Raw genomic sequence first — 72,089 nt, forward strand, 5'->3', positions numbered from 1 at the left:
AAAAATCACAACTCTATATATTCCAAATGACTAAAGGCTTTTATGCAAAAATTACTCTTTCTAGTTCGGAACTTCAATATCTAAAATTCCTCCATTCCGCTATGTTTTGTTCGGACTTGAATGAAAAAAATCTAAAAAAGAACTGAAAAAATGCAAAATTCTTAGTTTTTTTTGACATTTAGCTATAAATATCTCAGCATTGTATTGTTAAGCGGAACGGAGAAATATATACTGAAGTTCTTGACCAGTATAAAACTTTTCAGCAGTTTTTATGCCATTTTAAAAACAAGCGAACCTACTTGTGGCATTTTTGCTTTTTCACATGCTGAACCGAGCTTGATGTATGATAGCAATGTGAATAGATCATATACATTGAAAAATCTTTAAACGCCATTAACCTTCAATATCCCGTTCTAGTATCAAGTAGTCGCAATAAATCATTAAACTTTTACTAACCTTGGAGAAAAACATTAGTCTTCTCGAGACAAAAACATTGATATGTTTATCATACATTAGGATCCCTACGTTCGCCAAAAAAATATTTTTTTTTTCGTAACCGCCTTTCAGAAATGCTTTATATTAGAGGGTGTACGGGGACTGTAGCTAATGGCACAAGGTGGTGGTAATGTAACTTTTCTTATACATTTAAGAAAATACCTCTTAGTTGGATTCTTTTCCATGTTGGTATATTCAGAAAAAATGTAGACCTAACACTCCTGGATTAAGTTGTGGAACATTGTCAAGCCAATTTTTTTTGTTTTAAGGTTCAAAAAGTTGATTTTCTGGAGTAACATAAAAATAGAGGTATCTTTTCAAAAAGTTCAAAAATAAAAAAGTCGTAGATCAAACATTGTTTCTAATAATTTTCTGCAATAAAAAAGTTATTTTTCGCAAAAAGTCGATTTTAAGATATTGCTAACTATAAATGATAATTTAAATATTTTTTTTAAGCCTCCTAGATTTTATTTGAAAACAAAAAATATAAAAAAATCTTATTATTTAAGAAATTAATTATAAATGTTATATAAAATGAAAACAATGAAATCAAATCATACTATTTGTTGGAACTTTTTTCTGTATATTGTCATGTTCTTTTAAAATGTAAACTGTCGAAAAAAGACAAGTTTTGATGTTAAAAATTCAATTGTTATATAATTTGTTATTGAAAACATTTTTTTTCTATGCAGAATAAAAATTGTTCGACTGAAAGTAGATACATTTTTGTATATACATTAGGGTATTCAATCGATTAACCGTTAATCGGTTAACCGATTAATTTTGGACGGTTAACTGTTCGAATAATTTGAAATTGCCGATTTTCAAATAACAAATAAACCGATTAATTTGTGTCGATTAACCGATTAACCGAAATTCCTTTTTTTTTGCACTTTTTTGTATTTATTTTTCTGTTTCAATTCAAATACAAATTTCAAATTAAAATTAGATATTTTTTAAACATGATTAGTGAGTATGTATAACAACTCACATATTTAATTTACATGTATGTAAACTTTGTTTGTATTTACATGTATAGACGAAACTTTTTTTTGAAATGAGTCTTTTATCATAACTATTAAATTAATAAAAATCTAAAACAATCCAAAAAGGAATATTCTTTATCATGCTTTTGATTTCTCCAACATATACAATCAGCGAGAGAGTTTTTTTTTTCCAAGAAAAGTTTTATTAAATCTAAAGAAAAAAATCGTTTAAATTATATTATTTTTATAAAATATTATTTCTGAAGATCTCACTAAGACCCCAAAAAACTCACACATCGCTCATTTGCTGCAACAATGTCATAATTCAAAAAAGTCGTTTCGAGAAAAACGTCTTTGAATATTTTATGACATTTTACTATTTCTTAAATAAATTTTCAACAAATCATGCGATTTAAGAAATATAAACAGTAGATGTTAATATCTTTCTAATCTGTATTTAACAAAATTTTCACTTATTAAATATACTAGAAAACATGAATTTTAATTTTGATGTTTACAACAAAAAAACGCTCTCACACACAAAAAATAATCGACTTTTTGGAAAATTAATAAAACACGAATTTTGAGTTATGACGTTGTTGCAGCAAATAGGCGATATGTTTATAAAAATGATCTCAAATACCTTATTTGCTGTTTCATATGTTTTTGTACACAAAATTCGTTGTTGTATTTTCAATTTAAAATGACAATATAAATTATTCGGTTAATCGAATAATTTTAAATTAACCGATTATTAACCGAATAAATCTAAACCTCGATTAATTATTTGATCGATTAACCGATTAAACCAGAAACCCGATTAATTGAATACCCTAATATACATACATACATACATATATCGAAAATATAACTGCCAATTGTTGGCAGGGTATTGTCTATTAAAAGTATGTATATGCATGTGGTTGTTAAATTTTTCATTATTTATGTGACAATGAAAAGAAGCAGCATTTGTTTTTAATTATGAAAAATAGAACAATTATGTACATACATATATGGACTGGTAATTATATTTACTAAAAAGTTTGTGGGTGGTATACATATATTGATAAATGATTTATATATATGGACAATTTCATGTCATCGTACGAGAGATTTGTACGCCTATAGAGAGGAATAGATCTTGCAAAAATAAGAGTATCTGAAAAATAATTTAATATAATTTAATAGTTAAAAAAAAAATAATAAGTTCTTACGAAACATTGTAGTCCAAAATATAGTTCGAAATAAGGGTATAAAACGGAAGTGATTTTGAGGTACATGTAAAAATATGCAAACATTGTTTTTCTTTTAATTTCTTATACTAAACCAAATATTTTTCCTTTACAATCCATCACATTTAAATACAATAAAAAACAATCTTTGAATGATTTTATAATACTTAAATAAAATTTAATAAATTTTATAATAAATAAAATTTAATATCGTACGCGACTCTTAAAGTAATACAATATACAATATATATATTATGTAAACATATGTATACAAAAACTACAGAATAAATAAAAACAAGTAAGAAAGTATGGGCGATCAAGCCAGACCATATAATACCCCACACTAAGTCAATGAGCAAAAACATTTTTCTTTCAAAATTTCAAAAATTTATTTTTGTGAATGATTTTCGGAAGACGGTCTTATATGGGAGCTACGACTAATTATGGACCGATCGCCAAGAAATTTGTTCGCGTTATTTATGTCTATATGAAACTTATTTCTGTTGAACCTTTTTAAGATATTTATGCTAAATATAGACCGATCATCATATAAATAGGTGATGTGACTTCCGCAGTATTGATGACTGGCCTGCATCAATACTACAAACGTTCACGAAAATCTAAGCTAAATTGTCGATAAATAATATTCTAAACGCAGTGAATGTGTACAATGTTCCGTACGTTATTCGTAGTGTTTGTGAACAATATCATCACAGCAGTTCTAGAAGACTGTCCCGAACTAGTAATTCCACCTAATATTTAGGGTGATAATTATTCCATAACTATCCAACTCTAAATAATGCGACTGATCAAAACGGATACCAGCTACAAAGTGACATTCTCTTTAAAAAAGACTTGAAATGTAGGAAAGTGGCCCCTTACAATATGTCAGTACATCAATAAACATTAGATTACTTTCTCTTAAAAATTTCAGAATAGGAATAAAATATGATAGAGAGGGTGTTTCAAAATGCACGTGAAATCAATTGTCAATTTAGGGTCTCTAAGTAACCCAGATTGTAGTCACTTTAAACGTTTATTTTGTACTGTACTATAGAAAGTAGTTATTTTATCTACCAGAAGAAATCTATTGGAGAGTTGTTTATAAGCAATCGGTTATTGGACTGTTAGTGAGATGTCTTTTTAACTGACTATTTCTGGTCAATTAGCATCCATAAATGTTAAAATAACTATTTTTGTAATGATAAAGTACCCATATAGGTAGCTAGTAAGGTAATTAGCTCTAACAGTTATGGGAATCCAATGCGTTGACTACTTTGGACCAGCTATTAGACAGTATCATTGTAATCCGAAAGGGTCAATGGACATGCACTTGTTAAAATAACTAGTCACGTATGATTTTTGAACAGGATAGATAAGCATGTGAAAAAAGAACTTACCACTGCTAGTGAGATAAATGACCCATTGTACTCAGTATGTGTATTGTCATGAGGTTATCAGCTACCTGACTGTCTATTTGTAATCTATAAAGTTTCGATTGGTTCCAAGGTTCCAAATGTTAAAAAGTAGGAGGAGACTTACCTCGTATAGACATTAATTTTTTGAGTTTCTTTTCGCAATAATGAAATTAAAATTTCAGGTTGTTAGAATATAATAACATCAGTTACATTTTTTTCGAGGTCAAGTGTTAACATCTTGAACATTCAAAACTTTCCATGAAATACACAGATATATTTTGAGCTATGAAAATATTTCGTAAGAAATGTCAGCTTTATGTGCATATTTTCAAAACATATACAAATTACACAAGTTTACAAATCAAACATTTTTGTTTGCTCATGGAATGAAACTTATATTTTTGAGAAGAGCTAGGGACGCTAGTTAATTGACCATTTTTTGTTTCCCACCTATACGTCAAAATTTTGAGATATATGGGTTTTTATTTTTCACCTGCCCTGAGTACTACTAATGCATACTGTAGTGTACCGAATTGTAGTAACTAAGTATTTACATCGTTTTTGGGTACTCAGCACTCTGGCGAAGCTACTAGATACATTCAGAGTTGTATTCTTTTGACAAATTCCAAAAAAAAATAACGGGAATAAAATAAATACTATTTAAAAGTACATCTTTCCTGTAGATAAACGTTAATAAATCGCTATTAAATACAAAACTCTAAAGTAATTACTATTTTAAAATGTCTTCTACAAAGTTTAAAATAAACCCAGACCATTTTTGTTTTATTTGCGGAAAAATTATTCAGTCAAATCGAGGTTTTCCTATAACACAAACACTGCAAAATGCTTATTTACATTAAAAAATTTCGAAAAAGCTTTAGATAAGACAAAACCAGCATTTCAATATTTATGCAGCGTGTTCCCGAGTCTTTCTGAGGCTAAACTAAAAGAAGGGATATTTGTGGGTCCTCAAATAAGAAAAATTTTGGTTGATACCAAATTTATGTGTCTGTTAATCGATGTTGAAAATGCAGCATGGAATTCTTTTAAACTTGTTGTTCAAGAATTTTTGGGGAATAAGAAAAGTCAAAATTACAATGATATTGTTGCGAATTTATTACATAATTTTGAACTGATGGGTGTAAATATGTCCTTCAAAATTCACTTTTTACATTCTCATGTGGATTTTTTCCCGGAAAACCTCGGACACATGAGTGACGAACAAGGAGAGCGTTTCCATCAAGATTTGAAGTTTTTCGAGAGGAATTATCAAGGTTTTTGGGATCAGAATATGCTAGGAGACTACTGTTGGAGTGTCGTGAGGGAGACAAATGAAAATAATTATAAAAAGAGGACTAAAACACTTCACATTTAATTTTTTTGTCCTAATTTAATGTAAATTTTTATATGTTTCGTTTTAAATAAATATCTCAAAAGTTTGACGTCCAGGATTTTTTTTAATATTTTTTCCGAAGTTAGAAGACCTAAATACACAAATCCCCATATGTTTCAATTCATGAGCAAAAACCTTGTAAACTAGTGTTATTAATAATAACAAAAATAAATTAAAGAAATTGTCTGATAGAGTGCGATTACTCTATCAAACTATTTAACCAATGATACAATAATTGTAGAATGTAGAATCACTAGGGAGATTTTTCAATATTTAGCCCTATAACGTCAAACTTTGATTTTGATTTTTTTCATATTTTTTATATTTTCTTTTGTTTGGCGTTATAAGAATTATATAATTGAGAATTTATTTTCTACTGAGTGTACCTTATAATGTTGTGTCATGATTTAACCAACAATTAATTTGTCTTAATCGTTTTTTCATAACAAAAATCGATGTCATTTAAAAAAACACAATTGTGAGTTGATTATAAATAATGCCAGAGTATTGCTAATAAAACAATTAAATATTTATTAAGCAATTTATAGTCTGAAAATGATTAAAAGTGAAACTATTATGCAAACAAGACCAGATAAACAATTTATTGTATAAACAAATTAAATTGTTTATTGAAACACATGTGCAGCAATGATAAAATAGAAAGTTATTGGTAAATTCAAAGCTGAGTTGACGTTAACTAATCATTATCAAATACAAAACTGATGTAATAGTAGTATGTATTACAAAATAGTAAACAAAACATTTCAAACGATCTAACACAACATACTTGATTAACATATGTACATATGAACTACATACTTAGTAGTTATGTAAAGGTAATAAATATTTAACATTTCAATGATTGTTATTAGAAATATTAAGAAGCGTCTGTCTGCCTGCCATACATTCCTAGCCATACGAGTATTATGCCAAAGTCTTATAAAATTTAAATTAATATTTATTTGTGTATATTGTCCATTTGCACAGAAAGTGAAATTGTAAATATTTATTTTGTTATTAGCAGTAATATACGACTACAAAATATTAATATTTGTTTATTAAACAAACTTTTTTATAGCTTTTAATTGCCTGACTTTGTTACCCGCACATTGTACGAGTATATTGTAAAATTTATTTTTTACGATTATTTGTATTTTCCTTTTCACTTAAATTGCTTTAACGTTTAATGTAAAATTTATTTTTTTTTTTAATTTTTCTCATTTTCTGTTTATTTTTAATCATACAATATTTAAAACAAAATCCAAAAATAATGCAGTTTGTTCATTTTTAAGTGTTTTTTGGCTTGTAACTTTATTAAAATGCAATTTCACTTTCAAGCTTGTAAATACGTGGAGTATGTACGAACATTAGTTTGGCACCCAAAAATCTTTGTACATTTTCCTTACTAAAATTTAAGTATACATATTTTTAAGATGAGATTTTTAAAATTCCAAGTTCTGTAATGGTGAATTTTGGGTAAAAAGCATTTAGTTTAGTTTTTAATAGGTTAGTCCGAATTTAATAAAACTTTTCGTGACAATAGCAGGGGTGTAGTCGAGTTAAGGCGGTGTTGCGCGTTACAAAGCCCCAAAACAAGATACCTCGAGTTTATGATAATTACAATCTATTAGGTTAGGTGAGCAAATAACCTCATGACATGTATTCAGTACCCCTTTTAGTTAACGACATATTCGCATTTTAATTTAAAAGTTAATACAATTGCTTTATTTAATTCTGCAAATGATATTAAATTACACAGTGCAAAAGGCACACGATCATGACAGTATAGGTTCGATTCTACTACCAAAGGGTAGTCAAACCCTATACTCAGTTTGTCCATTTTGGTGACCAATTTTTTTTATGGATCCCAAAGAGTCTGAAAATCAGTGGGCCCTCAAAAATGGTGTCATCAGTTTTTGGCCAACAGCTAATTTAGACTTGGTGGTACCGCTTAACTTTATATAACAATAATATAGCTAAAAGGCCGCCAAACTAATTTTATTAAAATTTTTTCCCAAAAAATAGCTTTTACGTCCACTTTTTTCAAAAGATGTAGGAAGAACATTTTTTTCTCTTTTTTTTACAATAACTTCCGGGGACTCCCAATTATTCACTAACAATATTTAGCAAAGTTGTAGCTATGGTAAAGCTGAACAACTCCTGTGAACATATGAATGCATTCTGAATGTACCTAGGCTCCCTAAATAACACATAAAAATCACTTTGTATCTTACAAATTTTCGTTTTTACTAATTTTTGACGCTAAAACAATTTTTTTTCTTAAAATAGCATGATCAAGTCCACACTTCTATGTTGTTCTGTGTTATTTATTCGGCTGCGGTATTTTCGAGTTGATTTACAGTTGATCAGCTTCGTAGGCGGAACGGTTCCCTTCAAAGTCTAAAATTTAAAAAAAATAGACAAAAAGCCATTTATGATCCGAATGAGTTGAAATTTAAAATAATATAAGCTTATATGCTTATATCTGTAAGTTATCTATTTTAGTTCAAGAGATATTTAGGTTTAATTTTTTTTAAGTAAGAAAATTAAACTAGCCTGATAACAATTATCTCGTCCCTATAAAAAGTTACACGCATCCAAAGTGGCAAAATCTTATTACATGTTTCAACTTTGTATGCGTGTATTTTTTAAGTTTTTTTCCCAAAAATAAAATAAATTTTCTACGGGACTATATAACATTTTTATATGATCTGAAAAGAGAACTTAATGCAAAAACGTATAAAGCAAAATTTGACTCACTTAAGCGGACATTTTCCCCCAAGCCCTATCCAAGCTTGGCCAATTTTGAAACACAATTTTAGGTTTAAGTAAAAAATTCTCAAATAGCGAAGCACAGATCTTCAGAAGCTTTTCACATTTGTATAGCCCTATATGTTGTTTATATACATACAAAACGTTTTTACTATCACACTGTAAATAACGTCAAAGTGGGCACTTTTCTAAAAAAAAACTCAGTTTTTTGAAAAAATTGTCTCCGTTTTAGGAATTTTGGTGTTTGGAAACAAAGAATGGCAACAATAGTAATGCCATTAACTTAAAAACATTTAGGTCTATATTACTTCCAAACTTTATTGTGATGTCTGTAACCGTTAAAATTTTACATTAATTCAAAGTTTGTATTTTTCTTGATGGAAAATCACAATATTAAAATCTTTTTAGTTTTTAAGGTAAATGAAGTCCGAAAAAAACACTAAATTGTTTCAATTCACTAAAATATAAATCTTCAAGTCCTATGGTTTCCAGCTATATCAAAAACTTATATAAAAGCATATATTTACTCTTCAGAAACTCCACAAAATTTGCCCATTTTCAAAAATTTTAATGTTTTTTCATATCCCCAATACTGATTCTTCGTTATTGCAGTACAATACAGATCTATATACTTGAACATACTTTTTCTAACAACAACGTTCACACTGTAAATAACGTCAAAGTGGGCACTTTTCTAAAAAAACTCAGTTTTTGGAACAAATTTTCTCCGTTTTAGGAATTTCGCTGTTTGGAAACAAAGAATGGCAACAATAGTAATGCCATTAACTTAAAAACATTTAGGTCTATATTAATTCCAAACTTGATTGTGATGTCTGTAACCGTTAAAATTTTACATTAATTCAAAGTTTATAATGTAAAAAATGTCCTAAAATAATGATACTCTGTATGCTATGTTTATTGTGTTATCGTAACCAACCAGCAAAGACCTGCGCCGAATGCCTAAGAGTCGGTTAAGCCAAGCTGTCGAGTAGTGATATATTAGGACATTATGACAATTTGCTAAGAGATACCTTGTGAATTGACCAATTGTTAGTGAAAAATTAAGAGTCCCTGCAAGTTATTCTAAAAAAAGTGAAACAAATTTGTTTTCCTATATTTTTTCAAAAGAAGTGCACGAAAAAACTATTTTTTGGGAAAAATATTTTAAAAGGTTTGTTTGGCGGACTTTTAGCTATATTATTGTAATATAAAGTTAACCAAGTCTAAATTAGCTGTAGGCCAAAAACTTATGACAGCATTTTTTGGTAGCAGAGTCGAACCTATACTGTCATGATCGTGTGTTTTTCCAAAAGTCTTCATTTGTTGCATAGATTTATTTATCACATCTTTAACATGACTACACACAATTTTAATAATATGTGTTATAATTATTAAAGATTTAAGGTATGATTTAAGGCAAATATTTACTCATAAAACCGTAAAAATTTTTTTGGAAAAAATTTGTTTGATGTTATTTTGTAAGATCAAACAGCATCAAATAAAATAAAAATAAATATTTGTTTTAAATTTCCATAAGTAAAATAAGTTTTTGAAATAAATAAAAGAATTAAAATATATTTTATTTAGTGGCTACATCTTTTTCGTCAAATATTTGCCTTTAGAATATCTAACTTAAATGTATAATAAGTACTTAACTACACCAAAATTTCCAAATAAAACTGAAATCTTGAAACAGCATAAAAAATATTATTAGAAAATAAAAGTTTGTAATTTTTTTGAAATGAAACGCATACATACATATTTACAAAACTTAATATTTTAGATAATTATTAGATATTATTTTGGCTTAACATATATTTTTTGTTATGATTTTTATTTTTTTGTTCTTAAAAATACTTATTCAGAAATATCGTAGCATAGCAATTTTGGTCCAATTGGACCAAAGCGGCAACGCAGGCAACCACCGGAACTTTAATACAATAAACAAACGATTTTGAGCTAAAAGAGAAATGTTTAAAAATATTTTCCTATTCGCTGAGATGATATATGGGCTACCCTAATGTAGTGTATATATATACAGTATCTGTGTAATTGCAAGTACTTGTTGTAACAGCTATAAAAATTTGCTACAAGTCCCGTAAGATACAAAAATGTGCCATGAGTTCTTAGTGTTTTTTGGTAGTTGTTCATTTCGAACAAGTCGAAGGTGTTGTGCTCTTGTTTTCCCTAAGCTTAATAGAAGATAAATCAAGTTGCTTGTTTTAAATTCTTGTACAAAATCCTTATAAATGGGTTTTTGTCTTGCAGCTTTTGGTAATGCGTAACTATGTATTAGGATTTCTTTACAAGATTATATAACCCAAATAAATGTAAATAAGTGCATCTTAAAAGTTTTAAATAAAAACAAACAAAATATGACCAAAGAATCCAAATGTGTACATACTTTTAACGGACGTTATGACACGCTGCCGTTTGTCTATTCGATTAAAATATTAGTAAAATCAGTTTCTGAATCAATTAAATGATGTCCGCCTGGCCGTCCATCTGGGTGTTATTAAACTGGCTATTTAATAAGACTTTATAGGTTATAAATGTATCTACACAAATTTCGCTACAAATAAGTTTTATATATACCAATCATCACTTAATTTATGATAATCGGTCCATAATTAGTCACAGCTTCCATATACGGCCTTTTCCCAAACGTGCACAAATCTCTAAAAAATGTCGGTATACAAATAAAACTTTACAGAAAGAGGTTTCATATAGAAATAAATTACGCGACTAATTTAATGGCGATCCGTACATAATTGGTTATAAACTTCCGAAAATCACTCACGAAAATAAAATATTGAAATTTTAAGAGAAAAAGGTTTTTGCCCATTTACTCAGTGTAGGGTATCCCCAAATTTAACTAATGTTTTGGGTGAACACTTTTCGCCGGTTAATGTTAAGGATAACAATAATAAAAGCGATATTAACAACAATCTCAAAAGTAAAACACAAATGAAAATTAAAAACATGAATCTATTCCCGATAACAAGTAATTATGATAACAATAATATATAAAATGAACTTATAGATAAGAATGAATAGAAAAGTAAGAAACCAATAAACTTAACCGCTTAATGAGATAAAAACTTTAAACTGAATATGTATTAAAAAAATTAGCAAAAGACAAACACAGTGCATGCATTATATACATATATAACAAGTAAGAAAGTATAGTCCGACAAGCCCGACCATATGATACCCCACATACCCAACTACCAAAATGACATAATGTCCATGGACATAATGTTACTTTATGGGGTGTCATAATGTCCATGGACATTATGTCAATGGACACTGTGACATGCCACCAAAAAGAATCGGTCACCAAAATGGAGAAACTGAGTATAGGGTCTTACTACCCTTTGGTAGTAGAGTCGATCCTATACTGTCATGATCTTGTGTTTTTCCAAAACTCTTCATTTGTTGCATAGTGTTATGGACCGATTATCACAAAATGTGGTGGGATCTTTTGCATGTATATGAAACATATTTGTATTGAATTTTATTTGGATACTAACATATTCCAGATATTTTTACACATTAATGATATTTTCGAGAATGATGCTTATACGGACTAAGGAACATTATGGACCGATCGGTAGTAAATTTAGTAGTACGAGTTCAGCTTATATAAAACTCATTTATGCTGATTTTGGTTTATATATGTTTATAATTTATTTATAATGGACCGATTCTAACCAAATAGGCTTAGTCCCTGGGGCAATAGGGCTTGTGGTTAATCGGCTCTGAAATTACTCCTGAGTTATGACAATATTTTTCCACGTTACAAACATCAGCACTAAGCCAATATACCCTCCCAACTATGGTGGTGTAGGGTATAATTAGGTAGAGCAATACCAAGTGCGATAATAAATTACGACAAAGAGTTAAACAATAGTTGTGCATTAGAGAGGACTTTATTTTTACGACGCTTCGAAGGTCTAACATTTTTTTTCATCATCTAAAAATCAACTGCTGAAATGATGAGCAAAATCCGATAATGTTTAGATGTTGCACATTTTATATGAAGTTTCGTGTTTTATGTCCAAAAACATTTCTCTCTATCTTTAAATGTTACTATCTCATATATACGGGTTCTGTGTGAATTCAACACCCTTGTGAGAAATGTAAATATGTACATCAAATGTCTCGAAATTTGAACTAAAAATTTTTGATTAAATATAGTTGAATTCAAGTTAATTCTTTAACACATATAAATAAAATGTGTTAAAAAATAAAATTATAAAATTATTTTATTCCCAATTTGCACAAACTAAATTAAAAATTTTTTCTTATATTAATTTTTGATTTTTTTTTCTTTATGGTAGAATTTAAACTATTAAATAGAGTTTAAATTTTCCGTATTGAAAAATTAATACAATTCAAATTTAAAACACTTTTATAAAACTCTGAAAAACTGAATATTTGGTGAAAAATAAAAAGGCGCCAACTTATATACATTTTTGTTACTAACATAAATTTAGAGTTAGTTACTTTTTTAGTAAAACAAATTTTTAACAGTTATTGCATAATGTGGCCGAGCGTTGTCATGATGGAATATTACGATTACGTGTCTGTCCGCATATTATGGGCGTTTTTCACTTCAAATGACGCTTCAAAATGACATATAAGTTATTAAAACACAAAAACTGCGTTCAAAAGTTACGTCATCTATTGGAAATCCCGCATTAATTTCGGTTCTAATAAACACCAAATGAGGACTAAAATTGCAAAATTTTATACCCTACACCACCATAGTGGGGAGGGTATAATGCGTTTGTGCAGATGTGTGTAACGCCCAAAATATCGGTCTAACACCCTCCTTAAAGTATACCGATCGACTTAGAATCACTTTCTGAGTCGATTAAACGATGTCCGTCTGGCTGGCTGTCCATGTAAACCTTGTGCGCAGAGTACAGGTCGCAATTTTGAATATATTTCGATAAAATTTGGTACCACGGACGAAATCTATTGAAACTGGCAGAAATCGGTCCATTATTTCACATAGCCCCCATACAAATGTCCTCTCTAAATTAGACTTTATCGGTCATAAATGTTTAATTTATCTATGTATCTACACAAATTTCGCTCCAAATAAGTTTTATATATACAAAATTCATGTCACCAAATTTTGTTACGACCGGTCAATAATTAGTCATAGCTCCCATATAGACCCGCTTCCGAAAATCACTTTAACGTCCGTAAATCACTTAAAAATGTTGGTATATACACAAAATTCAACATAAATAACTTTCATATAGACATAAATCATACGACCTAATTATTGATATTTTAAAAGAAAAATATTTTTACTCATTTACTTAGTAATACCCTACACTAAGTAAATGAGTAAAAATACTTGTTATATTTATCAAAGGTTTGTAAAACACATTTTGAATAAACATTTTTATACCCTTCCCCATGAGTGGCAAGGGTATATATAAGTTTGTCATTCCGTTTGTAATTTCTACATTTTTCATTTGCGACCCCACAAAGTATATACATATATTCTGGATCGGTATAGATAGCGAAGTTGATTTGATGACAAAATCGGCCCACAAATGGCTGAGATATAAGTAAAAAACCAGGACAACCTCGATTTTTGCCCAATTTTTTTATCTATATCTGGATTACTAAGTCATTAATATATGTAGACAATATGGATATCTAATGATAGATATTTCGAAGTCCATTTCAACGATGTATATAAGGCTGTATATACCCATTGTAAGTTGGACCTAGAATGGGTCAAAATCGGGCAAAATATTTTTTAACCTGATTTTTTTTTTCATCAAAAAAATTTTTTTTATCATAAATTCTTTTTCAAAAAAATATTTTTTTTAAAAATTAAATAAAAATTTAATTAAAAGAAACTTTTTAAAAAAAAAATTAAAAAACCCATGAAAATTAAGAAATATTTTTAAGTATAATTTGGTGAAGGGTATAAAGCTTCGGCACTGCCGAATATACCTCTCTTACTTGTTTTTGTACAAACCTTTAAAAAGTTTTAAAATTGATTATGAATATGGGGGTTAAAGAAACACCAACACAATTGTGCAATTTATGCATTTTTAAACTCTCGCAAATGAACTGTCAAAAATTTTACATTTTTTGCACAATTGTGATAAGTTTATGAGACAAGAAAACATCAACTGATTGATTGTGCATTTGATGAATCAACTGCATTTGTTTACATTTATGTATAAGAAATAAAAGTCATTTAAAATACATATTTGTATATATGAAAATTGTGTAACTTTGGAACAAAATGATGAATAAATGGAAATAAAGAAAAATATTCGAAACTCGAAATGTAGATTCATAAAATTTTGGAAATTTTTTTTTAAGATTTTGTTGAATTCATTTTTATTTGATATTTGTGTCAAATGATTAAAACTGCACTAAATTGTGTTTTAAGAACCCATGAAATAAGTACTAAATATCTGTGCAAACGTAACAAAACAATTCATTGTTTGTCACTGCTTAATTCTACTGTGAGAGGATTTGGTTTCCGTGTAGTGGATAAAGTGTCATGGAAAATTAAATGTCACTGTAACAGAAAATCACGCTCTTGGCAATTTATTATCTTTTAAAGGATAAAAACAAGGAAGCAACTACAAAAAACATAATTACACGCATTAATCTTCACAAAATGTTGTTTCAGTTTTACATTAATTCAAACTAATCAGGTTTCATTTACCCAAGTTGTTCAAAAGGAGTGAGAGGGACCATTGATAGGGGTATTAAATGGAAATACGTGTAGGAAATGTTTCAGATAAATCTTGAAAAGCTTTGAAGCTGAAAACGTATGTTACACAGTTGTAAAATGTAATCCTCATTAGTTTAAAACAAAATATTAATGGAATGTAAGTAAAAAACCTTTTTATATATTTCTGAAGAAATACATACATAATAGTTTAGATTTGAGTGAGTTTTCAGCACCATTTGCATATTTTCTATTTCTTATTAACATGTTTTTAATACTTACTTTAATGTAAAGATAACTTCAGATACGTTCACATTATTTAAATGTTTAGCAAAATATGTTTGAGATATGATTAATTTAAATATTTAGTAAAAAATCATTTAAAGTAGCAGTGATGCTACAAAACTAATCAAAAATCAAATTCGCATTTGCTAAAAATAGAGTTTACACTTGCTTTGTCAAATATTTGAACGATACGAATGTAGCTTTGGATGAATTGCTTGACAAGTGGTTATTTTTAGAATTTTAAATTGAGTTCTAAATTTAACACTTAATGCTGACATTAAAACTTATTACCATAGGTAATTATGTAAATTGAATAGTTTATGTCCAGAAATACTTTTTCGTCGTTGCCCAAAGTTGTAAAAACTTTTATGACTTAATTAATTTTATCATAACTGGACAAATGCTTTCAGCAAGCAGAGAAAAAACATGGTTCGACATGATTACGACAACTATATTATGTTCTTTGTAACAATATATTGTTGACGTAAACATATAATTGCTGTTTAAATTTAATTAAAACAATATTTCAGTTCTGGGATACGCTTCACTTTGGAACAGAGTATCCGATATTGGCTTGATTCGTTCTTGGTCTCAAAAAATTAGCATTTCTTTTGGCTGGCCAATACTTTTAATAAATTTATATTGTACAAATGTTTAAAAATTAAAGCAAATCATTTGAAAAAGTCCCAAATTTGTGAGTGACTTACTATGGAAAAGTTTAGCAATGACTTCTGTTAAAATGATCATGTAATTTTCCTCAATTCGACATATTTATAGCAACGAAAACTGTATTTAACAGAATACAGTATTGTTTTCATTAAATCAAGTTTTCCAGCCTTAAAAACTTAAAAATTTTACAAAATATACAGTCTCAGGATTTTATTATCAAAAACAGACTTTTGTACAGTAGAAGAAAACAGACTTAGGTTTTTTGTCTCTCAGTAACGATTCTATGTATATTTTATTATAGGTTCCCAACAAGAACAGTGATAGTCATTTGATTCATCATCTGATGGGTTCCCATCATTTTATTTTAACATTCGTGTACGTCTGATTTTTTTTCTCATTCCAACTTTAGAACATCGTTCATGAAACGCTTCCGTGTTATGCATGTGTTGATAAATAAATTGCTAGTGTGTTAGTTTCAATCTGTTTTTGCTAAAAAAAAATTGGAAATCCACATAATAATAGTGGATCTTAAAATGAGGAGCAATATTGCTCCTCCATATCTGCTGTGCAGTTCCTTCATACAACTTTTAATCCAAAAGTTGAAATTTGTAGTAAATAAATTACAAAAGAAAAAAACTCCCGTTTATATTTTTCAACTTTAGGGATTCTGAAATGTTGCCATTAGCGGAATTGGCAAACAAATAATTGCTATTTTGTCGAAATCAGTCGGTTTCATAGATTTTAAAAGATGTTTTTACCCATATATAAATATGTATTCAGTTTTCCTTTCATTTGCATGAGGTATGCCAGACAGAAAATCGTGTGCTAATTGTTCTGACAAGTGAACTTTATTTATTTCTTCGTGGTTATCTGTCAGATTATCATTTATAGAAAAAACTCCCATGTACACGATGGCCACAATGAAATAAAACAAAAAAAACTTTTTGTTTTTAAAGTTTATTTACATTTTAATGTAAAAAGTTTGTATTTTTATATAGTATGTATTTTTTTGTATTTTGTTATTTTTTACTTATCAACACTTCTACTGTTATCGATGATGTTGGAAATGTTGATGGTGCAGATATCGAAACAGCACAAAAGTTATTAATTTGTTATTAAAATGTTAAAGAGAAAAAGTAAAAAATTGTATGCGTAGAGTGTTTGTTAAGTGAAAAGATAAAAAAACTAATTAAAAATTAATTGTGTGATTCATTTGAAAGAAAATATAATTAAACATATCATATTGTTACGTTTTTACCTTTTAAAACCGTTGGTTTATTTTCTTTAAATAAACCGTATTATTTTAATTACAAAAATAAGCGACGAGTAGTTTAAACATTTTTAACAACTCTTTATTGATTAAAATCTACACAACAGTTTAAATAGTCACTCTCTTTTAATACACACACTTATAGTATTACTCACTTTAAAAACACACTGGGAATATGGTTGACGTTAACTTTAACAACGCCTACTGACTGACTCATTCACAACTCGCTGCTACTATTTTTTATACACAGCGCCATTTTCTAAAGGTCTCATTCATAATCTAACGGAAAAAAGGCATCTTTATAAATATTATGAATGTTGCAAGCTGCCATTATAACAATCTATATAAAAGCAACTGACGCTTCTATTTAATGGAAATCTTGTGTACAATTTGGTACATCCTTTATAAACCTCAAAGTCTTTGAAGATTGATAAATCCTACTATTGCGAAATTGGCTAAAATGGGCGTTATGGAAACAATGGGAGGGCACCTCCCATACAAACTAAATATTCGAATATTCATTGTATGAATCACTTTTTTTAGCACTGTACGTTGGCTTAATATTACCAGGATAGGATTTGTATACAGTGAGCCTCAAAAGTGAGTAAACACCAAAAAATATTTTTTTTTAAGATCCTTAAATCCTAAAATGTATCCATCGATTAAAATTTAAAATTTTCGGTTTGTTGGAGATTGGATTGAATAATAGATTCGGTTCTGAAAAACAAATATTTAAGTCGGACTATAATGATTTTCATACCTTAAAAAAATCGAAAAATTCACTTGTGTTTACTCACTTTTGAGGCTGTATATGAGGGATTTCACGTCAAGTGCACCAACTTTTAAAATCGATGTCTTCCGATCGGGATCCCACAATTTTTAAAAAGGACCCCTTTTGGAAAAAAAATCGATTTTGCCACAAAAAAAATTAATAATTGTATATCTTGAGTTACAAAACATTAATTTTGCTATATATCCCACTCGCATACCACTAATCGACCAAATAGGTCTTATAGGAATAGATCCAAGCTTTCTTTTGAGCAAAAAACTAATTTTAAAAAAGGGCCCATTTTGGAAAAAAGTTAGATTTTATCAAAATTTGCATGTTTTGAGTTACAAAACATTTATTTTTATAGATATCGAACTCGCATTCCACTACTAGACCAAATAGGTCTTAAAAGAAAATATCTAAGCTTTATTTTAAGAGAAAAAAGGGTCCATTTAAAAAAAAAAAGTCAACAAATTTTTTGATTTCGGAAAAAAAATATTAAAATTTTTTTTTTTTTTTTTAAATATTTTTTTTCGAAAGATTGGAGAAATAGCTATCTAAACTATTTGGGACACATTTTGCTAAGAACAATAGGTAATAAGTTACATGGATGAGAAAAATCACATGTTTGGCCAAAATATAAAATGTTGACCTCCTATAACTCAGAGAGTTCTTGTCCGATCTTACTGAAAAATTGTGTCTGAATTACTATCCAATTAGTCTAAACTCGTTCGGAAGACATCGATTTTAAAAGTTGGTTCACTTGACGTGAAATCCCCCATATATCCCATATCAAGTAAATACTTATTGTAGTTATAAGTATATAGAATCAAAATTATTGTGGGTGTGACTCAAATCTTATTTGTGCTAAATTTTATGTTGTTAACAAAATCCTAAATTTAAAATAAGCCATTATGCAAAATTTTCATGATATTAAGCATGTAATTTGAAGACTAAGATTTTCTAAATGACCTTCGCATGAATAGTTTTTATTGGCTTAATTATTATCTTAATTATCCAATTAATTTCAATTTAATAAATTAGTAAAATACACACTTAAATCGCACTGTTAAATATCACCATATATCTCTAGTTCGATACTTTTTGATCAAAATAATAGCTTTGCCATAAAGTGTTCTTAATTTATCTGCAATTAAAACGAGCAAAACTAAATAAATTTAAATTTTACACACAAATTGATTTAAATTTAAGCTTATTGCCAACGAAAGGAAATATGATTTTAATTATTCCCACAGAACTTTAAGCCTTTCACAGGAAAAATTTTTCATAAAATATTAAAATTTATGTTCTATTTTTTTTTTTATTTTATTTGTTTTCATTAATATTTCAAATGTTTTTAAATTTAGTTTCTGAACACTGCTAAAAACTTTTTTTATAATCAATTGTTTTAAAATAATGTACTTAAAATTAAGTCTGCTTTTATATGTATACCCTACACCACCATAGTGGGGAGGGTATTATGCGTTTGTGCAGATGTTTGTAACGCCCAAAAATATTAGTCTAACACCCACCTTAAAGTATACCGATCGACTTAGAATCACTTTCTGAGTCGATTAAACGATGCACAGTGGTATGAGAATAAAAAAAGAGGGAAATAAATCTGTAACTTCTAAACCCTTACGCCGACCCCACCAGGAGCGGGACCAGGGGTTCCCAAAGTAGGACACCTCGGGTATGTTCAATTTTTAAAATGATCCTATTTCTTCGTTTGTGTTCCGATTTAAAAAGAATTACACATACAGAAGCTCCACGTAGAGCACTACATAAAACCTCGTCGTAGCTATCAATTATTTATAGCTTGGAGATATTCGCATTTGAAAATTTAATTTTCAACATTTTTACCCACCCTAAACCAGTTTTTTAGTGACCGCGGTTCCAAATATTCTCCATTTTTCTTTTTATAGGATTAACAATAGATCTATATATCAAATAAAGAAAGTAGTGTATAAAAATCATGACTGAGTCCAAAGTTACATGCATTTGAATATAAAAAAATTAAAAAAACGCGATTTTTCGCAATTTTTTTGGGAAAAAAGTACTTTTATTCTTTTTAAGTTATCTAAACAATTTCTAAGAGAATGTATAATGAATTTGTACTTTTTGAAAAGCTAACTTTACGCCAAATATATAATATTTTAAATGAAAAAAAAATGTACAATTTTTGATACCGACGGGATCAGGTCCATTCAAAAAATGCCTGTAAAATTCAACTTTAGGGCAAAAATTCTCAAATCGCATACTCGATATCAAAATATAGTAACCTATTTTAGATGCCCCTATTATGGATACTATAGCCGAAAAACGAAAACATCCCATTTTTGGGATTTTTGAAGATTTTTTTGGGAATTGCGGGATACTTGATAACAAATTTCAAAATTTGTTTTTATTTTTCCATTTTAAATAGAAAAATCTACATAACTGTGAAATTTCATTACAAAATATTCATAAATAAATATTTTATTTCAATTTGAAAAATTTGTATCTATGCAAAATTCAATAAAAAGCATTTTTTGTCAATACAAAAAAGTATTCCATGAATTTTTTAATTGTCAAAAGTTATATACATTTTTGAAAAGTAGACAAAATTCTCTATCCATTGATACGTGTCAAATAAATTAGGGAAAACTTAACAACTCGCTGAGAATTTACCTAGCACTGTTATTTACATTCATAAAAATGTTATTATGTAGGCAAAATGCTCTTTTATGAATTTCTATGTTAGGTAAATTCTCAGCGAGTTGTATAGTTTTGCCTACAGGTCGTAATTTTGAAGATATTTCGATCAAATTTGGTACATATTACTTTTTCGGCCCAAGGATCAAGCCTATTGAAACTGGCTGAAATCCGTCCATTATTTCACCTAGCCCCCATACAAATGTCCTCTCGAAATTGGACTTTATCGGTCATAAATGTTTAATTTATTTATGTATCTACACAAGTTTTGCTCCAAATAAGTTTTATACATACAAAATCCATGTCACCAAATTTTGTTACGATCGGTCCATAATTAGTCATAGCTCCCATATAGACCCGCTTCCGAAAATCACTTTAACGTGCATAAATCGCTTAAAAATGTTGGAATACACACAAAATTCAACATAGTTAACTTTAATATAGACATAAATCACACGACCTAATTTCATGGTGATCGGTCCATAATTGGTCATAGCTCCCATATAAGTCCCACTTCCGGAAATCACTCACGAATATAAATTATTGATATTTTAAAAGAAAAATATTTTTACTCATTTACTTGGGTATGGGTAGGGTATTATATGGTCGGGCTTGACCGACCATACTTTCTTACTTGTTTTATAATATAATAGACAACACATTTCATACCCACCATATATACATATAGTATATATACTATATAGGTATGTAAAGGGTGGGTCGATTTTTTTTCACGAAAAATCGTATAGAAGAAACGCATTGTACGGAAAATTCTAAGAAATGTTCCCCAAGAAACCATAAGTCTAACATCAAATCCTATCTTGCGCATTTCGTCTTCTATCCAATGATATTTCAGTATATATCTATATTTTTTGTTAATAGTTTTTTTTATTGGATAAAAGACGAAATGCGCACGATAGGTATTGATTTTAGACCTATGGTTTCTTGGGGAAAATTTCTTAGAATTTTCCGTAGAATGCGTATCTGCTATACGATTTTTTACTTTTTGATCGTCCATACAAATCGACCCAGCCTAATATTTTGATAGATATCCCACTCGCATCCCACTAAGCGACCAAAAAGGTTTTAAAGGAAAAGACCTAAGCATTCTTTTGAGAAAAAAAAATTAATAAAAAAAGAGTCCATTTTGGAAAAAAAAGTCAAAAAGGTTTTTGATTTTTCAAAAAAAAGTAAAAAATTGTATGTCTTGAGTTACAAAACATTTTTTTTATAGATATCCCACTCGCATCCCACTAAGCGACAAAAGGGTGGGTCTTCTGAGCAAAAAAAAAAATTAAAAAATGGGTCCATTTTTTTAAAAAAAGTCAACAAAGTTTTTGATTTTGCAAAAAAATTCAAAAATTTTAAATCTTGAGTTACAAAATATTTTTTTTGATAGATATCCCACTCGCATCCCACTAAGCGACCATATAGGTCGCTTAGGAAAAGACCTAGGCTTTCTTAAAAAAAATAAAAAGGGCCCATTTTGAAAAAAAAGTCAAAAATATTTTTGATTTAAAAAAAAAAATCAAAAATATTTTATTAAATTTTTTTTTTCGAAAGATTGCATAAATAGCTATCTAAACTATTTGGGACACATTTTGCTAAGAACAATAGGTAATAAGTTATATGGATAAAAAAAAACACCTGTTTGGCCAAAATGTCAAATTTTGACCTCCTATAACTCAGAGAGTTCTTGACCAATCTTGTTGAAAAATGGTGTCCGAATTACTATCCAATAGAACTAACATTGGTGCAAATTTCATCACGATCGGAAGACATCGATTTCAAAAGTTGGTTCACTTGACGTGAAATGCCCCATATATATATTCTGGGTAAAGAAGTGGCTACTTAAAATCAGTACGCACTGTAGTAATCTTAACAACGCCCCCTGTTATCAAAATGGAAAAAAATTTTAACAACAAATCTACCGTTATTCTAAATTGAATTGCAAGTCATTATGTTTAGTTTTAAAAAGTGTAGACACAATGGAAAAAGAACCTAGAGATAAAATTGTGCACAAATATCTAGAAAATTCGGTTTTTCGGGTTAAAAGATACCCAAAATCTGATTTTCGGCAGATTTCAGATCAAAAATGTTACGTGTCGGCAGCTCGAGGTTGTTTGGCCTTTAAATATGAATACGTAAAATTGAACGCAAATATTAATTTGGCAAGCTGTGGTTTCAAAAGTCAAGCTTTTCAGACATGTTTAACAATTACATCAGAATTATATATAACAAGTAAGAGTGCTATATTCGGCTGTGCCGAATCTTATATACCCTTCACCAAATTATACTTCAAAATTTTAAATATTTTTAGGTAAACTAAATTTAATTTTTTTTCCAGTTTTTTTAATTTTTTGGAAAAAAAAATTTTTCGATTGTTATTTTAATTTTTTTTTTTTAAATTTTAAAATTTTTTTTTTTTTTAAATTTTAAAATTTTTTTTTTTTAAATTTAAAAATTTTTTTTTTTTAAAATTTTAAAAATTTTTTTTTTGTTTTTTCAATTTTTTTTTTTTTTTTTAAAAATTCGGGTTAAAATTTTTTTCCCGATTTTGACCCATTGTAGGTCCAACTTACTATGGTCTTATATACGTCGTTGCAAATGTCTTTGAAATATCTATTATTAGATATCCATATTGTCTATATTAATGTCTTAGTAATCCAGATATAGGTAAAAAAATAGGTAAAAAATCGAGGTTGTTTTTCTTGGTTTTTTCCTCATATCTCAGCCATTTGTGGACCGATTTTGCTGATTTTAAATAGCAAAATTCTCGAAAGCATGTCTGACAGAATTATTGAAGATTTGGATCCCGAAGATATCTGGGGTCTTCAGAAAACTGATTTCAACAGACAGACAGACAGACGGACAGACAGACAGACAGACAGACAGACAGACAGACAGACAGACAGACAGACAGACAGACAGACAGACAGACAGACAGACAGACAGACAGACAGACAGACAGACAGACAGACAGACAGACAGACAGACAGACAGACAGACAGACAGACAGACAGACAGACAGACAGACAGACAGACAGACAGACAGACAGACAGACAGACAGACAGACAGACAGACAGACAGACAGACAGACAGACAGACAGACAGACAGACAGACAGACAGACAGACAGACAGACAGACAGACAGACAGACAGACAGACAGACAGACAGACAGACAGACAGACAGACAGACAGACAGACAGACGGACATGGCTTAATCGACTCCGCTATCTATAAGGATCCAGAATATATATACTTTATAGGGTCGGAAATGAAAAATGTAGAAATTACAAACGGAATGACAAACTTATATATACCCTTCTCACGAAGCTGAAGGGTATAAAAAGAGAGTTTGGAAAAGCGATTACTGTCATTTATATGATCTTCGTCCAATCGAAATATATTGGACAATTGTTAAACGTAAAAAGAGTGCAGGTACAGTAAATAACCAGATTTTGATGAGAACAAAGTGGAATAAATATGCTGGAATAACGATAGAAGTGGGAAGAAACTTACAGTTATATATTATTTTTAAAGCCTAATAAATTACCTTTAATTTCATGTATAGAATGTTAACATACGTTGTTTCATTTAAAAGTTATGCTCGCTTTAATCCGTTCCGATTTTAAGTGGCCACTACTTTACTTAATAAGATTCTAAGACTAACTAGCTATGTCCGTCCGTTTGTTGAAAACACGATGGGTTAGCTGGCTGAAATTTTACACAAATACTCTCTGTAAATAAGGTTTAGTTGGTATTGAAAATGGGCAATATCGGTCTATGATTTAACCCAGCTACCATACAAATGTCCCCTCGGAATACAGTTTGATCAATACTCAATAAATACGTTGATTATGCGGCAATGCTGATAACATTTTGCACAAATTAGTTCTAAGTACTCTGAAATTATACGGTATAGTATGTCGAAAATAGAGCAACAGTTGTCCCTTGTCCACATATAAGGTCGCCCTCAGAAAATGTCTTGAACATTTATATTTGTTTTATAATAATTAATATGGTGAAGCAATTGGACATAAACAACTTGTATATGAAACTTAATTGGTCAATTCACAAGGTCTCTTATCAGTCATATTGTCATAATGTCCTAATACATCACGACTCGGCAGCTCGGCTAAACCGACTCTTAGGCATTCGGCGCAGGTCTCTGCTGGTTGGCTACGATAACACAATAAACATAGCATACAAAGTAGAATTATTTTAGGACATTTTTTTCTTGAAAAACAATACAAACCATTGTGAAATATTAGGACATTATGATAATATGACATGATAAGAGACCTTGTGAATTGACCAAATATTTCAGCAAACTTTTGTGATGATGGTTAAAACATTTAGTATGTTTACTTTAAAACAAAAACAATGTAGTCGTCATTAGTTAATTTTTTTTTGTCTGCATTGTGTAACTTGGAGCTATGTGTAACTTGGAACAGGCTGGGTAACTCATATTTGCAGTTCGTATGAACTTTTTTGGTAATATTGTAAGAGTTTCAGTATAATTGTAGTCTTCCTTCTTTTAAAATAACTTGGATTTCAATCATATTTTGTATAAGAGTATAGAGTAAATATTGTGTATAACAGTATTTTGAAGAGAAAACCTTGTGTATAACAGTTTTGTATGAAAGTATTTTCTATATAAAATACAGTGTATGACAGAAGTTTCTATATTTTTGTTTGTGTATAACTGTTTTTTTCATAGAAAATTTTGAATATGACAGTACAATACAGATAACTGTATTGTGTATGTAATTTTTATACTTGTATTAATTAAAATATTTATTTATTTATTTGGAATTGTGAGTTTTATTAAAAATCAACTAAGGACTGAGATCGAAAAATTCTTAACACACGTTTTTCATTAAAACTTTTAACTCAAGTATTTTTTGATTTTCTTTTTTTTTTGATCAAGTTACCTTTGTAAAACATGTTTAATGTCAATTATGTTTATTTGTTGTTAATCAAATTAAAATGAGTAACGAGAAAAAATTGCGTACTAAAATTATATAATTCTACAAAAAGTTGGCCAAACAATCAAAGGTCTGCCGTTAAACTGATTCCAATGTTATTAAACAGTATAGGGAGAACTTGTACGTTGACAGAAAACCTGGTTCAAACATTTGTTACAATTGTAGTCCTTTAATGGGCTCCATAAATACCGAAATTTACATCAGGAATGTTTACAAAAGAGAATGCTTCCATTCATAAGACTTCTTAATGTGTCCACATATTTTTGGCCCGATTTGGCATCCTGTTACTATCATAAGCAAGGTCTTGTGTGGTACAAGAAGAATCCTCCAAACTGATAAGGCAAGTGGAGAGATATTGGGATCTTGTTCAAATAGAATTGAAGAGCAGGTGTCCAAAAGTGTGTTAGATTTTAAACGGAGATGAACTAACTGTTCGAACAAAGTGACAGAAAACTCAATAAAAACCTTAATGAAAGAGTTTCCGAAAAAAAAAATAAAAACTTTAAGTTTAGTGGTTTCTTTTTTATTAACATATATGTATGTTAAGATTTTTTCGATCTCAGTGCTTATTCTATTTATTTTTTTATTAATTATATTTTATTATTGTTTGATATTTGTGTGGAATTTCAAATATTATGTTTCATTTATAGTGATAATATTTGAGTAAAAAAAAATAAATTAATTACAAATTGTAGTGTTTGATTTTCTGATAGGTCCCATTTCAGTGGAATATTCATTAGACTTTTTGAATTTAGTAATTGGATATGAATTTTTCTGTGTATAATTTACATAAAAATAAAGCAATAGTGTAGTACGATTAAAATTAAAATATCGTCTTTTAATTTCTTTCAGATGCAGATAACGAGATACTAAACGAAGATATACCGCAACAATTAAAAAAAGGAACAGACAAATATCAATGAAACTTACAATAAAAACAAAATTATGGCAAAAACTTTAATAATTATTAAAAATCCCACTGAATATAAAATTAAGAAAAGTGTAAATGAAATGGAGACGACCAGACCCACCACAGTGAACATAATGACACAAACGAATAAATTTAATAATAGAAAAATTTGCCAAAGCAAAACAGATTCTTTAAATGAAAATAGATGGAGAATAACAGCATGTCGGACGCCATATAGGAATAAACGCAATAGATATGCTCCTACCACCACCAGCACTACAAACAGCCACCCTCACAACAACAGCAATATCATCTGTAGCATCAATCGCGTGAGACACCAAAAGTCCTTTCGTTTAAAGAAACATCATTTGTGGCTGATGTTGTGGTTGCTGTTGACACTAATACACAATGTAGAATCATTAGAACTGACAACAGCACACACATCTTCATCTACCATGCGATATAGTCAACTTTTAAGCACAAATGGCCAGATGACCATGAATGACAATGCAAAAAGCATGGACGACGACGACGACACATTTCGTCCGTTTGTGCCCAAAGATCCAGAATTAATATCGCGTAATGTGTTTACGCCATCTGGACAATTTCGTGTCTTTCAACCCATTGACACAGATTTAAGAGCAGCCGTAACAATGCGAAGCAAAAGTCAACATTATGGAAGAAATAAAATGTCAGAGCCATTAAACACATCTTCATCCTCAGCAACAAAACAAACATCCTCGGTGTATGACACACAACAAATGACTGGAAACCATAAAATTAGTAATGCCAATGTTAGAGCACATGTCGATGGAGTAGTCTACCAAATAGATTCCAGCAATTTATCATCAATGAAACATCAACAACAACAACCAGAACAACATAAAACGTTGAGGAAAACACATGAGATTAAACATAAACACGAACAACATAACAAACAATCCATGACTGCGGTTAATGTTCAACGAAATGAAATTTCCAAACAAGATGACTTGACATCAGATTTGAAAAGTCTCGAAGATTTATTAGTGGATTATGTAACGAACTTTTTTGAAAAAGGTCAATACGAACCAATGCCTGGTCTTCTGGTAGAACTGCAAAACAATCAAAGTCAACCACAGCAAAACGCACAGGCGGCAGCCTACAAGACACGTAATGTGAGGCAAACATTGGCCACAGATGCTAAGGTTAGAATTGATTTACCACGAACCATGGCGACAGGACGTTTATTATTTTTAACAGGTTTGTACGAGCACGAGCATTGTATACAACATTTGTTTCCTGTTCAAATTGGGTCATTTTTCAAATGATGATTTATTTTTATTATTATTATTATTGTATTTACAGGTCTTAAAAAAGTTTTATGGCCTGTATTTATGGGCTTACAAGTTTTGAAATCGCTGCTTATTGCCATGTTTATACCGGCCATTATTGGTTCGTTTACAAAATTGCTGGGTAAAGGTGAGTACTAAAAATATTAAAATTATTGATTGTAAAGTCCTATTTAAGCTATATTTCCGCATACACCGTAATCCGCACTGAAAACGAAATTCCTTACATTTGCACCAAAAAACAGTTCTTTTCAGAAATCGGCAACGAAAATTGGGAACGAAACGGCACCGATCAGTAACGAAAAACCTGTAATTTGGGACCGGAACGAAAACAACTTCAAGTAGGTTGTTTTCGGTGCTGTAGGAACAAAATTATTTTTTTATTTCAAATTTAAAGAAAATCAAAATGAATAAAAAAAAATATTTTCTTTGTTGGAAGAGGAAAAAATAATAGATTTTGTAAAAAACAATGAAATTCTATTTAAAGTGCGACATCCAAAATTATTCAGAACGAGACGGTGACGTTGTATATATAATATACTAACTTGTTGAAATAATAGATGTATTTTAGATTCATTCTCTACATGAGAGGAAGTGAACACATTGGTCCTCATAGTGCCCAAGGCAGAATGACAGAATAAGTGAGAAACCTTCCTCTTCCTTATTATGATACCTTCTACAATACAGTAGTCATTAAATCGTAGACTAGCATGCGTTCATATAATGATGTGTCCTCTAATAGTTAATTATTGGCCCGGGATGGAATCTACTAAGTTCTGCCATGCCAGATCGATCTCTCAACTACAAGTGCTTTCATTCGATCATTTAGTCTAAGCAAGCCCAAACAGATCCTGCTGATCATGAATTCTACAGCTTGCAAGAGGAATGTCAGGAAATGGTTAATCGCATCCACTCTGGTCAATTCATCAGGTATACAATTACCGTAGGCAGGGACCCATATTAGCGTTATCCTACAATGTCAAGCTATCATCCGGCATTTTTCGGTTAACCTAGATTTCGACAAGACACCTGTTATAGAAGGTCCAATATCCTATTCCCCCTTTTTAAACCTCGTAGTATTTTGAGGTTAGAAGCCCAACATTGCTGATCCTCTTAGGATGGATAGTTTTTCAGTAACATAGCATTTCCATATTGATATCTCTAGACGATTTGATATTGTTGTGTTATCTTTGGGTATTTGATTATTTATTTAATGACTTTTGGTTTCTGAAGATGAAGGAAAGGATTTTGGTATCATATTTTTAGGAAATATTTCCATCTTAACAATATCTGTAAAATTATGCGTATTTGACCTTTGCACAGTTTTGATTGCTGATTCACCTAGGATGCTTGAAAAGTTTGTACGCACATGAATTTACTTCACCTAGTACCTTTCATTATCCATGAATTTAACTTCACTAGTAGTGCTTGAATATGGCGTTGCCATGATTGTTTACGATTACCTTCATGTTCCTTCAGTGCAAAATTTGATCACTGCCGATGTTCTGAGAACTTTTTAAAATTGATATGTTTTAAGGCTTCATCAATGACAACATGATACGTTTCTACCAATTTACCTTAGTAAAGTTATTTTAACGCATTTTCTTTGTTTAGCAGTACGAAAATTAGCCTGAACATAGACTGATAATTTTTAGACTTACATGTGGTATGAATACTATTGTTAATTTGCGTAGTTTACCAGTATATATACATATTCAATGCATCATTCTATTTTCATAACAAAAACCTAATTATTATTTATTCTACACTCTAATTTCAGGCATTTCAACCGGCTCTGCTCCCCTATTTATACGTCCCATGGAGGCGCCACAAGAACTGGATTTCCGTGATAATAGTATTAACTTTGATGATGACAGCAAGTTCCTAGTTACTGATGAGGGTATAAAAAATAATATGCCTTATGCCTACAATCAACCGGGTTTGTTTTTAAATCATATACAAACATACATAAAATTTTATCTCTAAAGCGTCATAAAATACTGATATAATTGTTACTTTTTTACCAGATGCCTCACAAATGCACAACGAGTATGTCTTCGATCCATCCTCGGCAAATAATCAATTGTCCTACACCCGTTTGGGCATGAATGAGCGGCAACATCAACTAATGCAAGACTCTTACATGAGTGCTTTGCAGAGTATAGGATCAGCTTCATTTAAAAACTCCGGATCTTTGTCGAGTGGTTCTTCGGGACTAGTGGCGCCTATGGCTAAACGACCACCACCAGCGGCCAATGTGAATACATTCCAACAATTCCAAAAAGTACCCGACTCCTCACTGCTACTCTCCAATTACGATCCTTTCTATAGTCCTTTACTGTCACGTCTGGACTCGGTATTTGCCCAATTAAAAATAAATTCAGACAAAGAAATGTGCCGAGAAAAGTTGATTTGTTTGATGTATGCAAATCCAGCGAAATATGCACCATACAGTAATTTAGTGTCGGCCCAATTGAGTCGGTAAGTTTAAAGTGAATTATTATAAAATTTATATATAACGCCTAAAAGTATGCAATTGTGTGAAATATGTATGTTTGGGTAGCACCCATATTTTCTTTGCGAGGAAAAAAACCTTAAAAAAGGACCCTTTTATCGCTTGATCCAGATCGCGCAATATTAACGCTAGCACAAATATTTTCTGAAATGACTCCTCAAAAAAACTAAACTTTCATTTTAGTTAGAACATCGACTTATTTTTGCTCCATACAAATGTATGGATCAGCTTAATGTTTGTATGTATGTATATCAAAGAGATTGTGTGTGATTATTTGTAAACATTCCCATACACTGATGATAAGTTATCGATTTTTTTCACAATTTATTATTGTGATTTGTTTACAAAATATTATTATTTTATTTAAATTTATTCCTTTATTTCTTACAAATATGTATGTATGTATTTATTATTGTTTACATTTCCTGTCAAGGTTGTTGTTGCACGTTTCAATACATGTTATAATTTAATAATAAACTTCATTTGAAATTCTATATGAATTATTTCGTGTGTAGAAAGAGGTTGTATTATATGAATGGTCCAAAAAATTTGAAAACTAAGCAATTTTGCGAAGGTCAATTTACAAATTGTATGAACATTTTAAATTTCGGTTTTCATATGTATGTAATTTTTAACAATTCCCCTTCAAAATATTTAACATTTTTATTGACAAACTTATACGTTTATATCTATCTTTATCAACTAGGTCACTTCGTTACCATAGAATCTACTCAAATGTGAACTTGTAACTACTGACACAAATATTGTTCACACTAAATTGTTGGATGATTTCTTGGTATTTTTATACCCAACACACCATAGTGGTGAGGGTATTATGTGTTTGTGCTGATGTTATTAACGCTCAAAAATATTCATCTAATACCCACATTATAATATACCGAACGACTCATAATCACTTTCTGTCGATTAAACGATGTCCGTCCGTCCGTTTGTCTGGCTGGCCATGTAAACCTTCGGAATATTGAAGATATTTCTATCAAATGTTTCGCCATTATTTCAATTAGCCCCCATACAAATGTCCACCCGAAATGGGACTTTATAACCCATAAATGTTTAATTTATATAGTTATCAAATTTCGGTCCAAATAATTTTGGATATATGTATACGGAAGTCATGTCACCTAGTTTTACAATGATCGGACAGCAATTAGTCATAGCTCCCATATAAGTCCCATTAATTTACTCAGTGTAGGATATTACTTTCTTACTTGATATATATTATTTTGGATCAATTTTTTTCTGAAAGTCAAAAGACTTTTTCTGAAATTTGGGCGCCTCGAAAATGACTTACTTTGATATCGAAAAATCGATGACCCACTCTAATATACAGCAACGATTTGGTTTATTTGAGATGTATTGTAAAATGTACAATTTTATTTAGTAGAACTTGAGTTTAGGTCGGATCTTGAAATGGAGTAGTGACTAGTGCAGACTTGATGGCTCATTTTATCGGTAAGTTGGAAATATTGTTCACCGTTTTGGAGAAAGTACAACAAAATAAGTCTGGCATAGTGTACTTTTATTGAAACTACTTTTGGCATCGGTAATAATTTCACATATTTTACATTCAATATCGAGCATTTCCATAGATCTGGCACTGCAAGACACCATTCTTTCTGCAACACTATTTCTTGTTTTCCTTTTGCAGATGGCATCAACATCTGCCATTCGCATTTACTAGGGTTATCATTCAAATAATGATAGATCGATTAATCGAATAATTTCTTACGAATAACTATTCGAACAACTTAAAAAGTACCATTTTCGAATAACGAATAATTCGTTTGTGAAATTCGACAAATAACTAGAGATAAAGAGAGTCTTTCGATCACTGTAGATGAGTGGTCTGATAGCTCCTTCTCTAAATATATAAATATTACTGCAAGAAGTTACAATTCTAAAAACAAGTCTTTCAAAATGTTGAATTTATAACTTGATCCATAAAATATTTATTATTTAGGGGGCATTTACATTATGACTTTAAGTCATGACTAAAAATCATGCGTATTTTTTTGTACTAACAAATTGTGACGTCTAAACAAAAGGAAAATTTTCTGTTTTTCAAGACTTTTTTTGATATTCTGCTTTGAGCTCTTTTCTGATTGGTTGTTGAAACGATTAGGTGCAAACAAAATGCAAACATGGTTGACAAAAAAATGCATCGTATAAATGCTAGGGGATTTTCGTAGGGGTTTTAAAAGAAAAACAAAAAAAAAAACATGACTTTAAATCAAAGTGTAAATGCCACCTTAGTAAAAAAAAGGCTGACTGATTTCAGAATTGATTTCAAAACAGAAATTTTAGCGTCTAAACATGAACATATGCTGGCGAAATATTAGCAGAATCGCAATTAATAATAAAAATATAACGACCCCTTTCTATCTGGGCAAGTTCTTGTGTTTGTTGATGCCAGAGGTAATGTCGGGTAAAGGAGAAGAAAATTTTGCATGCTGTTTTGTTGTTGAGGTTTCCCGGATAATTTAATTTCCCGGGAAACGGGAATAAAAAATTTAATTTCCCGGGATTCCCGGGAAACCCGGGGATTGCTACTTGCTTCAAATAAATCTAATTCCCGCTTAAAACTTTCAGCATTTGATTTTAAATGTTTAGGGCTTTCCTTTTCAATATTGATTGAATTGGTTTTTAAAATTTAGCTCCATTTGTATTTCGGAAACTTCATCATCAACGCTTTGAACAGATGAGGGAACATTGTGGTCAAATAGACGTTCATACATTTGCTGTCCATAAATTTTTATTAACATTGTGTTTTTATATTATAATTTATCTTATAATGTTGAAGTTTTTAGGTTTAATTTAATTAAATGAACCGTTTTTTGAGAAATCGTAGAATATTTAGATAACTGCTGTTCATAAAGTGTGTTCATTATAGCATCACCTATCAGAAAAATGGTTTCATTTCGGCTTAATGCTTCTACTGCATCCTTAATGGTGTTTAAAACATCCACTAATATTTGGAACAAGCCATTTGTCAAACAAAGATGTCATATTTAATTATATTAAATTAATTTTAAATTTCCTGTTTTCCCGGGCGGGAATTCCCGGACCCCAAACCCTACTTGCGAAACTAAATTACCTAGTGTGAAAGTGGTCTAACTTAAGACATGACTTTAGATTACAATACTGTTGAAATTGATGGCAAATGTGATTTTGAAACGGTCGACGAAAATGATATTGAGGATGCAATTTATAATGATTAAGTTGAAATAGACGAAGGCAATGATCTTAAAATATATATAAGTGATGTTATTAACCGCGTACGTAAGTGTTGCAAAATATTTAATATTTCTAATGATAAACACAAAATATTGCAAACTTACGTTTTGTTGCAAGAAAAACCTGGAGTTCAACTTAGACATACATGATGTTAAACATCTGACATGGTAATAAATTTTTTGCGTATTGATAAATGCGTCAATCATGTACTGTCTGACTTCGCGTTCACTGAAAATAATATCAAACTAAGTCATTTCATTCAGGATCAACTAGCTCAATTTTTTTTAAAGTATAGCTCCAAAGGGGAAACTGAAGTGTTTGCTAGTCAATTGTTCTAGAGGGAATCTGATTAGAATAAAGAAGTGGCCACTTAAAATCATAACAACGTCCCCTGTTATCAAAATGGAAAAAGATTTACAAACATTTTTAACAACAAATATACCGTTATTCTACAATGTTTAGTTTTAAAAAGTGTAGACACAATGGAAAAAGAAGCTAGAGAAAAAATTGTGCACAAATATCTAGAAAATACGACTTTGTCGGGTTATAAGATAGCCAAAATCTGATTTTCGGCAAATTTCAGATCAAAAATTTTACGTCTCGGCAGCTCGAGGTTGTGTGACCATTAAATATGAATACGTAAAATTTAACAAAAATATTAATTTTGCAGGCAATCCGCAGCTGCGGCTTGAAGAGTCAAGCTTTTCAGACATGTTTTTAAAGAATTTTCAGAATTATATATAACAAGTAAGACCATATAATACCCTACACTAAGTAAAAGTGCAAAAACATTTTTCTTTTAAAATTTCAATAATTTATATTTTTGAGTGATTTTCGGAAGTGGGCCTTATATGGGGGCTATGACCAATTATGGACCCGATCACCATGAAATTAGGTCCTGTGATTTATGTCTATACGAAAGTTTACTATGTTGAATTTTGTGAGTATACCAACATTTTTAAGCATTTATGCACGTTAAAGTGATTTTCGGAAGCGGGTCTATATGGGAGCTATGACTAATTATGAACCGATCGTAACAAAATTTGGTGACATGAATTTTGTATATATAAAACTTATTTGGAGCGCAATTTGTGGAGATACATTTATAAATTAAACATTTATGACCGATAAAGTCCAATTTCGAAAGGACATTTGTATGGGGGCTAGGTGAAATAATGGACCGATTTCAGCCAGTTTCAATAGGATTGGTCCGTGAGCCGAAAAAATATTGTGCACCAAATTTGATCGAAATATCTTCAAAATTGCGATCTGTACTCTGCGCACAAGGTTTACATGGACAGCCAGCCAGCCAACCAGACGTACGGACGGACATCGTTTAATCGACTCAGAAAGTGATTCTAAGTCGATCGGTATACACTATTGTGGTGTAGGGTATAAAAAGAGAGTTTGGAAAAGCGATTGCTGTCATTTATAAGACATCACACATCTGATACGAAGTTTTAGCCAAGTTGTCATTACTCAATGAGAAGTTGTCATTACTCAAATACAACTATGAAGTTGTATAATGAGAATAATATTGATGTTATACCAAAACACATCAATTAAACAAATTGACCAAATCTTCGTCTAATCGAGATACATATATTGGGCAATTGTTAAACGTAAATTGAAAAAGAGTGCAGGTACAGTAAATAACCAGATTTTGATGAGAACAAAGTAGAATAAATATGCTGGAATAACGGTAGAAGTGGGAAGAAAGGGAGGCATAAGAAAAAAAGCCAGACATTTTATTCGCAGTAAAGACACATAAACCTACAGTTATATAATTTTTAAAGCTTAATAAATTTCCTTTAATTTCATGTATAAAATGTTAACAAACGTTGTTTCATTAAAAAGTTATGCTTGCTTTAATCCGTACCGATTTTAAGTGGCCACTTCTTTATTTCTGATGAAAATTTAAGGATGGAATTTGTTTTCGAATATTTTTTAACATTATCAATACGTGAATTGTTAACTTTATTTTTTGTTTTTCTTTAACAATAAAATATTAAAAAACCAACATCACAACTTCATTCTTTACTTTTTAAAAAATTTAAATTATTAAAATAATTCGATTAATTTTAAACGTGTGTTCGAATTATTCGAACAAGTTAAAATCTCTTATTCGAATTATACGTTTTAAAAATCAAATAATTTGAATACCCTAGCATTTACATAACAATCATGAATTACACTCTTAATACGAAACATGGAGTTATTAGAATTTATTGGATTTCAATGCTCGTGACAGATAATGAAAGATGCACCAAGTGTGTCGAGTTTTTTTAAATGGTGCACAGTGGGTCCGACGGTACTAAAAGTGGCGATTAATTCATAGAAGCCGTAGTTTCAAAATATTACATTTTTTTATTGATAAGTTATTATAAGCATATAAAAATACATAATTTTAGAAAAATAAAATGTTTTAACCCGTTAACAGCATAGTATTGTTTTATGGAAAAAAAGACCTTAGTTCACAATTTATGCTGTAACTTTGGAATGGAAAGCGATAAATTAATGACTAAAATTGGAAATTAAAGCTTACTTAATATTCTATTAAAAATTTCAAATAATAAATTTATTATATGTGTTTATATTAGTACAAATTTAATTCAAAATCCAATTTCTGTTTTACACAAAATTTTATAAATGTACAAATTTTTTCAAAAAAGTCACAAAAAAGAATATTTTAATTTTTTAGTAATGAATAATCATAAATGCATAAAAACACAGCTTTAAAAAAAAAAATGGAAGAACATTTTTTTTATCCTGTTAGGCGTTTTTTTTTCCGTATTTAACTTTGAAATCAAAATAAATTTAAAGAATAATTTAATTGAAGGTTCCATTATAAAAAATTTACTTTTAATAGATTTAATACTAACAATAATCGCTTGAATTGCAAAAGTGTCCAGTTTTTTCAGTTTTTTAAAAAACAGCAATAATTTGCTAACTTTGACCGCTCACTGAAAAGAAAGTAAACACTTAGTTGGTTGATTTTTGCAGCTAGTGATGTAGAATTTTATCTATTTATTACCCTATATCAAAATTTATTATAAAAACTTTATTTCTATATTTCAATTAATCGTCACTTTGCTGCCATTTGAACCCAACACACACTGGTTCGGGCGGCATTAATTAATTTGTTTATGTCTTCTGATCTACCTGTTTTTTTCACAGTTTGTAATAAACAATCTAATTATCATGTACCAAAAATATTAGGTTTATATCTTTATTGCTTTTTTGTCCAGAGACATTCAAAGGTGACCTAAGTGAATGCGTTTGAAATGACCGTATTATATATGCTTCATGCTGTTAAAATATGCTTTTACGGGTAATGGGGGCCAGTACGTGGCCCCTCAAATTTGGTCACCTCGGGTCTCAAATTTTTAAAAAAATCGCCAAAAATCCATTTATGATCCGAATGAGCTGAAATAGTCCTTGAGAAGATCTACTAAAACTACGCTTACACGTGTAGGTTATCTCTATTAGTTGAAGATATATTTAGGTTTATTGATTTATTTATTTTAATTTTGTTCGATCTTTTTTTGGTTTTTTGACCAAATTTGATGGGCCACGTACTGGCCCCCATTACCCCTAGGAAGCTGAAAACCAACTCGAAAGCACCTCAGCTCTAATCATGTGAAATTTCGTAATAATATCTCTAATAGTTCCCGAGATACCGAATTATTGCCAAAAAAAATACGTTTCTGAACCACTGTGCAACGTGCGCTGTAAGAAATACTTTAATCCAATTCCGGTAATTTAGAGATTATTCTTTAGTTTCACGACCGCGTACAGAAGAATGAAGGTGATTGTATGGTTAACAAAACAGTTGATTAACTGTAACAACATTGTACCATGGGTTGTATTTCAATGTTCTATCGAAAACGCAATAGAATGAATGAATAGAGTTCTGCAGAAATAATGGAAATTGTATATGAATTTATTTTGCGGTAGCTTAACTTATATTTCTCAAAAGGGTTTAACACACCAGCCTCGACTTGCTAATAGATGAGGGGAAAAAAGCAAATCTAACCCCTCACCAGTTTGAAATTTCTTCAAATCATTTCTTTTTTGTTTATAAAAAATCTCCTAAAGTTGAAATAAACCTAAGTAGTTAGTTCAATTTTCCATAAAACCTTTAGTTGTCCCAAAGGCTAAACACGGCTTATGCATGAGTTTTATTTTTCATACCAGTAAATACAAGACTTTATATAGATATATTTTTTTTCTATGGAATAGAAATTTTAGAGCATTTTTCTAAAAATATTATTCATATGAAATGAACGCCATTTTGAAGTTGTATACGCCGATACTTACGAATGCTAAAACTGTATGCCTTAATCATTGGAAATTAAAATGATACCAATTCATAGAACAATCTCGGAACTATCAGTGTACGTTAAAATATCTATTACATATTAAATAACACAGAGGAACAAAATTTACATATTGGTTTGGTGCAGCGAAAAATGTAATTGATAAAACATATGGGACATTTAATTTTTAAAATTATCTTGATTTTTTTGTGGGCCTTTTTTGTTTTTAAAATATCGATGTTTTAATTTTTTGGGTTATTCTGTATTTTTTTTTGTTATTGGTTGAATATGTATTGCCTAAATGGAGACTAAAATTAAAAAAAGCATTTTGGTACTGTTACTCTACACAAAAATTATCTTTTCTTTGGCATCAATTTTGTTTATCTAAATTCCAGGATATATTGGTGATATCGCAAGGATGTTGAACATTAACTTTTTTCAGTTTCATCCTTATAACTTGGACCTATGGTAAAGGGGCTCAACATTTGTGCACGATATACAATAATTATATACAGTATCAGTAAACTAATTTATATAAATAAATTAAAAATTCGCTAAAAATATACCAAACTCGAAGTTTTACAATATTTTTCATGTTATTCGTATTAAACAATTTATACAAATGTTTGCAACTTGAATGTTTAACACCTTTATGATTATACTTAAATTAATGATTTGTTTTTGTAGCTTAGAGTGATCACAAAATATCTATGATTTTTTTTTAACGATAAGAAAAAACTACTTGTTCTTAAACAAACAATATTTCGGTTAGTCTTTAGTTTTTCTGTAATTGACAGTAAACTCCTCAAAAATAAAAATTTTCTTTAATTTTCTTTTTTTTATAAATATAATTTCTCTTATTATACATAGATACTATTTCATAATGGCTAGTAAGAGGATTAAAAATCTTAATATGTTTTGTTAAATTTGTGGCGAATGTATGTTAAAAGCTCAGCGAAAACATATACATATACTGTTTTCCAATTGTATTTTGCTTACTTTGGTATTCAAATTCGCAACTTAGACAACCGCTGGATATATAATGTAGAAATAAATGTATATGTGTGTAAAAATTTATTTTTTGATAAAAGTTTTAAGATATTTTCATCAAACAAAATTAAATACAATATTTAAATACGATATTTAATAATCCGCTAATGAAGTATTTCTATTGCTGCAGTTAAATTCAAATATCCTTATATTGAGTTAAGCTTAATCAATGTTTAAATTTTTTTTATAAGTAAAATTATATTTAAACATTTGGTCAATTCACAAGGTCTCATATCATGCCATATTGTCATAATATCCTAATATTTTACAATGATTTTTATTTCATATTTATTTTCAGACAAAAAATGTCCTAAAATAATACTACTCTTTATGCTATGTTTATTGTTATCGCAACCAACCAGCAGAGACCTCCGCCGAATGCCGTGATATATTAGGACATTATAAAGTCATGATATATTAGGACATTATAACAATATGACTGATAAGAGAACTTGTGAATTGACCAATTGATTATGCCTTATATGTGTTTAAAATTTTGATAATTACATTTTACATTACATAAAAAAATGTAAAAATTTCTCATTTTAATTAAAAATTATGTTCATTTAATAATTAAATTATGTTTTATTTAGAATTTTTCTAATACATAATTTTATAGCGGATAAAACTAAAATAGTCAAATTTCAACATTCTTGAAAGATAAGACAAATATTCCAAAACAGCCCCCAAAATATTTATACTCGTGCTGGTCGAGCATTTACTGTTACTCGTGCACGATATTGCGAATTGATTTATATTGAAGTGGATGACATGTAGTTTGAACAAGATGTTGCACAGTGAGACAATTCAATTACTTGATGTGACTTTTCTTGGTCGAGCAGCTGTGATTTAAAATCATTGGATTTTTATGACCCGAAAGAACAATCTCTAGTACTTATTTTTTAAAGATAATTTCATTAAAATGTTGCCCATGACTAAGCTACAAGTCTTAAATCGTAGTTGGATTATCGACGAAGACTCTTGACTTCACATATCTCCAAAGAAACAAATACAGATGCAAGGATCGAAAGATTGACATTCGGTTTGCATGTTAAGTGCTCGAAAAACATTTCATACATAACGATGATTTTCGTAATACTGCTGAATAATTTGGAGACGTTGTGGCGGTATGAGTCTTTCCATTATGAATTGTCAAACAATACTGAATTAAGATATGTAAGAAAGTATGGTCGGTCTAGCCCGACCATATAATACCCAACACTAAGCAAATGAACAAATACATTTTTCTTTTAAAGTATCAATAATTTATAATCGTGAGTGATTTTCGGAAGTGGGCCTTATATGGGAGCTATGACCAATTATGGACCGATCATAATAAAATTTGGTGACATGAATTTTGTATATACAAAACTTATTTGGTGCGAAATTTGTGTAGATACATTAAATATATAAATTAAACATTTATGACCGATAAAGTCCAATTTCGGGAGGAAATTTGTATTGGGGCTAGGTGATATAATGGACCGATTTCTGTCAGTTTCATTAGGCTTCGTCTTTGGGCTGAAAAAATTATATGTACCTAATTTTATCGAAATATCTTCAAAATTGCGACCTGTACTCTGCACACAAGGTTTATACGGACAGCCAGCCAGACGGACGGACATCGTTTAATCGACTCAGAAAGTTATATTTTTGGGCGTTACAATCATCTGCACTAACGCATAATACCCTCCCCACTATGGTGGTGTAGGGTATAATAAGACACGCGTGATTTGTAAAAAAGCAACTAACTAAAAACAAAATTTTTTTCTCAGTTACAGTTGTATTGTCGGCGTATGAGTGTTATTGATCAATCTTAATAAGTATACTCAAGATTTGTTTAAACATACAAATTAGAGTTTGACCTCAGATATAGATGTTTAAATAATGGCCTAGAGAATTGCGAACACGTAAATAAGCAAACCAAAGAAACCACCTGAAATTAAATATTAGAAAATAGGATACGAAATATATTTTTAAGAAATTTGTAACCAAAAACTAAATTTCCCAATTAAAATTGGTGCCCACATAACCCATAAATTTTCATCATTTGATTTTTAGATGACAAAGAACAATTTTAGTACTTGTAATCATTGAAAATTTCCAAAATTTCATAAATCTTGCACAACTCCTTTTATATGTATCCAATCAATTTACAGGAACGAATTACTGTGGTAAAGATGTGACTATTGAAACATCTTAGTTATGTACCCAAACATTATTTGATTAAACAAATTACACTACTCGACAGCCAAAAAGGACTCCTCGTGCAAAACGTATTTTTACATGATTCCACTGCCCCACTTTACTACATTTTTGGAAGCTAAATATTGTGTGAAGCTGTTTGTTTGGAAGCAATAATGATTCCTAGTGCTTCCAAATTTTAAATATTTTTTGATGGATTTGCACAAATTAATGTAGCAAAATTACATAAAAAGAAGTTTGGCTTGAAGATCCCTTTAAAAAAATTTAATTTGTATAGTAATGTTATGGGTAAAAAAATACCTAATTTGTAAAATTGTTTAAAAATCAATAACTTTCAAAATATAGTAAATCAGGTTGATGTACTTTGGTGACTTTAAAGCTATATATATTAATTTTCCAATAGCAATATAATCAAAATAAATAAATTGTTATTTTTAAATTAATTTTTTTACATTGCCACATATCCGTTATACCAGCTTAATCGTTTAATACATATCAGTTAAACTAAAAATAAACAAATTTTATAAATAGCACAATTGTTTACCCAAAAACAAAAATGTCAACAATTCATATCATATCTGTTTTATGCCTCACTTACATAAATTTCAGTACTTGTCTAGCCATTCAATGTGGATAATTCCAATAAATCCTCATATTTTCAACCTGAAGGAAAAATTTACATAAATTATTCAGTGCAAAAAAAATAAAAATTTTACGTATGTAAAATAAACACATGAACAGAATTAAATGTCATTTTACAAAATAATCAAGTAAATAATATAACATAAAGTGACTGTAATATACTTGTCAACATGTATCATTACAGTTGAATATCGCAAGCAATCAATCATAAAAATAACCATTAAATTTCTACAGGATTAAAGTAGGGAATCAGTCGTTTTAAATTGCTCTCATTATTTTATCTATAACGCTTAACGCTGAAATATGCTGGACATTGTATGGTAATGAAGTGGAATTGCCTAGATCTAAAAAAAAATTAATTAATGAATACTTCCTATTCAAATTTGCTATCGAAAGTAAAATAATAGAGATATTAGGGATTTTTAGTTAAATTTGAACTATTTTTTTTTAAATAAAATTTTTGGGGAACTTTAAAACAAAATTCTTAATAAATGCAAAATTAACCCTAGGCTCTCTTTTGTTGTGTATTATTTCTGACTTTCTGGTTGAATTTTCCGTTTTGGTGTATTCAGGGACTTATAGTAAAATTTCATGGATAATATTTTTTCGGAACATTTTAACAACTTAAATCCCTGTTTTAATCGTGTTTTTTGTTCTTCTTTACAAGAAGGACAAAAAAGGCCCATGCCTTAAGGATTTAGAGGGTTAACATATTCTACAAAAATGTTCTCCGTAATATTCTACATAAATTAGCTGAACACATTTTATACCTAAAATGTAATGATCACATGGTTTCTTATGCCGATTTACAATAAAAATGTGCCAGAGCTGGGAAACTTTAAAAATATAATTATTTATAAAATGTAATTATTTATAAAAATAAATATCCACATACAAAGTGAAAAATACTCCTACTCAAAATTAAATTCAAATAATAAATTGTGTGTATTACAATATGTAAATTTAATGAAAACGTAAAAATGTTCAAAGAAATAAGGGTTTTACAGTGATATGAATGATAGCAATGCTTTTCTAAGTAGTTACAAATGTTTCTCAAAATTAAAGTCAGATTTAATTAAATGGAAAACTGAGTTTTTTCTTTATATTGTTATTGTTTTTATTGACATGTAAAGATAGGGTTATGTATGAAATATATATTTTTTTGTCAGAAATATTTGTCAAACTTTGTTTTTTTTCGTCAGAAATATTTGTGAGAATATGATTTTTATTTTTTTCCGAAATATGTATTTGTGTATATGAAATATGCATTTGTGTATTTAAAATACATATGTATTTTTGGCAGATATAAAAATGATTTATTGAGTTTTATTTACATATGTGTTAGACTCTTTCAAACAAGTTATTTAGAGTGAAATTTTTGAAGATGGTTCATCTAAAGAGCGTCAACTCAACATTTTTCAATTTTCACTTTTTGCACTGTAAAAATCTATCATTTTCTCTACTCTTTCGCCAAAAAAAAAACAGTTGTATCCGTACAGTTGTTTCATTGTAATGTATTGAAAAAAAATAGTTTTTTGCTTCTACTGAACATTTTAAAGCAGAGACCAAAAATAACTGTTATTAAATTTTTTTAGACTGAAAAAGTTAGGCATAATTCAATGAATAATTTTTACGTTTTTAAATAAAAGTTAATCAAAATATTTATTTTTTTTCGTTGCTCATAACTTTTATTTTCAATTTATATTTTTTACGTTGCCTAATAAGACAAGATAATATAAATTTTGTTTGTTACTTATAACTTTTATTTTCGATTTATATTTTTTTACGTTGCTTATAACTTTTATTTTCGATTTATATGTTTTTAAGCTGCCTTATAAGAGTTATTCCCAAGAATATTTTTTTGTCGTTGCTCATAACTTAAAAGACTTTTCTTTAGTCGCCTTGCTTGTATTTTATTAGAACATATATTGTATTTAAAACTTTAAAATCGCAAAATAGACGCCTGGTATGAGATTGTTTGTTTTTATAGCTTTTTTTTATTTACGAAGAATTTAGTTTCACAATCAATGTTTTGGCAATAATAGCATTGTCCATCAAGTTGCACCTTTTAGCAGTCCACAAAAGACGCAAAGCAGAAAATGCTCTTTCAACAGAAACCTGTCCATGGACAATATGAATAAAAATGGAAAAGTATACTTTTTCTCTTCCCAATATTGCAACAATTCGGCTTCTACGTCCAGTCTCACAGGCTTAAAGCTGTCTATTTCTGCTATAGCTGCTAACAACTCTCGCGATGTATTGTCTTCGTCAAGTTCACTAATTGATGTTCTGCAACAATGACGTATTTAGAATCGTCAAAAAGAAAATCGGATAATGGTTGAAGTGGAGATACATCAGGAGAAGTTACCGAAATATTTTTCCCCTGAAAAAGAAATTTGAAAATAAACAAAGTTTGTTTACTTTGCACTTTGTTGCTTTGGACCTTTGAAAAACATATATGTAAATCGAAAATAAAAGTTATGAGTAACGAAAAAAATATATTCTTTAGAATAACTCTTATTTAACAACGTAAAAACATATAAATCGAAAATAAAAGTTATGAGCGACGTAAAAAAATATATATTATGAATAACTGTTATTAGGCAACGTAAAAACATAAAAATCAAAAATCAAAGTTATGAGCAACGAAAAAAAAATATTTTATGAATAATACTTATAAAAAATCAAAACTTATTTTCATTGAAAATAACTATTATTTAAGGAAATAAAATTTCATTTCTACAATATAACTATTATGGTTCAATTTTTTTAAATATTTCTTATAACTGTTATATCTCTGTTTTAAAGTTTGGAGTTGACGCTCTTTAGAGGAACCAGTGAGATATGTACATTAGGGATATAACTATTGACAATTTATGCAAATTGTCATAGCATAGTCGAATAGAGCATTCAAAAATATGAAAAACCATGTTATTATTTTTTCGCGGTTTTTAAAAAAGTTCACGCACCAAACGCAATAAAGTTTTTCATGAAATATTTTCAATTATTTTGAAATACAATATATTTTTTTTAATAATAACAGCGGACATACTTCAAAAGATAATTTTTAAATAAGGGAAGTATCCCTCACACTTGCAAAAAAAAATATGAAATTATTTATATAATTTTTCTGAGAAAAAAAGTTTGGTTTATTTTAGAAATTCGTGTTGGTGCGTGATGTTTATGATTCCAAATGACCTAAAAAAAAATGATTTTCATTACTTATACAACATTGGCCAACACGTGGTGGTATGCCAAAAATTTCGCCAAAATTAGTTATATGCCTAATGTACATATGTATATAAGTTAAACATTTATGATCGATAAAGTCCAAATTGTATCGAAATATCTTGAAAATTGCGCACATGGTTTACATGGACAACAAGACAGACGGACGGGCGGACGGGCGGACGGACATCGTTTCATCGACTCAGAAAGTCGATCGGTATACTTTAAGGTGATATTTAAGTTTCAATTTTGACATTTTTGATTATTGCGGTGACTTTAAATTTGTTCGAATTTTAAACAATAAAATCCAAACTAAGACATAAAAAAGTGGACATATTTATATATCAAATGCACCTGAAATAAAATCCGACTACAGTTTCATATAAATCTTCTTAAATTTTAAAATAATATAAATTGTGAATAAAATCGCTAGTTTTTGAAATTCCCAATGCGTTTACCCAATAAGGTATAAATCGGAGGACCCAAGGTCCAAAACTTGTGTTTTTGCTGTGTTCTTTTATGAATTATTGCTATACATGCATGTACTCAATATGAATAAATCTTTTAATGATTATATATTTTTCAGCCATTAGAATTAGACACTATTAGAATTTGTAATACATGTTAAACACGCAGTGATATATTTGCCATAGGCCTCCAATATCACTATTACCGGCCATTTGTTTTTATGGTATCTTTAATCTTCCTTTCTTTTCTTTGAATTGATAAATTTTTTTAGTGTTAGCATTTCTGTGGAAATATATAAATCGAAAGCAGCTAAATCGCTCAGTTGCCATTACTGCAGTAAAAAATAACACTATCTTTTTTATATTCTTGATATTTTTCATTTTTTTTTTAAATTTCTTTGAATTGATCAATTTCTTTTAACATTTCGGTGGAAATGTATAAATCTAAATCAGTTAAATCGTTAAATAGTCATTCCTGCAGTACACAGCGGTCTATGTTTATATTCCTGAAATTTGTTATTTGTTTTCCTAATATTAAGGATGAAGACTTTTTTATTGCACTCGTATAATATGATTGGGTCTAAATGTACCAAAAATACATAAATTTTAAATCAATTACTGCACAGAAACTTAAAAGGGTGATTAAAAATGTTGCTTATCGCCTTGGTGGTTTAATGACTGTTTTATAATTTGATAGATAAGTACTTATTTGTTAGAAATTTGCATAAGTATACAACTCTTCTCAACTACTTAGCTCCTTTATGCTACTATAAAGGAAATTTTCTATAATACAACAAATTGTATTATACATCAAGCTCTATCAACGTTGCCGAATCTTTGCTTAATAAAGTGGTCTTGGGGAATTACACAAGGGAATCTTTCCAAAGTTTGATATCATCAAGTCAGGCAGTGCATGATTGACGCATTTACAAATACGCAAAAAGTTTATTACCATGTTAGACAAAGATGTTCAGCGATGGTCAAAATCATGTATAAGACGAACTCCATGCTTTTCTTGCAACAAAACGTTAGTTTGCAAAATTTGTGTTTATCATTCGATTTATTAAATATTTTGCAACACTTACGTACGCGGTTAATAACTTATATACATATACTTTAAGATCATGGCCTTCATCTATTTCAATGTAATCATTATAAATGTCATCCTCAATATCACTTTCGACGACCATTTCAAAATCACATTCTCCTCACATTCAAATCCACTTTAATCTAAGTTAATATTTTGATTATTAATTGCGATTCATCGAATATATCGTCAGCTAAGTAACAAATATTTTATTCCGTACATACCTTTTATTTTCATTGGTTCAAGTCCTAAGTTAAAAATTTTGAAAGATTTGTTTTTAGAATTGTAACTTCTTGCAGTAATATTTATATATTTATAGAAGGAGCTATCGGACCATTCATCTACAGTGATAAAAAGACTCCCTTTGTCTTTGGTTATTTGTCGAATTTCAGAAACAAAACAATTTTTGTGAGTTATTATTACTATTTAAATTTGAAATTATGAAAAATTTTAAGCAATTTAATAAATTTAAATATAAATGAACATTTATTCGTTTTATTCGATTATTCTACATAAAATTGTTCGAATTATTCGTTATTCGAAAATGGCAATTTAAATAAATTGTTCGAATAATTATTCGTAAGAAATTATTTTTATTAATCGAACGATCATTTGTCGAATGAATACCCCAGTTTTTTGGAAATAAATCTGGCATTTCTAAACGGCAAGTCCGATCGGAATAAAATTTGACGTGTACGTACCAAGGAGTATTCGAGTTTAATTTATTAACCCTCCGTTAGTCGCAATAATTTTCAATCGAGACTAATCGCAATGTATCAAATTGATATCGATAAAAAATGACCGTTTGAAAATAATCTCTTCACTTTTTTACTTTGAAAACATAAAAACAATATTGAATTCAAAGTATTTAAAAGAGCAATAAAAATAAAATTGCAGTAAAAATATATTTTTATCAAAAAATAGCATAAAATTTAGGGCGTTTGAAAAAAATTACAATAAAAAAATGTATGTAATATGTCAAAGTGCGGTATCTTCGACATTTCAAATTTTTAAGCACGTGGAATTTTTTGTTTCCCATCTGATTTCAAAGATTTTTATAATTTTTTGAGTTATAGGCATTTCAAAGTTGAAACTTTAAAATTTAACATACCTTGGTCAGCTTTTTTTGAAATATAGGTCGTACTTTTGGACCGAATGGACTCGGATTTTATTAGTTAGACAGCTAAGTTACGAATAACATACAAAAGATTTCAGAGCAATATACCAAAAATAAACGATTTTCAATTAATATATTCAAAAAATAGTTGATTTTTGCTGTTATTTGGGCAAAAGAACATATAACAATTTTATATTTTTCTGTAAAGTATCTTTACCGAAAACATTTTGGTATATTCTAAAATCCCAAAGCTGGGATCAGAAAACGGAAAGCAGGTTTTGAAACCTTGATGTGTTCCCAATTTATCTCCAAAGTATATGGAAAAATTGTAAAAAATAATATCATTGGGATATTCGCCCCAATTTTTAGGAATTGCGGGATACCCTTTGACCTTTTGGCAAGTTTTTTTACACTTTGTTATTTAAAATGACAAATTTAAAAAAACGTTGAAAATTTCATTGATTTCTGTTAATAAATAAAGATTTTATTACATATTTAATGAGTTTCTAAAACAAAAATATGTATCAAAATTTGAATAGGAATGCAAATATTAGGAACAATTTGATCCACATTTATTCCGAACTATTTTTTTTTCTATTTAGATAATTAAATTTAAACAATGTTTTAAAGCTAAATTTCCATAACAAATCTATCAAACATATATTTATTTACCTAGACCTCTGATTTACATGCCGATATAGAAATTGTTGCTAACATTCAATCTTTAAATATTTAAGCATGTTTTTATAAATGTTTGAATTTAAAATATTTAAATAATACATATTACAATACATTATTGATGAAACATCAAAACATAAGTACTTTAAATTAATTATATTTAGTTTTTTTCTTTATTAATAAGTGTGTGATTAATTCTTTCTCCTCTACTTTATATTTTCCAGGGAACTGAATGAACTGCGCAAACCCACTTCAGATAATCCCGATATACTACGATTTTTTAAATACATGCGTGCGGCCAAGGATGGGCAGGATGGAGTTGATTGTGAACAAACCTTTGATAAATGTACAGAATTTAAGGATTTCGAAAATCCTGCAATGGTCTCCACTTATCATGATATCAACAAATTGGTGCAAGCGAGAAAATTTACAAACAAATAAAATACAATCAATAAAAGGTTACAAAAAAGGAAGCTTTAATGGATTCATAGTAAAATAAATAACATAGTTAACCCAAATGGAGGAAATATTTGGCTTACAAATATACTTTTTAACTTATAAAAATTTATGATTGATGTATGATATGTACTTTATTTATTTATTCATATATTTTTTAAATTTTTCCTTTTTTTATTAGCAAGAAAAAATTATGAAAAGTCAACGAACGTTAACAACAACAAAATAACAGCCATAGTTTCAAATATATTGTATTTTATTAGTTTTACTTTTTATTTATTTATTATTTATTTACTTTATTATTCAACTATTTATTTAACTATTAACGTATGCATTAATTTACTTAAATATTATAACTGTTTGCCTGTTCAATGATATGAAAAATTTCCTTAAACCCTCCAACGACCAAATTATACTAAACGAAACAAAGGTTTTAAAAACTCAGATTTAAACAACAAACATTAATTTACAACATTTTAGACACTGATTGAATTTTTAAATTTATTCATCCAAAATAGCTAATAAATCTACGAAAAAGGTTAAAGGTAAATTTTGATTATTATTTGCATCAAACTACTTGCAGATTTAAAAGAGTTCGTAGTGAACATTTTCGCAATATTCATAGACATTTCTTTAGAAAATTTCATCCATATTGATGAATTTTTCTTTAAAAAATTCTCCTACATTAATCAATATTTTCTTTAGAGAATTTCTTCCAAAATTTAATGAATATATTAATTAATTAATAAATATTTTTTTTTTTTTAAAAAACTTCATCAATAAAGACAGGATTTTTTTTTTTAATTTCTCCTAAATAAATGAAAATTTTCTTTAGCAAATATCTTTAAAAATTAATGATTATTTTTTTTAGTTAATTTCTTCCAAATTGATGAATATATTCCTTATAAAATTTATTAATATTGCTTTAAAATTTATAATTATTTTCTTTAGAAAACTTCTTCTAAATTAATCTATATTTTCTTTAGACAATTTCTCCCAAATTTATGAATGCTCCCTTTATTGAATATTTGCTTACGAAAAATTTGTTCAAATTGATAAAAATATTCTTTAGAAAAGTTCTTCCAAATCGTTGATTATTTCTTTAGAAAACTTCTTCAATATTGAAAATTTAATTAATTAATTTTTAATTAGTGCCGAATACCATGTACTAAGAATGTTAGAGAGATTTACTATTAGGTTCGTTTATACATGAGTTTGTTTGAATTTAAAGCAGAATATGGGAAACAATTTTTTTTAACTTTAATACAATTGTCCTATTGATATAAAGGACGCAAACATTAGTTGTTTATAATTCACAAAATATACATCCGGGTCACTTTATGTTTCATAAGCATTCTGAAGTTCCTTGGTGTCATGTTTTTAAAATCAAATATTTATTTAATATCAATATAGTACATTTCTAAATCTCGTCTCGGCTAATGTTTGTTTCAATATTTCGACATCATTATTATTATATGATTATGAAACAAAAATATAAATAAAATCCCTTCTAGGTTAAAGTACATCGTTCAATTTCGGTTGGTACGTTAAGTTTATTTTTTTTATTATTTTTTAATATGGCCTGAAACCTTAACAAACAATTTCATTTTTGACACTAAGCTGTCTCATATATTTTGTTATCAGTATTTTCCCTTTAACACGAATATTAACAATTTGTTTTGTTTTTAGTTGTTTTTTATCCCTTTGGAAACAAAACAACAGCAATTTTTTTATTGTTTTAGGACGGTTTTCGAAGAAAATCAAAAAGGATGATTTTTCCTTTTCCGATTGTCAAAATAAAGATATGAGTTTAATGCTTGTCTTATCAGTTTGTTGTTTTTATTAGTGTTTTATTGGGAAAAGGGATTTATTTTTTTATGCTTCTTTTAGAAATTTGTCAGCTTTGTTTTATTTCTATTTTTAGTTTAAAATTGTATACAGGCCAAATGATTTTTATTTATCATTTTATTATTATTGTATTTATTTGTATTGTAAATAGTTTAGTTTAGTTTTATTTTATATTTTTTTAGGATAATATAAAAATAAAAATAAAAAACTAAATAAACATGTATGTATGTAATAAAATTTTCTTATTTTCTTTCAACAATTTTATTTAAAAAACAATCTACAAAATTGTTTTAATATTATTTATTTATCATTTCATTAATTTATGAACTTTATTTATTATCACTCTTCACTTCACTCCTGTCTTTATAGATTTTAAATAATTTATTTATCTTATAATTTCTAATTTATTTAAATCTACAATAATTAATTTAAATCAATTGTTCATTAAATGAATATGTTAATAAATATCTGATAATTAATTTATTAAAAATATTATTAATTTATTTAGTCACTATTAGTTATTTTATATCCATATATAAATATTTATTTGTTAATCTAATTATAAAATTTAATAAAATTAAATTTAAACAAACTAAAGTGTGTTATTTTTTTATAGTATCTTGCCAAATATATAAATATCCAATAACGCAATATAGAAAAATTATATTAAAGGTGTTATTATTGCATTTTTTAATGAAAAAAGTACAAGAAAATATCGCAGAACAATGTCAAACATAATATTTTGATCGTATAATGTTTTAATTTTCTGTCTGTTTCGTGCAGAAATAAAAGATTTGTTTTAATTATTAATTAGTAAAAACAAATAGTTAATTCGAAATGTTCGATAGGTGTACTTTTTGTAATATGCTGGTTTTTGTCAAAACGTGGTTTCTGGTAAATAGTTGTTTTTGAATAATTGACTTAAACCTAATAAACAAATTTTATGTTTCCTTTACAAAATAATTGTCGAAGTAAACTTTTATTTTTGCCCAAAAGAAGGATGACCTTCCAAACGTAGTTTGCAAAGCTACAATGTAAATAAATTCGTTTACATTCGTTGCTTTGTCAAATAATGCATAGTCCATTTATGAATGCATAAATGTTTTGTTGTTTTAAATTTAACAATTTGAAAATTTACGCTTTGCATTAAAGCAATAAATCTGAACAATTTCTGCGGTTTTGAATTGATGTTTTTTGGAAACAAAAAAATTTGTTATTTTCACATAAAAAAAAACAAGATATGAATTTGCTAGAGAAAATATTCCTCAATATGGATGAATATTTTCTCTACAAAATTTCTTCCAAATTTAGGAATATTTTCTCTAGCAAATATCTTCAATATTGATGAATATTTTCTGTAGAAAATATCTTCACTATTGATAAACATTTTCTCTAGAAAATTTGATGCATTCTAATCTGCCATTGAACCAGTTAATTAGAATTTGTATAAGGTCCAACAAATACGTAGTCAGCATTGACTTTAACGCATTGTTCGAATATTGTAATTTACAGTACTACTAAATTAGCAGAAACAGATCATGTCAAATGAGGAGTCGCAGAACAAAAGATAATTTTTCGAATTTTTTTACAAATTGATTTTTTGGTATTTTTATAATAAGGTTATTCATTTCAAAAAAAGGGAAAATTACACTCTGATTTTTTTACACTTTTACACAACAAAAACATGAACAAAATTCCACACAAAAAAATACAACTTTTTTTTGAATTTTTTTTCTTGTGTTTGTTTTTTAAAATGTACAAAAATCGAGTGTAATTTTCCATTTTTTTGAAATGAATACCCTCAATATTTGGGTTGAAATGTTCCTCATATATGATACCAAAATAAACAAAATCAGTCATGCTCTATCCATCGTGTTGGAACAGACTTTACAAAGAAAATTCAGAAATTAACTTGAAATTGATTCTTTGACATTAGTTTACTACTATAAACCAAACGAAATAAAAACGATATCGAAACGATAGAATCTATCATATCGCACACCCAGTTCAAAAGTGACACAACTCAAAATTTTAATTTTTCAGAAATCGCAAAAAATTATATACCAATTGAAACATATTGAAAGATATAACTGTTTTTTTTAGCAACAAGATAAACAAGTGTATTGTGCATAATTTAAGGGTGTGCGATATATGATATCGTTTGCGTGTCACAAACGATAGTATTTGCGAATTAAATTGTACCCTGCCTTAAAATATCGTTTTTCCAGGCAATTATGATATCGTTTTAGCTATCATAATTTCCAATAAAAACGATAGTAAAATCGCCATTCCTAGCAAAAATTTTGTGAATTTTTGTACTGGCAACTAGTTACAACATGCATTATTTTGTAATGAGTGGTGGTTACCCAGCACATTATTTTATTTACTAGAATAGGTACTTATTTTTATATAGGTTGGTAATGAACTTTTGCATTTAGCACAGCTATCTAGTGTGTTTGACTGGAAAACGGGAGGTTAGTGGTTCGCCACTAGTCAAAGCCATTAATTTTTTTGTTCATATCATATTCATTTATATGTTGATGTTAAAACTATTGTTAACTTACAATAAACTAACTCGTACATGGAGCAGTGAGTTAGCAGCTTGACCATCAAACGTAAGCAAATAATGTGACTGTTCGATTCCCACACAAGGCAATATTTTTTTTGTTTTTTTTCTTGTTTGGATTTTAACTACTTATACAGGTGCTGAATGAAAGTACATTTGTAAGCTCGACACATAAATTTTTTTAAAAATCTCGAACAAAGGAAAGTAATGTTTCAGTCAAATAATAAGTAGCTATGCCTTGGCTGCAATATTACTTGCTGGCTTATTATGTAAGTAACGTTTTTGCTGGGATGCTACTGATTTTATTCTAAATGCTAAAGTTATATATTTTTTATCTATTGCATACAGATTTCGTTAAAATAAGACAAGAACCTCATCTCGTTCATATTGTATGTGCATCTTTTGTTGCAAATATTTGAAAGTTTTAAATATTGTATACAGGTAAATTCACCATAAAACTGATAAAATGATTGACCTGTTTATTACCAACAATTTATATTTGTTTCCATATTTTCATTTTGATTTCATCTTTCTTGTGTTGTTTGAAATTTTTTAATTTAATTTATTTTTCAGTTTGAAGTGGTTGCAAAATATTTTAAAACGATATTTTGATAATATACATATGAGAGTCTTAGAGCACAAGGGATTCAAGTGACTAATGTTTAATAATGAGCAAAATGAGGTTAAACTTAATTTACAATAAAAAATGTTAGATGCTATCTGGAATATTGCTTTTTAATTAATAGCGATCCTGAGATGTATTTTAATCTAACACGATAAAAAATACCATATTTTACATATACAAATACCCAAAAATTACCTTTGAAGTGAGGAAAGTCGCACTTATACCCCTTGTCCTTTAATTTTTTTTCAAAGTTCTGAATTACCTAATAAGAAAACCACATAGACTCAATTTTTTTATTAACATTTTATTAAGAAAAGCTTTTATGGTGCTTTGTTACATTTTTTAGTCGTCATAATCAGATTCTGGAATATTATTGTTTTGACGTTGTTTTTTGGAGGAAGTTGTGGTAGTAACTACACGACTCGGTCAACATTTCGAGCTTTCAGATTTAGTTTGGTGAAGTTTTCTTGCACATTCATAAGATCATCTTTGTATAATATGACCAGATTCAGAAAATTCGTCAATATTATTTTCAGATTCACTTCTTTTTAATGATGTTACGTACCATAAATAATAAAAAATCAACAATTATTAATATACTCGATTCCATTATTTTATGCTACTTTTTCTTTTTTGGCAAATAATCCACAAAGGTATTTGAAACAGGTGTTTTGATAAGAAGTGATGGAATTAATTGCTAGATTTTAGCTGATCACTCATCTGAATTCACTAAATCAGTCCATGCGAAAAATGAATTTTAATAATTGCTTAGAGCACAAGGGGTTTAAGTGCACATGTACCCCTTGTGCTCCAACCGAAACAGGTATTTTAATGACAAGTGCTAGAATTGGTCGCCATATCTCGCTAACGGATGAGAATCCCACATTCAACTATTGTGCTATAAACTTCTCTGAACTTCACCTACTAACTCCATATGTTAACTCAATTTGAGAAAAAAAGGCATATGTAGTTTTTAATAATAATTATAATTAGCAATATTTAAAAAAAAAAATTTCCAACTTAAATATATTTATACCAAATTACTTCTATTCATTGGGGGATACATTCATCTACATTAAACGGATATTAGGACGGCTCTCATTTATCCGTTGTGTGAAATATATGATAATATATGCGACTTTGATTTTTCAATTGAATTCGAATTAGAAGTCGTAGTTTTTTTAATAATTGTTTTAAATTTTGAATAAAAATTGCTGAAAGAATTATGTGAAAATGGAAAAATCACAACTTTATATTTCAAATGGCATTAAAATGATTAAAGGCTTTTATGAAAAAATTATTCGTTCTAGTTTGGAACTTCAATATCTACCGTACTGCTTGATGATAGAATGTTTTGTTTGGACATAAATGGAAAAATTCTAAAAAAATCTTAGTTTTTTAACATTTCGCTATAAATATCTCAGAAACTAAGCATTGTATTGTTAAGCGGATAGGAGAAATTTTAGATATTGAAGTTCTTGACAAGTATGCAAAGTTTCGAGCAAAAATGTTTCCCAAAAATATTCGTGTCATTTTAAAAACAAGCGAACCTATTTGTGGCATTTTTCGCTTTTTCACATGGTGAACCGAGCTTGATGTATGGTAGCAATGTGAATAGATTAATATATCAATTGAAAAATCTTGAAAAGGCTCTAAGGGCCATTAACCTTAAGTATCCCGTTCTAATATTAAATCACCAGATCTCGGGGTCTACCAACCTAATGTATCACTGTAATGTCAGAAAATTAAAGCTCGCAAGAAATCATTAACATTTTTCTAACCTAGGAGAAAAACATTGGTCTTCTCGAGACAAAAACATTGATATATCATACAGAAGATCCAACTGAAAACAGTTGGAAAAATAAAAAATAAATTTCGTAACTGCCTTGCAGAAATACTTTATATAGGGGGCGTACAATATATCGTATAAAGTTGCGGTACATTGTTAAGCCAAATTTTTTTTGTTTTAAGGGTCCAAAAGGCGATTTTCTGGGGTAACATAAAAATATTCAGAAATAAAAAAGTCGTAGAACAAACATTGTTTCTGATACCCCAGAGATTAATAAAAAAGTTCTTTCGCAAAAAGTCGATTTTGAGATATTGCCAATTATAATCGTCCCCATAAAATAATACCGTTTTTACTATCATAACGTTTTTTGGTTTATTGGGTAGTAGTTGTCAATAGTTTTTCTGGTAACTATACAAATTTTGGAATTTCCAAACAAAATCTTTTGCTTTAATGTACAACAGTTTCTTGTACATTTGTCTACAATTTGTTAGTATAAACAAATGTAAGATAATTCGTAATAATTGTTTATAAGCCTGAAGTGAATTTCTTGAAAGAATGAGCCACACAAAGGCAAAACAAAAGAGACAAACATTAAGTACCCATTCAATAAGAAAAACTATCGAAACTGTGTATTTATTTCAAGAGGAATATTCCAAAAATAAAACAATTATGCGAGTAATATTGTAATAAATTGTTTATCAAAAGCTTTCTTCGAAAATACTTAAATTAGAAAAAATATACTTATATGTATATGAAGCTTAAAGTCAAGGTCGCTTTAAGTCAATTTTTTACGATACTGTTTCAATTCGATTAGATAAATTGATGTCTGCAAACTTTCTGATTAAATATTAAATTTATATTGCGTTTTCTTCGGATTTGTTCTTTTATAATTGACACAAATCGATAAAAGTATTTTTTTTTTTGTTTTCATTAGTTATGCAAATTTCTTATTTAAATGTCAGACAGACAAAATTACAAATTTATTAAAGCTTAAATAAAATTGGCGTCAGACATTAATGACACATTTGTGACGACGAATGACATTTGTCAATTAGTGGAAGGGCAGATGTTAATTGTAATTAAAATCGATGGATTTTGTATTTATTGCAATTAATGCTTTTTTATGACAAGACATTCGGATTATGATTGTAAGTATCTGTATGAAATGACTATGGAAATATTTTGAAGTGGTGAAAAGTAAATAGGGATTTAAAAATGGACAGTGGGACAAAAGAATGAATGAATAGCGGATTAATCTTTGGCATTAGATTTTATTAATTAATATTTTGCGAACACTATTAAAATATTACCACCAAATGTTGACTATTTTGTGAGCTAAACCAGAACAGGACACTTCCAAAAATAAGGTTTAATTTCAATAACAATCTCTGTATTCAGTCATATTTGTTTTTACTTTGAAAGTTCATAAAATTTTGTACCTCATCTCATGTGGGTGGCTATCGATGAAATGCTTTTTGTGTTTTAATACTGGCTATTAATAGAAACATTTTTAACTCAAATTAATGTCGACAATAACTTTTTGTCATCAACTTCAGGTAAAGTAAAGATTTTGGAAAATGTTTATTTATATACGAATACATCCACACATATACTATAATTATATTTATATTTGTATTTCTTCATTAAAAGTTGAGGATGACTTTGTGGTGGGTGTTGTAATCACATTTGTAAAACTTTTGTTTGCTACACACACACTCAATGAACCATAAAGTTAAACGTATTTGGTAAATAAAACAATGAATGAAAGTCATTATCAAATTGCTAAAAACAATAACTAAATGTAAGATAGAGGCAATGGTCGAATAAAAAATGTTGTACATACTATAAAAATATTTAAAGTTGTATCGAAAGATGTTTATATTGTATATCAGCACTTAAGGTTTCAAATCAGACCAAATGATTGGTATAATGTATATACAATGAATATAAAAAAAATCACCAAAACAGGAGATTTATTCATTTTAGTCCCAAAGTTTAAAAAGCGGTTAACCGAGTGATATAAACAAAACACATGTAAAATTTCCACTCAAAGTACATACAATTTTGTGAAAATGAGCGAATTCACTTAATTGTAAATAAATTCAAAAAGAATCCATTGATTTTTGTGATCGATATCTCATTTTCTTCCTATTACATGTGGCTTTGCGATAAATTTTTTTTTTTTTCAGTATCTTTTTTCTTTATTGAATCTTTCTTTTTAGAAATTTACAAATAAGTATTCAAATCTTAACCTAAACTAAAACTAAAGTTGTTATTGCCGCTGCAATATCCAACATGAGTGCTCGTTAAATGATTATCTGGCCAGATCCAGTGTTTCCAATCGCCTCAGTCGTCTATGACCCTCAAATGACAGCAACTCCCTGGCGAGGGGGTTTGGATGATCCGTTAGTTTTGAAATGTATTTTTGACTGGAGAGTTTGATCTCCTCGCGTATTATGGGGACATTGAGATACCTATGGATATTACTATTGCGAATGTACCATGGGGCACTTGTTATTGTCCTTAACAGTGCTGACTGCTTTCTTTGCAATTTTTCAACGTTAGATGAGGAGGCTGTTCCCCATAGCTGAATGCCTTATAGCCATATCGGTTTTATAATTGTTTTGTACAAAATTACTTTGTATTCCAAGTCTAGAGCAGACCGTGGGCCAATTAACCAGTACAGTTGGACTGACTTTAATTTTATTTGCGTAACCTTGGCTTCAATATGGTGGGACCATGTTAAACGGCAATCAAGATGGATACCGAGATATCGCACATGGCTCTGTTCTGGGATTTTGATATTATTTATCTGTATGGAAGGGCAACTTTCTCGTCTTAAAGTAAATGTAACGTGAATACATTTTGTTGCATTGACCTTAATTTTCCATTTGTCCAGCCATTTTTCCAAATAAATTAAATTAATAAATCTAAAATATTTCTGCCGTTTTCGATTTTGTATGATTTTTTTAAAACAAAATAAAATTGATATTTGCACGTAAAAAATCTATTTTATGCTTCAATTAGTTATTATAACTCCGAAACTACTGACCCGATTAAAACGCAATATATAAACAGAATAATGGTAATGGTAAATTTGAACTTTTCTAAGTTTACTTCAATAATATCGAACTAACCCATATTGAGTTATCGTTAATTATGTGGAGAAACGTCTAAAAAATTCACAATTTTACATAACCTTCGCTTTACCACTTAGTTTTTATTGGTTTAATATTTTTTTTAATTTTGTTAGGATTTAAATTAAATTTATACTCACTGAACAAATCTTAGAGTTCTATAGAATTTAATAGAAACATTTTAAACTTTTTATAAGGTTTTTTCGATTTTTTAAAATGTCGTTTGACGCATATATTTATAGAAGTGCTGTACCACCCGGGTGGGTATTGGTAAACCATGTACATAAAAAACCTTTGGTAAAGCGAAGGTTAAACATTTTTTTTAAAAAAACCTCTCCATAGAATTTAAAATTTGGAGCATATTTGTACTACTGTCACCACAATACATCAAAATTGTTTAGTCTTTGAAAAAGCCTCTAAAATTTTTATTGATTTTGTTGCCCTGTGTTATAGAACATTAAAAATATGTAACTCGAATTTGACATAAAAATAATTTTTTAGCGGTTATTTAGCAATATTTTGTGCTACTTTTTCAAAAATAAGTATTTTTTCAATTTAATTACCCTGTTAGCAGATGTCATGTAAAAACGTAATATTATTATGTTTTTAACAGGTTCATACTAGAGGGCTGCACAAGTATATTCATTTTGTCGTCTTCACTGAATGACCTGCTTCACTTCTCACGACAATACTGTAAAATTCCTACGTTGTACTCTATATCATATACACATTGAAAAATGAATGAGTATTGTGCACAACAAAAATAAAACGAATGAGAGTTTGTTATGTATACGATCGTATGCTACCATGCCCTGCCACGTATATGTTTTACATTTTCAATGCTATGATCAAAAATTATTCGAATCATTCGAATTATTTTTGTTTTCATGAATGAATTATTCTATGTGAACGTGTGCGGCTTAACTTGGTTTTTTTGCTGTTTTTTGGAAGTGGTACAGTTTTTACGTTTTGTTTTATTTTGTAAAACAATAAAATCGTATACCTAGAATTTTTAAATTCCTATACATACAAACATTTAATAATAAAAAAAACTCGGTGTGCACTGCTTCATTGTGACTTGAAATCACATACCAGTGATGGGATTTGTGGCACAATTGTGCCATTTTTGGCACTATTACGTTTTGAGTGGCACAATGGCACAGTCGATACTATTTTGGCACTTTTTATACTTTTCAGAATAAATAAAAATAGTTTCGAGCATTAATTTCAGAAATGGATATAAAAAATTATAAACTTTTCTCTGTTGCGCTATATTTTAAAAATAATGAATATTTTAAAAACGCTAACCGTTTTTTTTTAGGTTAGCTCTTGTTTTCGAGATCTACCGTTATAAAATGGAGGAGGTTGCACAACATATGTTCGCGTAACTCAAAAATAGTTTAGATTCTTGAATAAACTAAAAAAAACCGAAATTCCGCAATAAAATTAAATTTAAGCAGGACTGAAACATTTTTAATTATTATTTTTATTGCCATATTTAGGGCGGTATTTTGACATGAAGATCAAATGACACATTATAATCAGATTAGTTAATCTAAAAATAATTTAACGTAAATCCACTTTCTTATCTTTGGGTTCTACTTTAATATTTCCATATAGCAAACCAATTGATTTCCGTTTTGGAGCTATGCTTTAAAACATTTTAGCTAGTTGGACATGATCCTGAATTCAAATAAAATATAAACATATTAAGAACTTTTTTATGTCTTTCGTTAATTCGGGTTTTAAATTGAGTAACTAATTCTTTAGTAAATTAATTATTCACTATTTCTAAATTATTTATAACAAATTGTATTATACATCAAGCTCTATCAACGTTGCCGAATCTTTGCTTTATAAAGTGGTCTTAGGGAATTACACACTAAAGGGAATCTGTCCAAAGTTTGATATCATTGTTAGTGAACGTATAAAGCGAACTCCATGCTTTTCTTGCAACATTGCAATATTTGTGATTAGCATTCGATTTATTAAATATTTTGCAACACTTACGTACGCGGTTAATAACATCACTTATATATATACATATATTTTAAGATCATGGCCTTCATCCATTTCAATGTAATCATTATAAATGTCATCCTCAATATCACTTTCGACGACCGTATCAAAATCACATTGTCCATCACATTCAACTCCACTTTAATCTAAGTTAATATTTTGATTATTAATTGCGATTCTTCTAATATTTCGCCAGCTAAATAACAAATATTTTATTCCGTACCTTTTAGTTTCATTGGTTCAAGTCCTAAGTTAAAAATTTTGAAAGATTTGTTTTTGGAATTGTAACTTCTTGCAGTAATATTTCTATATTTATAGAAGGAGCTATCGGAACACTCATATACAGTGATCGAAAGTCCCTTTGTCTTTAGCTATTTGTCGAATTTCAGAAACAATACAATTTTTGTGAGTCATTCTTACTACTTAAATTTGAAATTATGAAAAATTTTAAGCAATTTAATAAATTTAAATATATATGAACATTTATTCGTTTTATTCGATTATTCTACATAAAATTTTTCGAATTATTCGTTATTCGAAAATGGCCATTTTTAAATTGTTCGAATAATTATTCGTAAGAAATTATTCGATTAATCGAACGATCATTAGTCGAATGAATACCCTAGTAGATACTAATATCTTTCTAAACTGTATTTCACCCAAGTTTTTACTTGTGAAATATGGTGGCATGTCACAGTGTCCATTGACATAATGTCCATGGACATTATGTCACTCCAAAAGATGACATTATGTCATTTGGGTAGTGTCATAATGTCCATGTGTAAAGTGTCGTAAAGTCCATGGACATAATGACACTTTTGGAGTGACATAATGTCCATGATATTTAAAAAATAATTTAAGTATTTATGTTTTAATTTAACTTCTATCGAATTTACCGTTGTAAATTTAAAGTAGTAATAAGACGATAGCTGCGATTTTTAGTTATCTGTTATCTGAATTTTGTGGAGTTCAGACGTCACAAATTTAAAGTTTAATAAAGTAAAAGCAATGCGAATTTATTGTACAGGTGGCGTTGATATTACAACAAGTACAACATAGCAAAAGCAACATTGTGTTTTATTGTTGCTTGAGGGGCAAATGTGTTAAAACAAAATATGTCAAACAATCAAAAATTTGTGAAAACAAACAAAAATAATAAATTTAGTAAAAAATAAAAAAGTAATTAATCCTTGTTATAGCATTTTTAAAATGGTTTGCTGTGCAAAATAAGAGAACTCCAAGGCGGACAGCTCCAACAAGATGTGCCTCCAAAGAGGATGTGCCTAAGCCTGCGAAACGCAATGTGGTCCGAGCAAACTAGAGCTTGTCGGGAGAAGTCCGGACAGCAAATTTTGCTCCACATAAGCAGGCGGTCATTACTTGGAATGCGAAAGAAGCTACCGTTTCCCGGTTTTTGTTTTTTTGCATATGCAGCAATTGTTGATTTTATTTTATTTTCACAAAAATAAATTTCAAATAATTTAATTTTGAAAGTAAAATTTTTTTTAAATTGAAAATGTAAACAAAAAACAAATTTTGACATAAAACAAATTCGCCTGTATACAACTTTTGACAAGTCGACCCCCAAGGTGAAGAAAGTAGATCAGCTGTGCTGTTAACGCCACCTGTAAAATAAATTCGCCTTTAGTAAAAGTATTAAAATGGGTAATGTAAAATATAAATATGAATTTAGGAATAAATTTGACAAAAAAAAGAAAGTTCAATAAAAAATTTAAGAACTTTCACTTCAAAAAAATACTTTTTAATAAAGCAGGTAGCTTCGCTACATGAAGTTTTCTAATATATGAAAATATAAACTATTACTAGGATCAAACATTTTATAAAAATCAGTTTTTCTAAACAAAATTTGGACATTATGACACTTTCAAAAATGTCATAATATCCATAAGCAAAGTGACATAGTGTGCATGGACATTATGACACTACCGAAATGACATAATGTCCATGGACATAATGTCACTTTATGGGGTGTCATAAAGTCCATGGACATTATGTCAATGGACACTGTGACATGCCACCTTGAAATATACGAGAAAATATGAATTTTCATTTTGACGTTTACAACAAAAAAAACACTCTCATGCTAAAAATAATTGACATATTTTTTAAAATTGATAAAACTTGTGCTGGTGAATGTCTTGAGTAGCATATGAATATGCTTGTGCAGCCCTTTAGTTTCATACGTTACATTTTCTCACAATAACTGATCTAACTACTTCACAAGCAACAAAACGGATCAGCTGTTCCATTCCGTTAAGGATACATTACATTATGGTCGACTAATGGAGCCATAATGTTTTGAATTGACGTGGGGATTCCCATTTACATGCACAGTCTACTCAGTATTTTTTTGTGAGCGTATAAGTAATATTTTTCATATAATTTATATAGTTTTACCCGGGTACCCTGTCACCCTGTTAAGGGTGTAAAATATAAAGTGATTTAACACTCCCTCCCAAGTCCATTATAAAAAATAAATACATATAAGTTATGAGTTCTCAGTAAGTCTCAAGTGCTTTGGAATTCTGCATACATAGAAAATTGCAATTTAATTACTCGGGTACCCTGTCACACACATAAGGGTTAAAATGTTTGACCTCTTTACCTGTAACAATTTCGTATAGAGTGCACAAATAAACCAGTTTAAACCCAAACCAATTACATACTTTACAGCTGAGTTAGTGCTGTTTTTTTCTTGATTGTTGGTAACAATCAGTGTTGCCAGTTTAGCCTTTTTGAGGCTAAATTTAGCCTTTTTATTTACTCTTTAGCCTCGAAATTTTGGTTTTAGCTAAAAATTTCGAGACTAAAGAGTAAATAAAAAGGCTAAATTTATATTTGTGAACCATTTTCATTTTAATTCATTACTGATTTTCATTTAGCTTTTCAACATACTCAAGAATTGTGCAGTATTAAAAGAACAAATAACAATTGCCAATATCAAGTGGTTCAAAATAAAATAGAGTATTTTATATCTGAAAGCTTAAATGTCTAGCAAATTCTCTTTCAAGACAAAATTGTTATTACACATTATATTCATCATTATATAATGGACAAGAGCCCCACAAACTCTTGAAGGCTTGTGATACTCGATGGCGATCAATAGCCGTTAAACGTCTTGTGGATCTATGCTTCGAGTTAAAACCCATTTTGTTTTAATTTCGTCAAACCAGCAATTCTAAAAAGCCAAACTTTTAAGTAATTAATACACTGATTATAATTTGACGTACCATCTTTTTTTAAAACCAGTATTGCACAAAGTACAAAACGTAAATAAATCATTTGCTGTTTTCTGATTTAAAATTCAAGGAATTTGATCCATTATCGTCGCCAATTGAAAATTGTTTAATGTTTTTGATACATTTTTCATACTAGTTTGATGAATGAGAGATAAAATAAAGAACGTTTTAATTAGTGAAGATTATGACAAAAATAATACGACAAATTAAACTAATTGAGCAATTGCGACAAAGATTACCATATGAAAACTCTACGCAAAATCAATTTTTTTCCCGTTGATAATAAAGTAGTAAAACCAAAAAAAATATATTATGTCATATTGATAGTGAAAAATTAAAGTGCTAATAAAATTACGAAGCTTAAGGCTCAGGGGCAGAATATATTAAACTACAAATGGACAAATATAGAACCAACAATGTCCATTTTCTGACATGGTTAATCTAGTATTTAACTTTTTAGTACTTCCTTTAAGTAAAGCAGATGAATTTTATGAACATATTTTCTAATTTTTTATTTAAAAATAAATATAAACCAAAATTCTTAATTTATAATATTTTAGCTTTTTTTTGGCTTTTTTTCTAAAGAGGTTTAGCTTTTTCTGGCCTTTTTTTGAAGCCAATATAGCTTCATTTTTCGCCAGCTCCTGGCAACACTGGTAACAATCAACGACAATATCTCCCTAAAAATCAACTTCATCATCATGTTTTTAACAAACAAACAAATAAACAAAGAAACTTCATGTGAAATTGCATAATTTCAGATGAATGATTTTTTGTAAACGTTATTTTGTTGTTTCTTTTGTATTTCATTATTACTCTTGTTCGAATATGATGGCCATAATAATATGAGTATGTGCGACTGCGGTATATTCCCACTGTTTTGGATGAATCATAATTTGTGTAAATACATGTGTAGATTTGATGTATCTAGTGTGTTAAATTTATGTTTGTATATTAATAAGACCTACTGCCAAAATGTAAACAAAAATGTTTTTTTTTTCGTTCTTTCTTTTTGATTTTAATACCAGTAAGTAGTCAAGGTTTTAATAAACGTCACTGTAAACGTGATTTGGGTTTTTTCTTGGGCGTCTCAAAAAAATCCAAAATATCTAAACTCTTGGCCACGCGTCTAAATTAGTTTTTGGGTAAACAACAAAAATTCTCATGAATTGATTGGTTTGCATTTGAACATTTTAGCCTTAATAAATTAATGTGATGAACTCTAATGGTTTTTGTTTTGTTTTTATATAATACATATTCGCAACCTACCACAACATTTGCTGAGTTGTTAGCAAAGAAAAAAATCTCTTATACCAGGTTTACTATGGCCGTTGTCTGTATAAAATCGTTTTATATTTGTAGGAAATTGTTTGCGTATTTACTCAATTTTTTTTTTTCTTAAATATTATTTTACTTTACTTTTAAACTTCAACTCAATTTACTTTAGTTTTTTTTCTTTCTTCATTTTTTTTTTTGGGTTTTTACCAATATGGTCTTGTCTGTCCGTCTGTTAACCACTTCATGCAGTGATTTTGTCAGTTTTTGCTTAAATTTGTATAAAACCATTGTAACCGGCAATTGAAGCCACAGTTCATAGTTACACATCGCTAAAGTAGTTTAAGCTTTCAAACCCTTGCCAAAAGGATACAGATTTTAATTAAGTGTTTATAAGCAGCATTATTAAGTAAGTGCTTTTCATAAATGATTAACAAATACAGTGCAATTTAAAATGATTTTATTTTGTTATTATTAATTGAAAAATACATAAAAAAGTGACTTAAAACATTTAAGTGGATGAAATTACATAATAAAAAAAAACTATTTGAAGTGAAGTGACACACTACTCATATAATTTTTATTAAATAAAGACAAATTGTAAAATTAATTGTGACAGTAATTATAAAAATGAAAAACTTTAAAATAAATAAAAAACACAAGTGTAGGTCCATTAACTGAATAAGTGATTAAAGTTATATAAAAGATGTTCGTACTTGGCAATCGGCCCTATTAGCTCACAACTAGAGTTATTGTTTTCAATATTCAACAATCGGGCAAAATAGTTGTGCAAATTAGTCTGCCTCAATTCGCAGCTGCCAAATTTTACAAATTTAAATTGATTTTAATGTTTTTATATGCTACTAAAAGTATTTACAGACGAAAATACTGAGTAATAATATTTGTCTAAAGCTCAGCTATCAGAAACAATTTCATCGTCTAAACAAATATTGTATGTATTAGATTTTCAATTCAAAAACTTCTTATATTCATATATATCGGGTATGTATTTGTAAATACAAATAAGGCAAATAAAAATGGGAAGAAAATATAAAATAAAAATAAAGTTGGCAGGAATTATCAATAAAAAAAATATTTTTAATACTTACTATAATATAAACAAGAAATGTATTATTCTTCGAAACGATTTCTTGACATACCGATTGATTTCAATAATATTTTAATTTTAAAATGATTTTATACAGCATTGTCGTCCGTAAATACCTTAAGTATTAACCTTAAAATATAAATCCCTTTTCTGAACTTGATTGCACAATCCCTCCCAACTATTCATAAATTATATTTTATACTCTTCACCAAGCATGACCCTTATCATGCTTTTATATATTTCCATATTCTGGAACCTTATAGATAGGAAAATTGATATAACGATATCCGACTGTCCTGATGTTGGTTGAAACTTTCCTAAGCTCCCAGATATCTGACGAAACCAAGCCTATTATCAATAAATCATATATGATTAGGTGCTTTAATGTTTTTAACGCATTAAATTCTATGTTACCATTGTTAAAAACCATGCCAAAGTTCAGTAATTTTGCTTTAATTCAAGTCAAATAGAATGGATCAGTCCAAAGTGAAACATTTTGAAAAAACGATTACGCCAATTTTTTTTAAATAAATCATATACTGAAATGTTTAGAAAACTTAAATTAAATAGAAAGCACATTTATTTATATTTAGATTGTTATTTGTTTTATAAAATAACAATCATAAAGTACATAAAGAACCTGAGAATCGGTCTACATTGGTGGTTGTGGGCTTAGATTAGCATTGATCTTAGACTTCATAACACCATACAAACAAATAAGAGCACACGACCAGCTAATTTCTCATGCAGTAAATGTATTGTTTCAAGAGACGAACTTAAATAGCTGCACGCAGAGAAAAAATATAGTTGGGCATGGTTACTGTAACCATTTCAATATTGTTACAAGTTTTTTAACTATATTATAGTCACAGTAACCATTTACATGATTGTGGTAACCATAATATGGTTAACTTACGATTCACATGATTGTCTCTACCATATACATATATGGTTCCAGTAAACATATATATGTTTGTGACAACCATTTATATGATGAAGGACTTATCATATTATGGTGCTCTCGGCTTAAGGCTTATCATAATCTGAGAACAACATATTATGATAAAATTATTCATCATAAATATGGTTGCCACAAACATATATATGTTTACTGTAACCATATATATGGTTGAGACAATCATGTGAATCGTAAGTTAACCATATTATGGTTACCACAATCATGTAAATAGTTACTGTGACTATAATATAGTTAAAAAACTTGTAACACTATATAAATGGTTACAGTAACCATGCCCAATTATATTTTTTCTCTGCGTGTGGAATTACAAAGAGCATCGTAAAATTTTTAATTGCGTTTTCTTTTTAGGCAAGAATGTTGGCATTTTTATTGCCCTATTTATATATGGATATAGTATGTATAGAAACTGTTAAATTTTTTCTGCCTTATGTCATTATTTGTTTTAGAATATACTATAATTTGTTTTCCATAATTAATTGTATCATATAGAGTCTCCATGTAAGATATTGTTTATGCATGAACTTCCGCTGAAACGTAACATATTTTTTGTTCTATTGTGATATTTTTCATAGAAAAGTAAATTTTCAATTAATTTAGTATAAACCTACATTTTCTGCTCTAACTTGAAAATATATTGTTATAAATAATAATTTCTGTATATACTGCCAACATTTAATTTTCTGCAAATTTATTTATTGATTAAATTTACATGTTTTTGTATGTAAATTTTGTGTTGTTTGTTTTTTTAATTATAATTATAAAATTCCACATAAAGGTGTTAAAACAGCACAACATCAATTTATTAATAAATTTAGGTCTGTATTAATTATGGAAAAAAGGTCAATGTCAAAGTGTTTACACATAAATATTAAGTATTAAAATTAATGAAAAAAATAAACTACTTAGGAAATATCTAAAGCAGAAGTGAAATATTTTTGGTAGATACTTGTAAACAAATCAGGAAAAAATCTAATAGAACGGCAAAACTTGTGATGTCAAATATTTCATTACTAAATATAAGGCTAACTTTATACTGAGTTCATGTCGACATAAATAATTATAATGTTACAAATACATTTTCAAAATCAGTTCAGCGTTTAAAAGCAATATATTTAATATATACAATTTATCTTTATTCTAAATCTGAGCTGATGAACACATAAGAACTAAGACAGGGCAGTGTAATATTCATAAATCGTGGAATATTCATGGAATATTCATAAGAAAACAATTAGTTGAAATTCGCCTATGCTGTGTATTTTAACATCATACAGATGTTTTGTAATTATCAGTGTTAATGCATACTTTTAAGAAAATATTCCAGATTTATTTCTCAAAAAGCTTTTAAAATTGTTTATGATTATTTTATACGGATTTAACCATATAATAAAAACCGTCAATTTTATTGAAAAAAAAAAACTGACAGCAGTGTCATTTACAAATTGTTTCACCCACAGCTAGAGACTAATTTATTATTTGTTTGTGCTGCTGTGAAACGTAAAAACAAAAAATTGCATAATATTTTTGCAAAATTTTACTTTGTTTTATTTCCTTTCATTTTGCACACTGTTGCTGCAGATATTATTGATTTTTTTAAAAAACAATATTGACATGGCAATTGTATAGCATGATATATGAAGTTTGTCTCGTAGTTAAATTATTATTATTAAAAATGCACAAAAAAAAGCAAATATTTACAGTCATATAATCAACGCAAACAGTAGGGAGAAACTATGTACCGTCCAGTTTTTATACTGACAATTAATTCCTCTGGTACAACACCAAATTTGATACTTATGCACGACAAGTGGAAGTTCGCTCTGGAACTCGGAGTCTAACTCAGTCAAATGTTGTCAACTCAGCGATAACTGTATCAACATGATGTTTATCACATTTAGAGTGTAATCAGTTTATACTTCTTTATATCTCACTTTAGTTATCTAGCAGAATTGTCATGAATTGTTCCCCTTTTGGGAAGTTACACATCAGAGCTAGTTGTTTAAAGTTACCATTAATTTGGGGTGTAATAACCGCTTCACAATTCTTAAAAATATTTGTTTGATTTGTGTTATCAATACACAGAAAAAACAGCAACAGAATTTGTTGCCAATTCAATGTTTCGGTAGCACACATACAATTTTTCGGTTCTATCAACGAAAAGTAGTTGATAAAGAAGAATTTCGGTTAATGCAACCAAACTTTTGTTACCCCTTCTAAAATTTTGTTGCCACAACTGTAAAATTCAGTTACTAAGGTAGAATCATTCGATTGACAACAAATTCGGTTGCTCTCACGAATCGGTTTTCTCTGTGTACTCTTCAACCATTTAATGTCCACCGCAATCGCCATAATATCAGCTTGGAAACAGGTGATCTAGTCGACGAAAGTATTTGCACGTTAAAGCTTATTTTGTAGAAGCCCATTCCTATTTGATCATCCAAACTCTTTTTTTATTCCTTACTCCCGTTAATTCATGCCATTCTTCTCCGTATTATGTTAATGTTCGATATTTGTTATCATTTGGTGTATGGTTGTATTGTCATTTAGGCTATCTTCATATTTCACCTGTTTTTCGATCGGTAGTATAAATAGCTTTTGGCGATGTGCTTATTTATACTGCACAGTCTATGTATTTTTGAACAGGTTTTATATTAATCTTCTTCTCTAAGGTTGTTCGCCATACTATCGAGGCATACGTTAAAATCGGCCGCATTACACTCGTTTGTGACCCATTTCGAACCTATCGATCTGCTGCAGAAATCTTTTTTTCTACTCTGATATTCTCCAATCGAGTACTATTCCTAGATATTTGATATTCTTCGTTATTTGTATTTTGTTTTGGTCATATCTAAATCTGTAACCACTAATTGTATGTAAAATCCCTATTTTCGGGACGACCAAAACTACTGGGTCATAATAATAATGTTGTGTTTACTAGATGAATTTTAAAGGGAAAAATGAGCTGCGCCAGTATAAAAATACACAACAAGAATTGGAATTAAAAAAGAAAAAAAATATCCCTGTTGATATGTTTATACAAAATGAAGATGGAAATTCAATTAATGGATGTTTCATCAACAACGCAGTAACAAAATCCATTGGCATCCTAGTTATTCACAATTTATTTGCATGAACCATTTAAAAGTTGTGTAGGAGGTACTAGCACGTATATATGCTTTGCAAAAGTAAATGTCTAAAAGCAAAAACTCCATATGAATGATATCAATGCACAAAGTTATACCCTTAATTGAAAGCTGGTTAGAACATCAATACTGCAAATAATTCAACACAAAGGTACCACCTAAACCATAAACTAAATACAACTGCTGCATTATTAAATAAAGCAGTTTAGTGTCGTTCTTAAACCATATAAAATCAAGTAAGAAAGTATGGTCGGTCAAGCCCAACCATATAATACCCTACAGTGAGTGATTTTCGGAAGTTTTTTTTAAAAAAAAAAAAAAAAAAACACAAACTGCGAAGCGTTTTGCTTGTCTGCAGTTACACCCAGAGTCTCTGGTGGGAATCGAACCCACAACCCTCAGATTAATAGTTCAGCACACTATCGGAGCTATGACCAATTATGAACCGATCTACATGAAATTAAGAGATTTATGCACGTTAAAGTGATCTTTGGAAGCGAGTCTTATATCGATGCTATGATTAATTATGGACCGATCATAATAAAATTTGGTGGCATGAATTCCTTATATTTAAAACTTATTTGCAGCAAAATTTGTGAAGATACTTTATCGGTCATAAATGTTTAATTTATATTAAACATTTATGACCGATAAAGTCCAATTTCGGGAGGAAATTTGTATGGGGGCTAGATGAAATAATGGACCGATTTCTGTCAGTTTCAATAGGCTCCGTCTTTGGGCCGAAAAAATTATATGTACCAGATTTTATCGAATTATCTTCAAAATTGCGACCTCCCCACTATGGTGGTGTAGGGTATAAAAATAGTTTTTGCACGAAAAACTAATGCAATTCTATGTGCGTGATAAATTCGCCAGTGAGAGCCCAACCCAGCAGTTAAGGAAGTAGTCAATGTATCACTTATAGGCACTAATTGCCTCTAAAGTCTAATCACTTGGCTGGCTCCAATTTATATACTTTGGGTCATTAGACACGTATGTGCTATTTGTAATGCAGAGAGAAATTGGTTACTTTATACATCCCAGTGAAGGAAATTATCATTTAAGTGTCTCTAAATAATCTAGAATGTAGTCACTGTAAATATTTATTTTGTACTGCCCTTTTTTGTGAGCAATTCCTTGATTGTCATACAGTTTATTATTTCTTTTTGATGTAAAATCACTAGTTTGGGACAGTCTCCAAGAGCTCCTGGGAACTGCTTTATCACCCACACACATGCAGAAGTTTAATCAAATGTGAATGGATATGCCAAAAAATAAATTAAACTTCATTGTGAATATTTGTTAAGTATAGCATGCTGTTAGGCTGCGTTATTTAATGTGGATCACAACCTGAGAATTTTTAACGTTTCCATGTAGACAAAG

At 29.0% G+C, this 72,089-nt stretch overlaps 1 protein-coding gene across 1 annotated transcript; it reads left to right on the plus strand.

Moving 5' to 3' along the window:
• Positions 1-26,579: 26,579 nt before the first annotated feature.
• On the plus strand, positions 26,580-49,631 carry Osi24 (Protein). Its single transcript, XM_065505869.1, has 5 exons — positions 26,580-27,849; positions 27,955-28,068; positions 29,719-29,877; positions 29,966-30,419; positions 48,726-49,631. Exons 1-5 carry the CDS (start codon positions 26,643-26,645, stop codon positions 48,940-48,942), a joined length of 2,151 nt encoding a protein of 716 aa, XP_065361941.1. The 5' UTR covers positions 26,580-26,642; the 3' UTR covers positions 48,943-49,631.
• Positions 49,632-72,089: the final 22,458 nt, after the last annotated feature.

Source organism: Calliphora vicina, chromosome 1 (genome assembly GCF_958450345.1).
Source record: "Calliphora vicina chromosome 1, idCalVici1.1, whole genome shotgun sequence".
Classification (NCBI taxonomy): Eukaryota; Metazoa; Arthropoda; class Insecta; order Diptera; family Calliphoridae; genus Calliphora; species Calliphora vicina.

What these genes read in the sequence shown, in the direction of transcription:
- Osi24 (XM_065505869.1), top strand. Translation starts at nt 26,643, where the DNA reads ATGGCAAAAACTTTAATAATTATTAAAAATCCCACTGAATATAAAATT. An exon ending in TACAAAATTGCTGGGTAAAG is followed by an intron (nt 28,069 to 29,718) that starts GTGAGTACTAAA and finishes CTCTAATTTCAG; the next exon opens with GCATTTCAACCGGCTCTGCT. An exon ending in TTATGCCTACAATCAACCGG is followed by an intron (nt 29,878 to 29,965) that starts GTTTGTTTTTAA and finishes CTTTTTTACCAG; the next exon opens with ATGCCTCACAAATGCACAAC.